The sequence below is a fragment of the Amphiura filiformis genome, chromosome 15, assembly GCF_039555335.1.
Source record: "Amphiura filiformis chromosome 15, Afil_fr2py, whole genome shotgun sequence".
NCBI classification, from domain to species: Eukaryota; Metazoa; Echinodermata; class Ophiuroidea; order Amphilepidida; family Amphiuridae; genus Amphiura; species Amphiura filiformis.
The window spans coordinates 43537190-43589410 of record NC_092642.1 but is presented as its reverse complement, the minus strand read 5'-3'; the positions used below and the strand labels follow the sequence as shown (position 1 = coordinate 43589410).

Here is a 52221-nt window from a genome sequence, read left to right as displayed (position 1 = left end):
GTATGTATGTCATCTACACCAGGCACAAAAGAAACTCGTCAGTTATATTCATCCTTGCTGTTCAATAACTTGATAATTTTGGATTATTCTGAAATATACATTTTGTTAATTGGACTTTGCCTTCTCATTTGACACCCTGTTCGTGAAAAACGAACAAGAATTGACCAAGATATGTGCCTCCAAAGCCTCAAACCCCAAAATCAAAAGTTGCATTTTCAATGGGAACGCAACGTGGTATTGCACACAAGCACCACGGGCCAATCAATAAAGCACACAGTGTAACAGGCACAATTGAATCGTTAATATTACAACTTTTCATTTTGGGGTTTGAGAGTTTATAGGCGCATATCTTGCTCAATGTTCACGAACAGGGTGTCAAATGAGAAAGAAAAGTCCAATTAACAAAATGTATATTTCAGAATAATCCAAAATTATCAAGTTATTGAACAGCAAGGATGAATATAACTGACGAAGTTTCTTTTTTATGCCTGGTGTATTCCATTCAATTAAAGCACTTATTGTGATTTTTGCATTCATAGTCATTTTCACATCTGTTTTACAGAAAATACTGTGAATAATAAACTGTGCAGCCCTAACAAAAGAAGCAACTATATAGATTGTCAGCTTTCTGAATATTTCATAATATAATACATTTTTTGATTATAGTAATGAAGAAACCAATTATATATTAGAAATCATCAATTTAAAGTTCATTTAGTCACTTGATTGACTCAATCTCATTCTGGTTTTACTTTGGAGAATAAATGAGTACTCTATAGCAGGAAATTTTTGCTGGGGTTTAATTTTTGCTGGGGTTTAGTTTTTATGATCGATCAGGCAGCCGCAAATTTTTAACCCTGCAAAAATATATGTTACACATAGTATATAATGTGAATATATTTGTTAACTTGAATTCAACACCCATTAAATTGTCCAAAAATTGATAAAATTGTAAACAATTAACCCAGCAAAAATATCACAGTATACAGTATATAGAAATTTCTGCCAGGTTTTCATGTGATAAGTCCCAACACATAAAGTTTCCAAATGGCAGATATGATATTATACATTATATTCCTCATACTGTCATCTTATTGGTTGAAAGTGCAGTCATTGAATTAGCTATGCCCTCAAAATGAACTATGCCCGGTCAAACAAACTATTGACCGGTCATGTGCATCCCGATCAAACTGCGCAATCGCAATATCCACATACATTCATTCGGTATATAAAACAAATATTGACTGCTTTATATTCGGGACATGGTTAAAAATATTAGCAGTGATCTCAAAACCATGCTATGACCCTCGGCTACACCTTGGGTCATAGCATAGTTTTGAGATCACCTTGGGCCTATAATTTTAACCATGCCACTAATAGCAGTCAATATTTGTATACTATAACTGAGAACACAATGACATGGAAACAGTTTACTACTTGCACACTAATAGGGTTCATTTTTTTAAATATATATATATATATATTCCAAAGAGAAATTTCTCTCCATGTTTGGACACTTTTGGATTTATACTTGCAATCATAAACCTTTGGAGAATACACCTTGGCATATCAACTCATTGTTATAACAGCAATAATTTGACATATTAACCCTTTGAATGTGTGTGTGGTCCATCACAATTAAAATCATTCATTTGGTGCATGTTCGAAGACTCCCCATCTACAAACTGCATTTTACCTATAATTGCATGTAATTAGTTTGCGAAGAAATTTATCTGAATATTATAAAGTGATTTGTGAATAGTACTGTAACGCTACTTAAATATTGCACCAATGTGGGACTCTGAACTCTAAATCTAAAGATTTAAGTTAGTATAGTGAATGGATCAAAATGAAAGAGGGGTACTAAACTATCAAGTGTAATAGTATTTGGACACACCATCTAAATTCTCAAGACCAGATAGAGTAAACGTTTATCCGGGCATTTATCCCATCTGGTGGAAATTGGTATTTTGATGTGAAACCCAAGGGTTGGGACATAAAAATATCATATCTTACCCTGAAGGTTCTACATTGTACACTCTACAATAATCTGCACCATATAGCGGACATCATCAATTATGCAATGCAGCACATCAAAAGAGGGGATTATATAACATATTAAATAATAAGAATTTGGGATGCTTTTTCACTTATAAATATGAGTGCCTTGATCAATTTTAGCAATTGAGGGGCCATTTTAAAAAGCTTGCAAAATGCTTCCAAAAAGAAATACTGAACACCTGCAAAGTCCCCCTTTGATATGCTGTATAACATTGCAACTTGACACGATATATAGCAACTGTACTTTTATGTATCTCTACTGATGTACAACACAAATGCAACCTATGTATTTTGTACAGTGGTGGTTTATGCATACCATGTAATATGCATTACTGTTCAAAATATATGAATACGAGGGGTATCAAAAAGTTTTTGAAATCGCCAAGAAAGTATGTTTACTTTTTTTACAGGCGCTAAATGTCAGTACTGTACCTGCCTATGTAACCGCATAACCAGCAAAATGGAGAAAATTGAGGCATGTAGCATGATTAAGTTCCATTTTAAGGGTTACAGTGCCCAGAAAATCTGTGATGAAGATAACTTTCATTTCATCATCGATTTTCTAGGCACTGCAACCCTTAAAAAGCAGGTTCTTAATAACGCTGCTTGCCTCAATTTTCTCAATCTTGCAGTTTATGCACAGTAACTTGGGCAGCAGGTTGTTGGCATCTAGCACCACCTGTAAAAAAAGTAAACATGCTTAGACCATTTTTGCACCATAGTGTACATAAGAACCAGTGATTGCACTGACAAAATTTCATTGATATAGCTCTTTCACTTCTGGGCGATTTCAAAAACTTTTTGATACCCCCTCGTACCTGCTAAAAGGATGCAAATTGAATGCTTGAACTTGTTTGGTATTTCACATATTTTTTATCAATAATATGCATTTTGCCAACACTGCAAATTACTTACTCTTATGTGTCTGTATGGATTATATGACTGAATATATATTTGCAATAAATAGCGCTTGGATATGTGAAGACCAATATATCATTCATGCAACTAATCTATTTTATGATAGTCACAAACATATAAGAATGAAATTATTGTCCGCCTTTGGTCCATCACATGATTGGGTCATATTTTGTTCCCATATAGTACCACCATTGTCCTCAAATGTTTATTGAGCTATTCTATTTTAAAATCCATACACCCCAATGGAAAACATGACCTTAATCTTCAACACAGGGAGTGTAAATTTCAAATGGAGTTACCTGAATGGGTGACTCCTTTTGAAATATACACCCCCTGTGTGGGCGATTAAGGTCATCTCATATTTTTCATAGGGGGTGTATGGATTTCAAAAGGAATAGCCCATATGACCCATATGTTATTTACTGTCAGGTGAACATCTTGCAGACCATATTAGTAGCAGAAGTTCTTCAAGTTTTCAGATCCAAAAACTGATACTCACACAGTGGTATAGCTAGCGGTTGTGGTCTGTGGGGGCAAGGATATAGAACGGGGCCCTAGCCCTCTATTCTTGAAACAATTACATGCACAGCACAAGAAAATTTGCACATATACCACTAATTTGGTTATAATCAAGTTGAATTTCGGTCTTCAAATGACTATTTTTGTTGAATGCACACAAAGAGTGCAGAAATTATGACCAGGGGATGCTGAATTGGTCGATTTGACACCCCCACAAGACAGTGCTCGGGCACATGCTCTTTGTGCCCCCCTCTCGCTACGCCACTGTACTCACTCAGAAAAATTCCTGATAAATCTGTTTCAAGAGATCTTGGAGAGACCACATGAATTACCTCTGATAAATCATTTTCTATGGATTTACGGTCTGTCCAGTATAACTTGGAACATGGCCTAAATGATCAAAATGCATAGATCTTACACAAATGGGGCAAAGGTCATGCAAACTTATGGTAGAACATAGTTTAGTTGTTAGAGATCATATAGAGAAAGATGGAACATGATTTTGGACAGTGTGCATGAGATAACAAAGGTTAATGGATGGGGTCATGTTGCACCTTATACTGAACATTGTTTGGTTATAATACATACTATCCTACAGAGTTTATCATGAAAGCAATAATTATTTGGTCACAATCAAATCAAAGCTATAGTCTGTTCAACTAGAAATAGGTGAGATTCAAAACATGGTGAATTGATACAATAAAGAATGCCGTACATACATTTGAGTGCAGTACATATGCTTTGCATATTGTATCACCATGAATGTTAAATCTTCCATGCACAATAAGATTGGATGCGAATTATGCAATAATAGTTAGGGAGTGAGAGCCCTAGATAGGGTGTCTGCTGGAATTAATTCCTCAATCGACAATTTTTGTACTGGTAGACGTGGCTTTAAATATTCTATCACATATCCAAAATCGACCAAAATCCACCCTGGGCAAAAAAAATCTACAGGCATTTGAAAATCACTATTTTACAGTAAAAATACAGAAATCATTAACGTTTCCGACTGTTAAGTCGCATTTACGCAAACATGGTTAACGCGTCTACGCTTACTGTTTTTTATTTTGCGTTCGCGCAATAAGTGAGCGTGTTGGCGTTGTATATTGCGTAAACCAGAGCCACATCACACAACACACAAAGTCGGTGTCTAATTGATCGCCACCTTGTGCAATAATTTGTCGCTCAGATGATAGTGGCGTATCACAAAAATGGCCATTTTGAGATAATCGCGTTTGAAGTTTTTACAACTTTTACCTGTTTGTCATACATGAATTAAAATGTCCCCATTTGTTGAATAGATATGAAATAAAAACCCCTTTAAAAGGGAGTGCTCAGGCATGATTGGAACACATGGTTGTGCAATGTAGGTCGTTGGTGTTGAATAAGGTCGCGTTTCTTATAATTAGGGCTAATGATACTGTTTTTTATGTAGGCCTACATAAGATTAAGATATAAGATTGTGAAGATCCTTAAGCATTTTGATTAAAAGGGTAAATATAACGTTCCACTAGGTGATTAGCTCTTCAATATTTAGAGACTGCATATCTACTAATGTAGAGTCTGTTGGGATATCATATAAAGGATATGATGTGTGATAAATAATGATAATGATAAGGTTTTTTATGATTTGGATGATTCATAAATAGTTTTAGGAAATACTGTAACATTTTAACGTTCCAGAAGGCTGATTATAGCATTGTCTAAAATGATAAGAATATCCCATTTTGTCTGTTTTTGTTATTTTTGTTTTGTTTTTGGTAGGGAAGTGCAAAATTATGATGAAGCTGGAGGGGATCATGAAATAACCAAAAACTTGTATAATTTAATACAAAATCAATTAAAATTGTATGAAAACAACAAGGCTTTACTTAAAGACGATTTCCTTCAAATTTGTTTTATACTCAAAATGCTGAAATAATGCTAGTAATAATTATCGGGAAGGGTTTCTGTCCATTTTGAGCTGAAATAACAAGGTAAAATGAAAGAAACCCTGCTGGTTAGTTATTTTGGCCATTTAACACGCAGTTCTATAGGAGAACATAATGTCACAATTCTTTGAACTTATATATAAATGACATTATGTCGAACTTTGTTCTGTTGACCTACAAACACAACCAATTTGGCTGATTCCATTTAGGTTGGGACATGTGTAAACATTACAAATATGCCAAAAAAGTCAAGTTTGAAAAATATTAACCAATTTTATATTATAAGATCGTACATTGTGGCTTTAGCATTTCAGAACTTACCATAGTCTTTAGAATAACTCAATAGGCAATGTGTTATTTTAGAAAATATTGAATTAGAATACAGTTAGCTTAGAATATGTATGAATATAATATCTAGAAGAATAAACAGGGAAACAATATTTTGATGATATTCATTATGCACTGGACTTCAACTTGAAAGAGGGTAAAAGCAGGGATATGAGGTAAAAGTTAAAGGTTTAAAACTGGACCTAAATGCTGAGAACCTCATTAGTGCCAACTTACTTTCAACTAGAGAGTAAAAAAGTAAAAGTTGAAGGTAATATAAAACTAAACCTATTCAGGTAATGCATCAAAATACTGTGTGCAATGTAATGGAGAAAATATAACAAATTTGGCCTTAAAATTCAATGTTGTTAATAATGTTGTTAAATGCTGGGCTGATTATATCAAATCCATACCCTGGTCAGAACAAGCCTTCTTACCTCTCAATGCAAATTTAAGAAGTTCATGGGCAGTATGTAATTTACTAACTTGAACTTCCAGACCACTATCAATCTGTCAACACCTATGATTATTGAAATATCGTCCCCAGGTAAAAAAAACCCTCCACTATGGGCTACAGAACACAGTTTTAAAAATAATTTAATGGGAAATGAGGCTAATATTCTATGCCCACCTCAAGCTAGATATCTCACTGCTGCGTATATATTATGAACTATGTTATAGGGAGTGAGGTTAATTTAATAGCTAGCATTTATAGTCTGCATTTCCATTTACCAGGCATTATCCTATCAAATATTATCCTATAAAATATTTCTAGTGAAGACAAAGCAAAAGCATTTGCAGAAGAAGCCTGACTTGGAGCTACTTAGGTTCAAAGGTCTACTTTAATTCCAAGGTCTAAACTGGATGTATATATTCACTCAGGTGTACCTGAGCGAAAAAATAAATATTTAAGTAATACATTTAATGTATAAAATACATTGATGTCATTCACCAATTAATTGTAATTAGGCCTAAACCTAGGCCTATACCGTACGTCATTATAGTATAGGCCTAATTGGTATATATAGGCCAGACTAGATCGGTAGGCCTATATCAGACATTACAAGCAGCCAACTACGGAAATTAATAGTTATCTAGACCTAAGGGGCTGTGCAATAATTATGAGCCCAGGGGGAGGGTAAAATGGGGGGGGGGGACAAGACCATAAAGGTTTGCAAATTGGGATCCAAAAAATTTGGCATGTGCAAGGGGGGGCAAAGATTTTTTGGCGGACCGAGAGGTTGGGGTGGGGCAAGCGATTTTTGGCAGGCCGAAAGGGCGGCAAGCGATTTTCGGCGGGCCGTTCGGAAATTTTACCCCTCCCGGCTGGGCCCATGTTTATTGCACAGCCCCGAAGTATCTCCGTGGATTGGCTTTCTCTCAAGTTCCCTCTTTTTGCATTCTTTCCGTGCACCTTTATTCCGTTTTTTAACCAGTTGGTTCGATAACCATTTTAGTTTAATACCTAATAAGTCTAAAACCATTGATCTAATAGTCTTTTGGTCTCACAATCAATTGGTCTAATAACCCATTTGGTCTACAAACCATTTGGTCCGACAAGCATTTTAGTCTGCTAACAGATTGGTCTAGGCCTACTAACTGGTTGGTCTATAAGCCTATATAGCTATTATGCAATTATTTTGCTAATGCAGTATCGTGTTTTTATTTTCCTAATGTACTTATGTAACTGACGGCCTAATAGTATAGGACTATTAGGCCTACGTCATTATATACCTGCTGGCACACGCTTATAGGCCTACACATGTGATATCGTGCGTGTTTGATAATTAGGGGCGCACCATTAGATTTCCAGGGGGGGCATGGGAGTTTTTTGAAAAAAAACTTCGCCCACTAGTGAGACGAAAAAAAACTTCGTCCACTAGTGAGACGAAAAAAAAAAATTTTGCCGGAGTCACTGATGAGTAAAAAAAAAGTTCCCCCACCCAACTTTGTATAAAGGATACCTACATTAAAATTGAAAAATAAATACTTCGCCGCCGAAAAAATTTGCTGCCTTCGGAGGCGAAAACATAAATTCTGCCTGACCCAAACTCCCATGCCCCCCTGAGAATCTAATGGTACGTCCCTTATTAGGTCTATACCATAATCCATGATTATACTATAGGCCTAAATGTTGATCTGTTGATTAAAATAATTGTTGGCAATATTATCCGATATCAGTTTAATAGATCTTTATGGTAATTTAATGTTATTTTGTTTTCGGGAAGAAATGTAGGCAAGAGTTATTAAACGTGAACGTAGCTAATAGGCCAATTATATTGATTTGATTGAAATTTTATCGCTCCATGAAATTGAGTCACTGACAATTGATGGCGGATTCTCATTAATACAACCTTGCTCAAACATTATTTTATTTGAAGCGAAAGTTGAAGGAACTTAGTTTAACGTATAGCTTTAATTTATTTATTTCTACAAGGACAGATTTGTAGTAGGATTGAAGTAAAAAGCGAATTGTATGATTGACAAATCCAGTTTCTACTCTACTTCTCTTAGACTTTCACCATCTTGGCACTTCATGCTTCACGAGGGAAATGTGGTCAATCGGGGCACAGGCTACCGTACTACACGCTACCCTGGACCACGTAGGCCTATGTATAGGTATAATAGGCCTATACGATCCACTTAAAAGAACCAAACATCATGGAAGGTTTTGTGATCACATAGGCCTAGCCTAATTAGAGGGGCCCTACTTAAAGGGGCACATACCTTTCAGAACAACAAAATAACTAAGCCCTTGTCCTTTTTTCAGACATAAAATTTATTGCATACGCAATAAAACAGCCCTAAAGTTTATTTGTACATGCACCAATTTTGCAATAATTTATAAGAAATAAAAAAGCAACTCTTCCTCTTTTTTGTTTTTAAAAACCCGGACTAGAGCCGAGGACGAGAGACATGTTTAAAAAAATTTTATTTAGACTATTAAATACGGCACCTTCGAAATATCTTGTAAGCTATTATGCTGAAGATCCCAATTAATTATCTGCATATTTTCAATGGCAAATCAAACATAACAGTCCGCCGTCAATGAATGGCAAAATAATTATATGCAATCAATGATGTGAACCGTGTGTCAGCGGAAGGATAATTATAATAAAATGTGAGTCAGCGTGGAACGCGGTGTATGCGCAATATACGCAATTTGACGCTCATGTATCAGCGCCTAATGCCGTCGCGATAGCCGATGCGACCACGCTTCGCAAAAGTATTTTTATTTACCTCTTCGGAATTATAAACTTGCTCAAAGTTAGAATAAGTGCAATTTTCAAAAGCTTGTAATTTTTTTTGCCCAAAGTAGAATTTAGTCGATTTTTGTTATACAATACTACAATATATTCTACATCCGCTGGTACAAAAATCGTCGACTGAGGAATTAATTCTACCTAAACTGCCTTCACTCCCTGACTATAAGTAATAAGCGTCTTGCTGTTTTTCTTTGCAAATTTCTATACTAAAGTGCAGTCACTCACTAAATGATAGACTCAGATTCCATATTCTTGACAGGTACATTGAATATTAACAAGTGAAGACAAACTCTATTCCAAGATTCATATCCACTTCGACTGTGCACAGGAAACTAAAACTTCAATACTGCTGCATGTTTTTGCGAATTTATTCAAGCACAAATCGAGATGCATGGTATATCAAAAACCACATAAATTTCAACCTATTCTGAGTTACACAAGCTGAAGTATACTATGTAATGGTTATTCCACATAAGATTTGCTACTGAGTTAGATGACAATGATAAGTGTTAAATATGATGACAATTTAATATGGTTATACCTATGATGGTGGAGGTGGGAGGTAGGGGAGGTCAGTCAAACTTCACATCCTGCCTCCAGTCCTGTGAATTCATCAATACTAATTCAGCTTAGTAATCTTCAAAGAACCTGTTTATTTTTCAATTTTCTTTATTTGCCTGTTTGTATACTTGTCTATTTTACAGAACAGTGGTGTAACTGCCCTCAACAATGTCCACGGACCACATGTGGCCCTAAGCCATGTCCAATGCGACTCATGAAGCATTTTCTTACAAAACAAAATAACACTATAAATGTATTTGATAAAAAAAAGTTAGTGTGCGGCCTACCATTGTCTGAAATGTTCAATGTGGTGGGCCCTCTGGTCCAAAACGACTGGCAACACCTGTTTTACAGCCTGAGTACCTAAATTAAGCAATACAGGATAGCAAGTTAGCCACCCATCTAACAGCCATAGCACCTAATGCTTTATAGGGTGGTCACACCTGTTATATAGCGTTAGCACCTAATGCTTTAAGAAATGCAGAGTGGCCATACCTGTTTGACAGCCTTAGCACCTATAATCGTTTTGGCTTCCTCCACAGAGTAATGTCAGTGCATGCTTAAAGAACTGGCATCTTTACATGCACGATCAAAGGAAGTACATCTGTACACATGCGATACCGATGTCACTCTCTTGAGGAAGCCAAATGAACTTTAATGCTGCAAGAAATACAGCCTTAACACCTTGTCACATTCATAGAGAGTTAATTTTGTGAAACATTCAGGCTACCATACTAGACCAGTCTACTATGTGAAACAAAGACATATCAGTAAGTCCAAGATTGAAAGAGCATTTCCTCTTCAAACACAATAGTCTCTGTTAATACCAGTGATGAGTACTTCACACCGCACTTTAACTGATGCATATTTGAAATGAGAGCAAAGAGATTAGATCCAAAGACAACCGACTCAGAATTAGGTCAGCTATGGCAAATCTGCCATACTGGTTTGTCACATGGAGACCAAAATAGTATACTTCAGGCATTTTATCAGCAAAAGCCCATCGAACATTGTGCCTTTTTAAGCTTGGGCATAAAAAATGCTTGCATGTGTAGCATTTGCCATGTGTGCATATCGGCACAACCCACTACTCGCACAGTGCAAACAAGCACACATTTCAAATCAAAATTTATCGGGACGCATGGCGAAGTAATCTGAAATGTACACTATTTTTTTCTCCATAAACGACACACAAACAATGGCAGAGTTGGTCCACTTTGGGTCTAATCTCTTTGGGGCGAGGAAGAGAGAAAGAGGGAGAGATGTGTTACAGTTTTTGTCAGAGAAGAACGGCACTTGTTTACATTTGGAGCGCATGCAGAGCTAAACATGACAATCATAGCAACAGACCGATAATCTGATTAACTGATTGTGCGTCAAATTGTTGGTTGCCGGAGATCGACACTGTTGAAGGTGAACACAAAGCTCCGCTTATGTCACTTACGTCAATCTGAGCAAGGGACTGCCGTTCTTCTCTGAAACCCAGTGTAAGTATGATAGGGTTATACAAAAGGCACTAAAACAAGATGACACTAATGATACAAGATTTTATGCCTGACTTGCAATGATGGCTCCAACAAATATTGCTACTGCCAAGATGCCCACACTAATAGCATACATCCACTGTCGTTTCTGTATAAAGAGAGCAAATAGAAAATCAAAATCAATGGGAAATTCATGATTGTCTACATTGATCAGATATTGTTCATATATATATGTACATTTGGGAACTCTTGGTAGTCTGTTCCTGGAACATTTCTGTGGCATACAAAGGTTGTTCAATGGGAGTGGGGGAACAGAGTCTGACTGAAGGGGCACAAGCCTTATTCGACAGGTTTTTATTTTTAAAATATACATTTCATTTTCACCTTATGACACTATGACATTGGTTACTTTTGACCAAAATTCACCACATTATAAATCTTTAAGACCAATATTCACCCAATTTTTGTGTGCGACTCTCATAAAAATTTAAGCTCATTTGCTAGGGGAATTGTGTAGAATTTGAAATTACATCTAATATTCCTACACTATACACTTTTGACCTATGGTTCGTCTCACCTTGAGATGGGAGTGATGTCACTGTGTGTTTTAGATTGCATAGAAGTGTAACATATATGCGCTCTTCTTGGAATCGCAAAATAATATGTTCTCGTATAAAGGCGGCAAAATCAAAACCTTGCACAAGCAACACAGTCTTTGATGTTACTACTTATTTCAAGATGTGAGGAACTACAGAAAAGTCACTTTTGAGTGGGCAGCAAGACAACTTTCCTCAGGAATTTAATGGGTATATGTGACATGATCTGGTCCATGGGGGCCAAAGGAGACATTTTTGAAAATTGAGTTGCTGTAATTATTACATTATACATACAAAAGGCTATCATTTACTGAAAACACCAAAGGTCTAGCATACTTGGTTCAAAAGTTATGAAGTTTTTTGATGTCTATTTTCTTATGTATTTTATTGTTTTTTACTCCATATTTTTACCTCAGTTTCGAATTTGCCGCCTTTGGCCCCCATGGACCCGATTGTGTCACATACATTTGGGAACTTTTGGTAGCCTGTTACTGGGACATAGGTAATTTCTGTGGCACAACGTAGGTCATTCTATGGGGGAGGGGGCAGCAAATTTGATTGAAGGGGGGGGGGAACAGGCATTTTTCAACAGTTTTAGTTTTCCAATTTTTTACTTTAATTTCACCTTATGACCAGTCTTCAAATTAATTTTTTTAATCTTAGGGTGCACTTTTGCACCCCAGTTTGAAAGTTGTGATGCAATTTCATCTGACGCAGAGTAATTTGAAGTGCAGTCTCAGGCAATCAACACATAAAGTCAGTACAATGTGGTATTGCAATTTTGCACCACACTTTTAAATTTGTGTTGCAACAGGCACATTTTGGGGTGCAAATTGCTCTGCGATAGGGCTTATTTTGAATGCTAACTGGCTAATTTTGACCAAAATTCTCCTCATTATAAATATTTAAGACTAATGTTCACCCGATTTAAAAATCTGAAATTTTCTAGGAATCACACAATAATACTCTTTGTGTGTAAAGGCAGCAAAATCAAAATGTTGTGCATGCAACACACTGTTTGATGTCACTACCTGTCTCGAAATGAGTGGGCAGCAAGACAATTAGCAAGTTTGCCTTTGTCATACATTTAATGGGTATGCCCCTGGTCCCTACTGTATTTGCTACTTCAAACTCAACAGGGCTTTGAGCAGGAAAGGGGGACAATCCAGAGAAATGTTGATTTGTCTCCCCTTTCCCGAGTCAAAAACACCTTAAAAGGGCTGATAATAAACAAAATTGCAGAAATTTTGACATCACAAAAGTCTGGTTCCAGTGTTTCGACTGGAAAATCTCATGTCTGATATAGTAACCAAGGGTGTAATAGCACTTACGCTATGGTCTTCAGGTATTTCTGTAACTTTTGCCATATCGCCAACCATTCGTTGGTAGAGTTCCTTTTCTGATTGTTTTTCTTCTGCCTGTCTGGCTGTTAACTTGGATAACTCTTGGTGGATAGTCTACAAGAACAAATCACAGAATATGAATGATGTATGTGAGTAGTTTATCAGTGATTTCATTGAGATCATTTTGGACAGAACCAATTTGTAAACCTGGACCCTGCACTCCTTTAATTTGTGACACATTCCTCATTTGAAAAAATAAACCTTGTGTCCCTGGTTTTCAATTTCCTTTCTCCACATCCAAGTATCATCAAGACATATATCAGAATTCACATTTCTTGGGTCAGTTTTTATTACATGTCATATTGGTATCACACAATAATTAAATTCTGCATAATGTATAACAGCAGGATATTTTATAATCAAATTAAGTATTTCTTGGCCAAACTGGAACACTGTGAACGCTAGTGGCTCCGCGATAAACACACACGAATATAGCGTGGTACAGAAGAAACTATACACACACCTTACACTGCGTACACGCTTAGTACACTACATGGACGCAACGCGCATGTTCCAGTTTGGCCAAGAAATACTTAATTAGATTATAGTATCAGTTTGTTCTTAAACTTTTACAGTTCGGAACAAGATTTGTAATTGGCTGCAAACCATTCTGCACAAAACACCACTCATTATCAATCTTATGATAAGAGGAACTATAGCTACATGTTATACACAGTAAACCATTGGGGTCAAAAATATGTTTACCATCATTTGAAACATTTACCATCATTTGAAACATTTTTTTTTTAATTCTCTGCTCAAGACCATGCTGGACAAAATACAATTATCCAGAAATTATCAAATTTCCCATTGCAAGATAAATGGATTGATAATATTGCTACAATGTTAGAGAGCCATGTGTCATTTTGCCTCATATTTCCTTCAATCTTGGTGATTGCAAATTTGACCAAAGGACATTTGACATTCAAATTACATTTGTCAAGTAAATGTATACATACAGATTGACACAAGGCTTCAAAGTTTTCAAAGTTTATTTGAAACTTGAATAGACTGTATATGTGACATGATCAAGGGGAATGAGTCACATGTCGACCCTGGTCAAAAATGAGTTTTACATATGTTAATAAAGAGTACATTTAGAGCTTTCAGAAACAGAAAACCCCATGTTGATACAACTTTTATTTGCAAAGTTATGTCAGTTTATCAATGGCTGAAAACAATATAAAACAAGAATTTAAACACTTTCTTTGCCAATATCTCAAAAGCGACATCCGACTCATTTCCCTTGATCGTGTCACATATCTTGAAACCAAGGTGTCAATGTTTTTGGGGAACAGCAGGGGTAAAATTGGCCAAAAATGTCTTTGAAATATGTGTAGTTCTAGCTGACATTTTCAAACAATCATGTATGTCCCCAACAAGGTTCAGAGATGTCACATTTCCGGATTTATCCGGATTTCCGGATTTTTCTAAAATCTCAGAAAGTTTCCGGATCTGAGAAAATCTCCTATTTTAAAATGAAAATTCCTTAGAACCCTGACTGGATGACTCGGCTAGATAATGGTACTCATTTAACATGCATGTGGTCAAATTTTTATGTTATTGAGACCACCTTTTCATGCCCAAAATTGATGAATTTTAGTCCATTATCGGACCAGCACGCTATACTGATTGTGTCGGGTTTTGCGTTCAAAAACTCATCTCTTTTTCCTCAATGAATATTACCCAAGTAAGAAGAATGTAATGTGTATTAATGAACGATGACTTTTGAGATGATGCTGGACTGATCGTATAGGCCTATGTATACTCTAAAATCAAGTCTAGTCATGTTTAAGTTTAAATGGAAGCAAACTTGGGTCAACAGGTTTGATATGAACCTTTTAGCTGTATCCTTTGGCTTTATGTGGCTGTCGGGGTGGACTTGGGGTGTGGGTGGGGGAGGTTGGTTGGGGGTGGGTGAGTGTGTGTAGAATTATGTATTTCCCTTGGGATAGGCCTACTATTTTAGTCCCAATTTGTAGTGCTAGTGACATCACTCTATATGTTTAACAAATTACTCTTATCATACAATGTATTCTTCATGCACACTATACCCCCCCCATGTGGCCCCCTCCCACACACTCGAAGTTGAGGGGGGTCAAAATTTAATGAAATATTGTTTTTATATTGCGCATTAATTACATATCAATTTCGGTCATGTAGGCCAAGTTATTAGGCCAAAAAAAGACTTTGAAGAATGTCTCTCATGTACAAAAGTATAGGAACGTGAACATTTAAAACCACCTTTTTAGGGTGAAGGAAGCATTTTTCAAAAAAATGTCTAAAACAGGTTTTTATGTCAAAAATGGTCTCTTTTGGGGTGCTACATCTGCTAAAATGTTTGTCGTCCTGAAATTCTAACTACCGTCAAGGCCCATGGTGGGGTGCCTGCCGGTGGGGTGGGGTGGGGGAGGCAGTGCATGCCAAGCACAAAAAAAGGTTAATTATTAACATATATCAACATCAGCCATATTGTTCATGTAATAAAGCCAAAAAACTTTTTTTAAGAGTGTCTCTTGTACATAAAAGTATAGGAAACTGAAAACTTTAAAGCATGTTTTCTGGAAGAAGGAAGCACTTTTTATTAAAAGTGTAGAACAAGCCAGGAGCTTTGAACTGTTCTTTTTACCCTCTGAAATGGCCTTTACTGTGGTGCTAAATGTGCAGAAACCATCTGGCTTGAAGCCCCCTCGACCCCTACCGGGGAGATAAGCGGGCCCCCGGACCCCCCGGCCGTGTTGCGCGAGAGCTTCGCTCGCTGCGCTCACTACGCTTCGCAAGTTCAGGATTTTTTTGGGTCAGCCTGTGACATCTCTGAAGGTTGGTCCAACAGGGATCTATGCTTACTTTGTTGGATGGTTCAAGAGCCAGTGCTTCTTTCATGACTGCTACTGCTGCTTGAAATTCACTTTCGACAGCTAGTACCTGTAAGGAACAAAAATAAATAGTTTAGTCAAACTAACCTTGAATAATCATCATTCACTGAAGCAAAGACAGTACAATCTATCTGACAAGCATCATATCAAAACACAACTGAAGCATTTTCCACCCTGATGTGGCAGTGATGTCAAAGCATCTATGCGGTGTCTTTAAGCTTGTGTGTGTGTGTATGCCAGCACTTTGAGCGAACACTAGTGATTTGTAGCTGCATCCAATGAAATGTGCACTGATGTCCCCTCTCACATCAGGGTGGAAAATGCTTTACAGCACTGCTTTTATGCATTAAAATGTCACCTCGCCCATTGATGTTGCAAGTAGAAGGGTGGTTTTATGTAACAAATAGAGTTAAATTTTAACTTATAATTTTCTATAGTTTTTAATACCCACTTTCTGTATTATCTTTAAATGTGGGCTGCCAACAACCGTCGTTTCGATGTGATGCATGGATCCCACATATACTTTGATATACCTAAAGTTCTATAGTGACATCAATCTTTATCACGGTTGCGCTGCAAATTTGCCAACAACCTGTCCTTGCACTTGAGCCTGTACCTTCTGCACGATTAACTTAATGCACACAATTTGATACTGTGACCAGCAAAATACGTACCAAACTTGAAGCGAAAAAATTAAGTTTAAGCTCGGGTGTCCAATGGGCTATTCCATTTAAAATCCACACTATGGAATGAACACATTAGCAGCTCCATTTGAAACCCATCCTCACTCAGTGGAAGATTCGGGTTGAATCTTTCTAGGAGGGTGTATGAAACTCAATGGAGCTACCTGACATGTCCATTTCAATTGAAATTCATACTCCCTCTGTGGAAGATATTTCTGAAATCTTCCACAGGGGTAGTGTGGATTTTAAATGGAATAGCCCAATTAATCAGATTGGTAACTTTGGCAACAGGTTTGCTCTTACTCCTGAAGCAGTGTTCGATACATAATGTGATTTATCCAACTACAAAATGTATAACTTCCAAGAGGCGTCAGCACTCTCAACACCCCTGGTGGTTATTAAACAAAATATACACAGTGAAAACTCTGGCTTACTTTTCCTTTTCTGAAGAGTGCCTTGACATTCTTGGGTCGTATGTCTAATACTGAGTTGCATGATTTTAGAGCTGCATTTGGGGCATCCACCTGCAATGACAGACAACACAAAAACAAAAATGTTGTTACAATTTCATACATTCATGTAGGTCATAGAAATCAATACCTACATGGGTGTAAGCCACCAACTCTGGCATCATTTTGGATCTAATCCATTCCATTGCCTGATAGATGAAGAATAATCTGTGTGAATGCAATAGCGCAGGGTTCCCAGCATTTCACAAAAAAAAAATTCCCCAAGTTTTCACTGATAAATTTCCGAAATTCCATGAGAAATATTTCCAAGCTGTCAATGGTGAATAAGGGTGTGGACTAATTCATACCACTATACCTAGAGACGGAGAAGAGAGCATATTCTTTCCAATAGTATGAAATATGAACTCAGTTTATAGCTGAATGGATGTAGTACAGTTTGGAGTCATATATACGTTGTATGCAAGACATGTGTATGCATTATGCAAAAATAACTGCCCACTCAAATTCCCTCAGTTTTCCCTGATTTTGGCTGCTTTTATCAAATTCACTGAGTTTTTCCCATTTGGAAAAATGGATTATTTTCCCTTATTGGCTGGCAACCCTGTATAGCGTAAATGAACCAAAAACCTTCATGGTTACAGGCATAGACTCACAAAGCACCTGCCTCACATAATGAAATAATGTTTATGGGTAAGTTAAAACTTAACCTTTACTCTTATTCTCAAATACCCAACAGCACTTAAATTTTGTTGCAATTTGAACAGGTCTGCTACTTGTCATTAAGGGGTACTATACCCCTGCCCAATTTTGTGCCTATTTTTGAATTTTTTCTCAAAAATTATAGCGCATTGGGAAAAGTAAGATATGTATATTATAGGAGCAAGGACTACAACGACTGCACTGGAAAATTTATTTCAGCACAGACAACAGTTGTGGAGTTACAGTCAAAAATGAGGGAAAACCAATATTTGATCAATAAATCAATAACTGCTTGCTATGAGTTGCTGAATTTTCAGTACAGTAGTTGTAGCCCTGGCCCCTATAATATACATATCTTACTTGTCACCGATGTGCTATATTTTTTGAGACAAATGCAAAAATAGGCACAAAATTTGCCAGGGGTGTAGTACCCCCTTTTAACATACAATAATCCAAAAGCTGATAATATACTAAACATAGTGGTCAAAAAAAGCAATATGTGAATATATCAGAAGAATTTACCGCTTGTACCAAATCAGCTGAATGCAGAATTTGATCACAGCTATTGTATATGGTAGATGTGACACGGTAAGTTACCCATGCATTATAATTCATCATTTTTTTTATAAACAAAAGTAAGCCTACACATTGTACCTTGAGTTGTGCTGCAGCTAAGTTGTTATAACATTTCACTTTTAGTTCATCTACTGTTTTCTTTGAGTCTTCTGTATATGAGCTGGGCTGCAAAAAACAAGCGTGACGAAAATGCTATTATCAGAGATATCCTTTACATAGAGGTTCAAATCAATGTAAACACCTACAATTCGTCATCTGCATGTATTCCAAAAGGCTGCCTTGTGTGATTACCATCCAATTGTGATCAGATACACCGTAAAATTCACTTAATATATTATTTATTTTGAGGTATTATCACAATATTACAATCTCATGTCTATTCATTAAAGAAAGAAGTATGCCAAAATATAAAGTAACAATATGATGTACAATAAACCTAAAATAACAATTACGAAATACAATCAATGATAATAAAAATCACACAAGACAGCCTTTTGAGATATGACAGTATGTGATGCAGACAACAAATTGTTCGGTTCACAGACCTATGTGAGAAATGGATAAATGAGAAACATACAGCTCATACAGGAACTTCGAAATTTATTTGGTTGAGAGTGCCCTGTTGCATGTTGCGTAATGCATGGCTGGTGCAAGCTTATGTGAATAAGCGAGCACAAGTTGAGACTTTATTAATGTGCGCAGTAACAAAAAGTTAAAAACCAAATAATTAATTTCCCCCCAATTATAGTCCAAAGAAACTATAGGATCAACAGATTTTGATAAGAAGGGTCAGCTTCTAAATCAAGTGTTAAATGGAAGATTATAAATCAAATACACTTACTTTTATGTCTCGCAAGATTTCAAGTGCTCTGAAAGACAAAAATATGAATGGATATTTGTGAGAAATAATATTAACCTTGTACTATGATTTTCATTATCAATGCAAGTTTTCATCAGCCTTAATTGCAATCCAAATATATAATTTGTTTTCATGTTATTTTTTTCCAGGGGGAGGGGGTATTCAAGTTTGGTTTGGGTAGGGGTGTGCCGCTGAGAATTTGAGTATGGAACCATCAATATGTAACGAAAGGCTAAAAATGCTACCAATATTTGCGGCAAAACCCCATATGGTCATTTGTACTGATCCCCCCTAGTTTTCCCTACATAAAATCATTGAATACATTAATTTTCACTTTTCGTGCTCAATGCAGCTACATGTCCTATGAAAATGAAAACAGATAAATCAAGGGGAATGAGTGACATGATCAAGGGGAATGAGTCACATGTCGGCAATTTTCAATGTGAAGTTTTTTACATCATTTTCTGGCAGTTTACAAATGCTACATTTTAATGCAAACCCCATCAAAATCGGACATCTAGTGACTGAGTTAAGAGCAATTTATCAATGGCTGAAAACAATATAAAACAAAAGAATTTGAACACTGTTTTTGCCAATATCTCAGAAACAATATTAGGGACATCCATCACAAATGTGAGTAAAAACCTTTCTTAAAAATTAACAAAATCCACAACATAAATAAGTTCTTTTATAAATCTCCAAATTGAGAATTTAAAGGCAATCAAAGTTGTTCAAAATCGACAAAGTGGGAAAAAAGCGGCAACATTATGATTTTTCCCCATATAGATTTCCCACTTTCCTATCAGACAAAAACACAAAACGACACTCATGATACAGTGATGCTTAAATCTGTAAAAAACTATGTTAAGCCTACACATACTTCTACTTACTTTGAGTATGAGTTTATTGCATTGGAATAATCTTTTCTAGAATATAATTCATTACCACGTTCTCTTTTCTTGTCTCTGTAAAATATAATAAGAAAATAACATCTTAAGAAAATAAGATATCATTTTATATAATTCAATGAAGTTAAGTGCACAGAGGATTCATTTAATCCAAGACTTTATAATAGATTCCAGTCCATTGAAGTTGGGACAGCATCCATAATGCCCAAATAAGGGAAAGTTGTGATTATAAGCTGAAAAGTTTCTGGTAATCACTGTTCAAATTTGACCAAAAAATAAAATTCAAATTATGGTCTTTGTACTTTTATATCCAAAAACAATTACAATTCTGTGTAAATGTGCTTAGAATATTTTTTAAACTAAAACAAATTGTGTTTTAAATATCATCATTTAATAATGGTTTCAATGCATTTATTTCAAGTTTGCTAATGAATACATGAAATATTAGGCTATTCCATTTAAAATCCAGACTATATCTTCCACACGGGGAGTATGATTTCAAATTGAATGAAATTATCATGCAACTCCATTTGAATAGTCCATTGCAAAATAACAGATTCAGATGGAAAGCAATGATTGGTCAATGAAGCGCATGCGTTAAGTCACACATCTACAAAGTCGTTAAACTCGGATATATACCAGTATGCAACTTTTCTTTTGCCTTAGTGGAGGAATCAAACTATTTTTATTCCACTTTTTTTCTCAACATACACATATTTTATGTGTCAGACATTAAATAATAGAAACTATTTTTTTTAAAATCTTATAAAATACATGCCTTGGCAAAATTGAATGATGTACGGTACTTGCAATTTAGATATTCATCTTTCAATTTAGAGGGCCATTCAACTTTCTGAACTGATCACCCAATACACACCTTGGCCAATTAATCTCAATGAAGCAAGATTTACAATCCTATTCATACATTCTATTTAGTGTACGGTTTAACTCAGTACTACCACCTCTCCTGTGGGAGACCATCAGAAAGCAGGACATACAGTTGATTGGAGCGGGTCAAAATCCTTGATAGAGAAACGGACTGGTTCCCGAGGGGCTTAAAGGCGTCCATACACATCAGGACTAACAAAAGTGATCTGAACCCGGACCAGGGCTGCCATAGACTTTCTGGAGCTTACAACTCCCTACTGCATCAGTGCCAGACGTGAGTCACGGTCCGACGGTTTCTGCAAGCATCATTCACCAGTCCATCAACCGAGTGAACAAGGAATAGTGATACATTAATCTGAAAGCTCTCAGGTGAGCAAAAATAAGCTTTGAGTAATTGTTTTTAAAACTTTCTTCATCAAAACCAAAATATGTTAAATCAAATAAGCAGGTGCATGCAGCATCACATTGCTGACAAGATTTCAAAGATGTTGATGCGAGGATGGTATCAAGTTTATCAACATGATATTCCGGATGTGGATAGAAATCGCCTGATAGATGCCTTTGAAAATGAGGATATTGACTATTAAGAGGTGGAAGATACCTTGAATATACAGCATTCTACAGCAAGATCTATATAGTCACCACACACCTTAGGGCCAACAAAATAAGCTTCCTAGAGGTGGGTTTAAGAACCAAAAGATTGATGACCAGATGAGAAGAGCTCCTGAGAGCTTTCTAGAAAGAAATTATGACATTACAGCAAATGAATGACTCTGACATGCAGCTCTTGCAAATAAGCCAGCAGTATCCAGAAATACCATCCATCATCCATACCCTAGATGGAATGCTTAAACTTTAAAATTTGTGGAAGACATCCTAAATCAGCACAACACCCCTCAAATTTTGGGTTCATGTGTTGAATTCACGAACTGACACCATACTTGGACATACCATTTACATGAACAAGTGTGGGTGTAACAGTTATATACAAGACATTCATATGGCAGGGGTCCACATGGAGAGGCTGCACAAAGAATCGTACATCACAAAAAATTGTGAATGTCACTTTGAAAATGAGGATACTGACCATCTAGAGGTGGCAGATACCTTGAATATAAAGCATTCTACACCAAGATCTATAGTCACCACACACCTTCACAAGGGCCAACAAAATAAGCTTCCAAAAGGTGGGTCTAAGAACCAAAAGATTGAAGATCAGATGAGAGGAGCTCCTGAGGGCTTTCTAGAAGAAAATCCCTAATGACATTACAGCAAATCAATGAATCTGCCATGCTCTTCCAAATAAACCAGTAGTATCCAGACATACAATCCATCGTCCATAACCTAAATGCAATGCTTATAACTTTAAACTTGTGGAAGACGTCCTGAATCAGCGCAACACCCCTCAAATCTTGGGTTCACGTGTTGAATTCAATGCAAGGACAGTATCAATGTATTCCAGATGCGGATAGAAATTGCCTGATAGATGCCTTTGAAAATGAGGGTACTGACTATCAAGAGGTGGAAGATACCTTGAATATACAGCATTCTACAGCAAAATCTATAACTGCCACATACCTTCATGAGGGCCAACAAGATAAGCTTCCTAAGGTAGGCTTAAGAACCAAAAGATTGATGAACAGATGTCAGGAGCTCCTGAGGGCTTTCTAGAAGAAAATCCCCTAATGACATTACGGCAAATAAATAACTGAGACATGCAGTAAACCAGCAGTATCCAAAAGTACCATTGCCAATAACCTTGATAAAATGCTTATAACTTTAAAACTCATGTTTGTGTGTTGTCTTGTCACTTTGACTTTGATCTTGGTAGGATCGAAAGCTCAGACCCCTAAAAACTTTGAAATTTTACTTAAAGAGAGAGCAGTTCTTCTTTACACTGGCGAGTGTGGCTGTAACATTTGGGCAAAATGTTTATATGGCAGGGCTCCACATGGAGAGCCTACATGTACACAAAGAATTGTACATTTACCACAGAGGCAAAAATGTGAACATCACTTTTGCCATTTTGGGGGAAGTTGGGTTAGTAAGGCATTGCATCTCTTCAGAGACTGATGAAGAGAGAATCATTTGAGGAACTCCTCGCTGATACAATTTAAGAATATCGCCAACTCTTTTCAAGTCAAGAACGCCATTTATTTGGTTTACGACGACACCTGTCGTGTCCACATATTATGCCACAGCTACAGCAAATGTAAAGGGGTACTCTACATGTATCATCAAACATCTCCCTCCCTATTCACCATTTCTAAGCCCCACAGAAATGGCGCATAATCTACATTCAAAGGGGGAGTCAAATGCATGCTTGGTTTTCCCAATAGCAGCAACAGATGGGAGACCGCATTGTGGTGTAAATTTAACGAGTCTGGAGATCTCAATGTCTCCAAGAAGTTGCTTGTTTAAATGAGGGGCAGATCACTTGGGATATGTGCACGGGAACGGGATGGTACAATCATGTGTGTGTTTTAATGTCCATGTTACATTTGTATTCGTATTTGCAAGCGTTAATGTGTTTTAACAATTTAAAATTTGTAAATGGACACTACCTAAAGTATACTTCAACATACAAGTATTATATTACTTTGCATGTAGACCTGTATATTAGTATAATTGAATGTGCCCATACATGTATTCTAAAATTGAATGCATTGTAGCTTCTTAGCTTGTCAATGCATGAAATTGAAAATCAAATCCCGAAGTTGTATAATTGGCCAGGAAAAACTACATGCATATAAAATTACACAAAAAATAAGCTCAAGACCGTCACTTACGCCATTTGACAGCACTCATCTGGTGATAGTGTTTCTATGTTTAGTTTCTCCTCAACTTTCAGTAATTCTAGTTCATATGTGAGATCTGTATTAGGTGGAATGTCATCATTTCTGTAGAATATAAACACACAAATAAGTACCAGTCGAAATGAATTATTGTCATTTTTCATGCTGTCATATATATACATGTATAGTACATTTGAGTCAAATTAATTTGTTTATTTATTGGGGGTGGCCCGGCAGGTGGAGGGGCAATTAAACAAAGTAGGAGTATGGAACAACATTTGTGCAGGAACCTGCCTTATTCGCTACTTGCATGGTTCTGCCTAAACTGCACTATATGTGCAGGGAAAGCCTCGAACTGGCAGCATACATGAAAGGAAGACATGATGGCAAACCTTACACAGAATGTTATATGACTGGTTCCATTCCCATTCATGTATGCTGCCCGTTCAAGGCTCTCCCAGCACATAGTGCATATGGCGGAACCATGCAAGTAGCGAATAGGTCCCTGATGATGTTCCATTGAGCACAGCACTCCGAGCGCTGACATTTTTCAATTTTGAGGATGAAAATGAAAACTCAAGCCCCGCAGTAGCATGAACAGAATGCTACTCAATTTCACTCAAAAAACCTGAAACTCGTGAGAAAAACCTGAAAAAGCATGTGAATGCAGGCCAAAAAGCCCCAAAACGGACTGAAAATAAATAAAAACGCAGGAATTTGAATTCAGGCTAAAACCTGAATTCAGGCTAAAACCTGAAAGTGGCATCACTGCATGAAACTGAAAAATGGGGGAGGGGCTGGAGGCAAATATTGTGACAGGTAAAGGACAATGGGCTATTCCTGTTGAAATCCATACACCCCAATGGAAGACATGACCTTAATTTCTCACACAGGGAGTGTGAATTGTAAATGGAGTTACCATATTCATTCCAATAAGCGCCCAGGGCGCTTAACACAGTCATTTTGAGTGGGCGCTTATTATTTACCTCGTTTACCTAATTTTTTCGTAAGGGGCGTTTATTAGAGACAAATTTACGTATGTTATAAAAGGGTCCTGAAACATTCTAATAGCTTATGCAGAAAATGTGTTGCAAGTTTATGCAGGACTTGTAGTCCTGCAGCTATTTCACTGTATCGACATCTATCTGTCACTTCAACATTAATGGTATCCTTTAGCAAATTACCCTGGGTGGGCGCTTATTGGAACGAATACGGTACATGTTCCTGAATGGGTAGTTCAATTTAAAATCTACTCCCTCTGTGTGGGAGATTAAGGTCATGTCTTCCATAGGGTGTATGGATTACATCTGGAATAGCCCTATGCATGAGAAGCCCACAAATATTAGCAATTTTCTGACTATTAAATTTGGGTGCATATAATAAAACAAACAATGAATTAGTCTGAAACAAGCCTAGATGGGAAGATTCACACTGCAAATTTTTGTAGATTTTGCACTGGTATTTCCAACCAGGAGGAGCAACATGCTTCCCCCCATCACCCACTGACATTACACCATATGAATTGGCACACAAGCAACTAAGCATTACCTTCCTTCCTCACCATAACCAAATCTTGGTTTGGTAATGACCAGAGCTTGTTCTCCCAACTGCATCAATGCCACTGCTAAGTCCCAAGCTGAGAAGAGAATTAATGAGGAAATTAAACATTAGTTGTAAACATTTAAAGATGTAAATAGTACATAACAAGATGAGCCTACACAATATATGTCAAATCCGTAGTGCACATGTCAAATCTGAACATTTTAGCTCTGTGAAAATTATTTTGATTTTGTGTCCTCCATCATTTATCAAAGCATACTTACACAGAATATACCATAAATGTGACCTGCACATCAAGGGTGAAAATAAGAGAGCTTGAAACAGGGGCCACTTTGGCCAAAAAAGTGGCCCCTGGGGGGACCCAATGGCCATTTCCAATTACCAAGGGCCAATAAAAATAAAGATGTGCTGGATGAGTTATATAAGCACTAGTTGCTTTGCATTTTATATTTTTGGTTCACTATAGGGAGCCAGTTTTGTGAGAAAAGTGTCCCTTGGTCAACTACAATTGAGATGGAACCAGGGGCCATTTCAGAGTTTCTGCAAATATGAGTTATCTCATCAAGAAAGCAATCTGAAAAGCTATTCCCCATTTTCACTATACCCCTGTGATACTGTCAAAAGAAAAGGTTGTTCTGGTCTCCCGCACCCACAACACTGAAAATTAACTAGAAACCATGTGCTTGACACTAACAATGCAAATGTTTGCTGCAACTGTTTTTTTGAATCATGACTGTCACCTGTCTTTGGAATTCAAATTGACCCAATAGAGTACCGAAGTGTGACGTCATAAAATTGTTTGGAACCAGGTCAATTTACACTGATTTCAATGGGGCTAATTATAGGTATTCATGCGGCCATATCTCGGGCCCTCATGATCCGATTCCCACCAAATTTGGACTGTGGATGTTTTTCATCATGCTCCACTGATACATGGTATTCAAAACGGTGAAATGCAAAAAAAAATTTCTGTGACGTCATCACTTTGGTACTCTATACAAGTTGAAAACAATATATAATCCACAAATTGCAAAAGAGCCATTCCACGATTTAGGGACAAACTGGTAGGTAACATGCGTAACCCTGTCCCACCATTTTTTCTCTCTTCAAGCAAGTCATCACAATTCTAAGATCTGAAGTATTGATTTTGATATGAAATTCAACACTTGCTTTACATACAAGAGAGGAAACAGTGGTGGTTGCTCATGCTGATGCTACCTACATGTACCTTTGTCCCAAAACAATGGAATGTCCCAAATTGTGTTCTGTATACATACCTTGTACTACATCACCATCTCCCAACACAAACTGTATCTCCTCATAACAATCAACCTCATCCCCACTAGGCAACTGTCCTTTACTTCTGATGGTCACTAGCTGACCCCTCTCAGGCCTTGTATCCATTCCTTGACCTTCCCGTAACACTTTCTTCTTCAAATGTCCCGTACCCAAAATGTCCACCCAATCTGGGTCCTCGTCTTCCTTCTCCTCCTTCTTATCACCATCTTCATCTTCTTTACTTTCTGAAGGCTCATCATTGTGTGTTCTTGTTTCCTCATCTTGTGTCATTTCTGAGTTTATTTTACCATCTGTGTCTTCTCCATGCTCTACCTCTTGCGGTACTGCCAAATCCTCTTTGGAAGCAGCACCAGCAACTGGTGCATCTCCAGATGCTGAAACATCATTTTCTTGGACACCAGTTGTCTCCACATCATCGCCATTACTACCATTAGTGAGGGATTTGTTTTCTTTCATCTTGCAGCTCTCTGGTTCTTCTCCAGTAATAAGGTCTTCAACTGCTTGTTGTCCACCTTCTGTTTCTGTCATCTTGTAAGGCTTCTGCTTTTAAAAGAACAAACATGGTGGTCTTCATGAATATTCAATGAAATTATACATTGTCTAGAATGCATCATATATTTGGCTGAAATTGAAGCCTTATGTATGTACATTGTTATAGACTTGTTTCAAGGCCTTGCAATGGGCATCCAGTGAATGAAAATTACATGTAGGTCTTATCTTCTCAAAGTTCCATGTGCTATATTATACTCAGTGCACCCTCCAAGCATGTTTCTATTGGGCTAGCTTGAGAATTCTGGCTCAGTGCAATTAAGGAAGATTAAACTTAACTAGAGCAGCGGATGTGGTCGTTATGCCCCGACAGGGAGAATGAAAGGCCCTTGATTTAGCATCAGTAAATCTTTTGTGCCAGTTATTTTCAGTATTTACCTATTTGTTATCGTTCAGTTAGGTTTTACAACATTAACAATATATATTTTAAACAAAATATAGAATTTAAAATAAAATAAGAAAAGGACATTGTTGCTTTGCTTTCACTTTGAGGTAAATGACCTACATTACTCAGAAACTTCCAAGACTGATTACTTCATGGTAAAATATAATAATAAGTTCATTCGCCTGGACTATACGATAGCCATTGGAATGGGATAAGCACTTTGTTATATATGAGTTTGACAGGTTTAATATCAAAATATTTTCTTCAATATTATTTTAACTATAAAATATATACATGTAGAAACTGCTTGAGTTTTGTATAACATTTGTAAAATTAAAAACCTCTATTTTGTCTTTTTGCCCTTGGCTCTGGGCCACTTCACAGCTAGGGTTTGTGCAAATTTTGTGACATAGGGGCTAATATAATGCCTGTTTCAAACATAGAAATTGCCGCATTGTTTCAATCCCGTTAATGAATATATTTCCTAAAGTACTCCAATGGTTCAATCTCAATTATATTTTAAAACTGGGCACCACATTTTACACGTAAAAGGCCATATATAGCACAACAATGAACGGAAACCAACGAATAAATTATAACCGTCGATGTCACATCATTACCCTGGAAGCCACAATTTATTTTATGAATAAAATAGACCCTTTTCAAGGGTATACGCATATGTGATGGTGTTCTTGGTCCCAGGGAGCTGCCATTTTGGTCTATGTGCAGCGGTTTACTTTTTGTTGACATAAAATCAAATAAAATTCTCATAATACTAGGATAAATTTTAATTTTTTATTAAATTTTAAAAATGTTACATTGTTTTGAGGAATGACAAACAGGGCTCCTGCTAGCCTTCAAAAGCTCTGCATCTGATCGCATGCCAACTTTAGAACCTGGCCGTGAAATGTGTGTCCCACTAATTTTTTGTGCGTCCGTACGTACATGTATGTTGATGTGTTGGGCTAGCTGGGCAACAGTCAATGCAATTTTACAGGGCTCCTGATCGCCGGTATTGTCGGTACAATTACCGAATAGGGTGCAACTTGCTAGACTTGAGTCCAGTCCTCGTTTAGGGTTAGGGTTTAGGGTTGGGGTAGGGCATGTCTCGGCAATCGCTCCCATTCTAATTATACATGTTTATCATATGGTCACAAGGTGCACAAAATAAACACAATAAAAGCATGTAAGCACACAGCAAATACATTGTATGACAAGGTTCAATACAAACAATTAAATTATAGGCTTTTGAGCGATACAACAAAACTAGATATTGTATATAGTTTTTGCAAAATACTTGGATGCAATACAATATTGTTTTTAATATTGTATGCGTATCGCGTATGCTATCGCGCGTCACCATGGTCACGGGCACGGCTCCTACATTGTAGCACCAACACGACTCACAAAACAACAACACGGCAACCGTCACCGGCGCACAGGAGATTTTATTAAAGGAGGATTTTGTGATCCTAGCATCCTCTTTTTATGACATTTTTCAGTAGATATCCATGAAAAAAATTTATTCCCAAAATTTCAGTTGATTTCAACTTTGCGTTTGTGAGTTATGCATGATATTAAATGTGTATTACACTGCTCCATAGGCCACTGTTGTAATTTGGCAATATTTTTGCTAAACGAATTAATCTGCAAGAAATTTTTGGTACATAACATTATGTAGCCAGACGTATCCAGTGGTATAAAATTCTCAACTTTTTTTGAGAAAAGTGGGGGGGATGAGGCTGTGGATCACGAAATGCCCTTTTAAACAAGTAAAACCACATAAATTTAATTTGCGGCAACTTCTGGATGATGAATATTAAAAAACCTAGGAAATATATTCCACATCTACAAATAAACTAGCCCGAGGTAGGCCTACTCACACCTCCGTCACTACGATTTCCACTGTCCTTCTCCGTACGAAGGTCTGAGACTCCTGAGCATATCTGGTGCAGGGTACACATAAAATACCACTTTTTCTCATAAATACCACTTCCTACCATTCCTCACGTGAAGATGAGACTTAAACAAAACATATTTGGTGCATGTTCGTAAATTTTGAGCACATTTGAGGATGTAAAAGACCAGAATTGTGACTGTTATCGTCGCCGTGTTTTGAATTCTTCCTATAAATAGATGCCGTCATCAGTGACAGTGTGACGTCATCACCGCGACGTGAGTTCACGGTGCCCCGTTTTTACGTACCGTACGTAGGGCATTCATGGCCCTAGTGAGGAAGGAACAGGGCCATGATGTTTCGGGCTACAAATAAACCTGTAATTTTCCGAATTTGTCAGACTTTGGGGAAGGAAAGAACAGAAAACAAGAAGGTCAACTCAAAAGGTAAGCTTAAAAAATATACTTAGGTGTGGTGCAATAATTATGTGTACCCCGGGGTGAATTCTCAAAATGGTCTGCCAAAAATCGCTTGCCCCCCCTTTGGCTGTGCCAAAAAACCTTTGCCCCCCCTTTCGACGTGCCAAAAAACCTTTGCCCCCCATTTGACGTGCCAAAAAATCTTTGCCCCCCTTACACATGCAAGATTTTGGGGAACCCAATTTAAAACCTTAAATTGTCTTAACATAAAGTGCGAAAGCGAAAGCAGGAAATTTTGCATATTTGAACGTGTTCAGTAACGTTTTCCTCACGCCTTTTTAGGGCGTATAAATATAGAAACGGTGCCCAAAATATCTGTGCCAAAAATTGCTTGCCCCCCCCTTCGACCTGCCAAAATCCCTTGACCCCCCCTTTCGACCTGCCAAAAATGCTTGCCCCCCCTTTTGGCCTGCCAAAAATCTTTGCCCCCCCTATAATTCACTTCGGGGTACACATAATTATTGCACCACCCCTTACAGTTATAATTTCAATACGCATTGGTTATAGGCCCGGTCGCAGAGAGAAAGCCAGATATAAATAATAATAATAATATTGAATGGCTTATTTTCGACTCGTGCAATATTTTTCTATCTCGTGCAATATATTCTTTCATGAAGAAATTCTTGTATCACACTAGCTCGAGATACTCTAGCTAAAATACAGGTTTACATTTACTATCTTACATTATCTTGCTGTATTGCAGCTAGAGCTCCAAACGACAAGCTTCCGGGTTTTTTGGAGAACAATACTGTTACGTAAGATGAAGAAGAAACCCCGCCCGGAGCCCGCCCTACTCATTATTTCATTGTACTTATTGCAATTTGCCTCCACACATTACGTAATCAACACAAAGCTGTTGTGAGGATTAGTGAGTGGATAAGAAATTGACAGTGGAGGATACCGAAGGACACGCCGATTGTTAGTTGTCAATCATGAATTGCCATAACGTATTAATATTTTACTGCATGGCATTCCGCAAACACCAAGACAAATTATGCGGCGTATTTTTCCAAAGATCATCTCATATGAAGTAAGCTGAATGCGATCTGTACTTTTGTAACATTCCGATCGCTTTTGATCACCTATTATCGGCGAATTTGCTTGAAAACACGCAAGTTCATGTTGTATAAACATAATTAGCATAGACACAAATGAAATTACGATGCAATACAATGCAATTTGAATGCGCAGCAGATCTATAGAAATAACTTTGCCCGGTTTTATGCAGAATTAGACCCTGTCTGTATCACACTAGCCTTTGAATTATATTTGACAAAGCTTGACAATAAATCATAAATTGGTTAGCATTTTTTCAGTGAGTATTATTGGCAGCTAAAATACGTTATCCTACCCTATCTTTTCGCTCAGACCAAGCTATTACCTTATAGCTTCTGCAGAGAAAATCGCAAAATTGTTTTACACTTCAAGTTTTTAACTTACTTTTGATAAGCTTACTGGAAGGTTCCAGCTGATTGAAATCAAGAATTGGCTAGACGAAAGACAATCACCATTTGACCTGTGCGTTGCCAAATTTGTCCAAAGACAATAATTACTAAATTTAGTGATACCAACATGCCGTCACTGCCTCAAGTGCCAGGAGGTAAATAAGGATAATTTACTGGGTGGGCAATTTAATTTATTTTTGCCCTCAGATTAGGGAAGATAATTTACTGGGTGGGCAGCGATAATTAATTTCAACCAGGCCTTTGGATTTTCGGAAATGTAGATCTGGTTTTGCTTGGAAGTTGGCTTTGATGTAAAAAGTGGACTTTACCATCCCCCTAAATGCATCTTATAGCATATTCTTGTTGCAACTCTCAAGAAAAATTGTATATCGTATTATATTTCACTTTGGACTTTTAAAAATCTTACACTAATTATCACTCACCATTTCTCTTAGCAGAGGTGGGATTCAAATCTTGGGAAATATCCAGGAAGTAGTAGAAAATCCTGGAAAACATTGCGAAATTGGGCTAAAATACCCCCCCCCCCCTCAACGGGCTGAAAATCAATCAAATTGCGTAAATTTTGGCCACAAAAAATCCAGGAAATCTGGATAAATCCTGAAGAATCACACCCTGTCCTAGGCAGGAAAAAGCAGTAAAGTTAGATGGGAAGGGTAATCATGGCAATGTTGTTGTCTGGTATTTACAGTGAAATAATGTTTTGACTTTTACTCTGTAACTTCTTGTCACAGACACACAGCACTCACAGATTAAAGAAATATAAATTATATTGACCTATTTATTTCCCAACTACAATTAAAATGTTTATTTTGCCAATTCTTATAATTCTTATAACATAGGCCCCAATGTTGCACAAAATAATAAAGACGGGTGCAGAATCACAGTCAAAAAGGTGTAAAAAGTAATGATAATGTAAAATAACATTATATTCTTTTAACATTTAAAGTTTAGATTGATTGCAGGAAATCATTTTTATAATACTATTACCTATTTGTGCATGCTCAAAGACTTGAAATGGGCAATGTATATCTGAATTGAAGTTTCAAATATAATCAAATATATATTTTAAAAAAATCAAATATAATGTCCAGGTCTATTAAAAACACACCTTATTCAAGAATATCTAAATATTATTTATGGTCTCGAATTCTCTCAGGTCTTGTGTGGAAATTGCTCAAAATAATATTAATTTTTGGCTTCATATACCATTTTGTAGGCATACTGTGTGATACGACATAAGTTAGCAAATGTTAAGAAAAGACCCCGGGGAAAAGACACATCACTTTCATTATTCAACATTGATTTCAAAATATGCAGTTATGCACGTTGGTAATATTATTGGTGCCCAATTTTTTTTGGGCAAAATAATTTACTGGGTGGGCACTTTTGGGCAATAGGCAAGTTGAATTTACTGGGTGAGCAAAATAATTTACTGGGTGGGCATTTGCCCACCCAGTTTATAATAACATGTTATTTACCTCCCTGTCAAGTGCTCAAGTCAAAGGCATCTAGGCACACGTAGGCTAGGCCTACCCCTCTGCATAGAAAAACAATTATAAAAAGGGAATGTTTAAACAGGAGGCTGACCATGCCTATTTTGAAAAAAAGCCCCCCCAAAAAAAAAAATACAAAAACCTACAAAACAAAACACAAGTTTTAAACAATGGGCCCTACTTTAGTTACAAAACACAACACAATATGTACACAATTAACACAATTCAACAAAACACAACAGACACTGAACAAAACACATAACAAAGCAAGCCTACAGACTACAAAGGAATTAAGGCATACCATTTTTCACGCTGATAGCTGTTTTTCTTGCGCATCTTTAAACGTGGGTGCATATGAAAACCCAGCCCTTTGAGCGAACACTTTAGTAGAAATTTCAATGGAATGAAGCTGACATAGCGTGACAAATTTTTGATGGGGAAAGGCAAGCATTTTTTTGGCAGGTACTCAAAAAGGAGCAAGTATATTTTGGAAAAGAAGATATTTGGGGCACCATTTTGATACTTATACTCAAAAGGTATTAGGCAAAATTTCCTGCTTGTTGCGTATGATTTAAGAAAATTTAGGTTTTAAATATATGGCATGTGTCAAAGGTTATTTGGCACATCTGTCGAAAGGGCCCAAAGATTTTCTGGCATGTAAAGGGCAATTGTGGAAGTAAATCAGGCCTGGAAGTAAATGTCATACTTCCATGGCCAAACCATGAGGCTCCATGAATGATGTGACTTAGATAATTCCGTCCATCCAAGTTAGGCCTGCACATTCATTGCATTCCCTCTAAAACACAAGTATTTCAACGTTGTTGTTCTTTTCTTAAACAATTTTATTGCATTTCATTCTGGTTGTTGAGAAATTCAGACTGCAATTTTTCATCATTTCTGAGCCAGGCCTGGCTGCAGAGATTTTGAACCTGTTGAATTAGGGAATACCTCCATCAATTGACATCAAGCTGGCAACCCATACATAAACATTGCAATCAGTGATCGTGGAGGTGAGTCACAAAATTAATGTGGAAGTGCTGTGAATCGTTGGAGATTTTATGTTTGAACTTGAATTTTAGTAAGTTATTTTTTATTGTAAACTATTTCATATGTTGTGTTAATCGTGAATGTTATGTGCTGATGAGTTCAGAATAGTGTTTCAGCCGTGTTTCACGTAAATTTGATTTAGTTTTAGTTAAGCTTACATTTACATGATTTGATCAGTCAGCCACCACAGCACAGATGCATTTTTTTGTATGACACTGACAGGTCTACATGACAGATCTCAGATCTGAATTCATCATGATTTAGGGGTTCATTCATATATTTTCATGACTAAACGATTGTTTATACCCGAGGGCTTTACCGTTCATACATACGCAACGTAAATTCTGTGTGCTGTTAGTAGGTATCCTAGGTGAATTCAAATTTGCCATCAAACTGCATCATTTTATATATCAAATTAAAGCCCTTGAGTAAACAAAGCCAAAACTGAAAACCTTTTTTTCATAGCACTTTCCGTAGCAAAGTTACATCTTGTCAAAGCCTGACTTTCATCAAAAAGATTCATCTAGCAAAATTCCCCAAAACGGCATTCGGGGGTGTTTCTAGATCTTAGTCTCATGGCGATAGCAGCTTTTTTTAATGGAACTGCTATCAAAATTCCTCTGAAATTCCATGTGCGGGTGACTTATCACCATAAAAAATTATATATTTGGGTCAAGTGAAGTATAGAAAACATATTTATGTAGGTTTCTTTCTTCGGGCACAAGTTTTAAATTTCTATGTAAAAATGCATTGACATTGTCGGCGAATTTGGCTGACCAGCAAATGTGTTAACTAAGGTTTGCCTGGGTTACCTACTGTTAGCTTTACAACTAAAAAATATTGCCATTTTAGAAATTAGACTAATCACTAAAAACTACCAATTCCTTATCCTTTTTAAAAGATTTTCCATCGCTAATTAATGTACTAAGAAACATTTACTTCATCGCGTACGGTACATCATTTGTGCTTTGCGTAAATTATAGATCGCGAGCATCATACATGCATACCGGTACATATGTATCCTATCGGTTCTCTAGTGTGGCTTGTTTACGACTGGAAAGCCGGGCATAAACGGTACAATGACCATGCAGAAGAGGGTACAATGACCAGAATTCTCACAGAACTGGAATGGAAGTCTTTGCAGACTAGGCGTCAAATCCAACGTAACATCATGTTCTACAAGATCAAGAATGGCCTGGTAGATATAGATTAATCATACCACATCAAGTACCAGACTAGGGCAATGAGAGGGCACAAACAAAAATTCACTCAAATTAGGTACAAAACCAGACGGTACGGGCTACGGGGACACCTTCTTTCCAGCAACCATACCTGAATGGAATAATTTACCAGAAAAAGTTGTTGAGGCACCAACACTAGCCAGTTTTAAGAAAGCGATTCAGCTCCAGATAAATTAATTTTGTAGCCGCGTCCATCCACTTAGCAGCAAGAAGTTGGTGATGTTGCCTTATTTAGGAGGTGTTCTACCGACACAAATATCCAGATCCAGAAACGTTGTTTATGGCCGTCTATCGACCAATCACGCATGCTGTTATAGCGCATATGTATGAACATTGATATCATCTTGCATGCTTGCATTTCATGATTTTATAAAGAACAGTATTATTTGCTTTGTCACCAAGGTACGTGTATGTAAAGCTGAATTTATACTCGATTGCCAAGCGATTGCGATGCACCACTTTTGGAAAGCGATAGGCAATCGCCAAATTTTGTGATTCATCACTTGTGATTGTCGCTTTCGCATTCATACAAGTTTATCACTCTAATAGCAATTACAAACAAAAATTAAAATGTTCTAAATAAATGTTAAAAATACATTTTTAGAACATCCATTGCTGTCAGTAATTATTGCTTTGAATTAATTCATCACTGAAAGTTAATAATCAAGAAAGAGGAATTAGCACAATTAATAGATCCAGTTGGTTGGAAATGATTGGTTGATACATTCACGTTAGTGTCACATGTCAAGCAACATCGCTGGGAAGTTTAACTCACAATTTAAGCGAAGTCGTTTTGACCTCGGCAATTTGAAATGATTGTTCGGCTCGACGCTCTGGAAATGTAAGCAGTGTAAACATTGACTGATGAGCATGTGTGAGAATCACTTTTCTGCAAAAGAGATCAAGTATATAAATTCAGTTTAAAAGTGCCTTGTGTTGGTTTCAAGCAGCAAACGCATTGTGATTGTGTTTGTGTTGATCGACAAATCCAGGCGGCGGATGACATGATCGAGCCGGAAACTTGTGAAACCGCCCGGCCGTATGGCATTTTCCAATATAGTTGGTTAGTTTTGTGGGGTTCATTATCGAACCCCAACGGTTTTAGCTTGTATTTATATTATTTATCAACATAGGCCTATTTGTTTGTGATATTTCAAGCATTTTAAAATTTCAAAATAATCCCATTCAATTACACGGTTGACGATGAAAATTTACTGAATTTAGAGAATGCAATGCGGCCACCACCTGGACAAATCCATTTACTATCTACGACGACACAATGGTTAGTATCCATATTATCACAAGCCAGTCAGTGTCCACTAAAGTTTAAAACTTTTGAACAATGATTGTGGTTTACTCAAGTGGCAGTCACCAAAGGTAGGCCTACCCTGCTACAGTAAAATTAAGTATTTCTTGGCCTAACTGGAACACTATAAGGGTTGTTTTACAATCAGGGTACACAGATTGTCTCACTGGGGGTGAAAAATAAAGTGTCTAGTTTTTCCTCAATTTATTTGTTTTTGAGTTGTAGATGGGTCAAATAGGAAATCTGTAAAAGTTTTAGGCGTCAAGTGTTCAGAGATGCCAGAAACATGTTTTTGATGTACATGTTTCTGTATACCCAATTTTTCGGAGAGGACACATTTTGACGGAAACCTGACGTCCAACTTTCAAACATGTGATACATGGAAACTAAGTGTAAGTGGACTAAGTGTTTATTATGAGTTTGTAGGATATAAGTGTTTTTCAAGAAAATATAATTTTAGTCTTGAGTCAATTTTAACTATGGATTACGAGCTTGTATTCGGAGAGGACATTTTTTGACGGAATTTTCAACATAAACTTGAAGAAATGGTACAATTAATGAAACAGTCGCAATCTTACGTGGTTCTCAATTTTGAACAATCATGTTTCAAACATTACTTCTGAACTGTCAAAATTATGTTTTTATGTTATTGCTGGCAGTGATATATCATTTGCAAATTTCACAAAGGTCAAATGAGACGGCTATTTTGTCCCAAAATCATACAGAAATGTATATTTTCATCATTTGCTAAGCATTTCAAACAGTTTCTTTGTGGCTGTAGGTGGAACTAATAGGGGCCAATAATTAGGCATGGCAACTTTTAATCATAAGTTAATCTAATATTTGTAGTTTGGCCAAGAAATACCGTACTTAATTTTACTGTAGTGCAGATAGATTGACACAGAAACCATGCATTGTTGCCGCTCTGTTTGCATTAGAAAATAGCATCCAGTCTCATACGTCTTGTGTAGCACCTTGTGATGCCCCAAGTTGACTTGAAATCAACCTCTTGCCACTTTGGGCAAAGCATCAATTGGTGATCGATTTATTAATTTAAAACTGCACAGTGACACACATATCACTATGAGTATTGTCATTGAGCACTGAGCAGCAAAGGGGCTATGAAACCAGCATAGAGTCATAATTAAACCAAATGGGGAAGTCCTCTTTTCAATTATGCACTAGCGTTCACCTTTTAATCATGAGATCATGAGTTGGAGTCTCAGCAGGACCAAGTGAAGATAAAAGCTTGACAATGTATGATGCAGGTTAACTGAATGTTTCTATGAATGATGGCTTAGATTCAAACTACCAGCTGCTTATTGCAAGATTTCCATGTATGCAGTGAGTCAACCATTTATTGACAGATATGTTGTTCCTTTCCATGTTGTTTTTGCAATACTGTACCTCAATCAATATTTTTCTTTATTATTTCTAGGCTTATACTTACAGAAATAGAAACAAATCAAGATGTGGATAAGCTCAGTTGACTCATCGCACCTGGTTACACTCATTACCATGCATCTCTTCATCGTGGTATGCATCCTTCTCTTCTCTGCTGTCAGTAACAGTATAGCAGAATCTCAAATCGGGTAAGAGTCACCATGTGCTGTAATGTACTACATTTGTAGTACTTACATCTGGAGCATTGGGGTATGTTTAAACCAAAATATCAAATTAGATACAGTAATCAAAATATCTAATTCTGGATCATCTGAGCTTACATGGTACACACACAGGGATTGAGTTTTAAGGCGTGCGAGCTCGGGTCACACACCTTAAATCCTCTGTCCAAAAACAATTTAATAGCACACCTGACAGCACGCAGGCAACATTTCAAGAAGTGCGATTTGTAGCACGCCTGTTATTTTCAAAACTCAATCCCTGCGCACAGATATTTGTGTCGACTGTACAACATAATGACCATACACTATGGATTAAGCATGACTTTTTGATAACTAATTTGAATCTTCAAAATGGTTTGCTAAAAATCACAATTTTGACATTTCATTTAATTGTTTTAATACCACCCCCCCCCCCCAAAAGAAATGACTGACTTCTGATTTATCAGAACAAACCAAAAGTTTGATGATGACCTATAAATTTAAATGAAAGTCCTTTGATTAGGGAGGAGGGATCAAAGACAAATGTCTGACTACGGTCAAAGTTGATATTTTGGCTCGGAAATTTTAACATTTTTCACTTATGTTTCAGGGAGTGAGGGGATCATCCTCCTAAACAAAAGCACTTTCTTTATAGAAATATGGGCTATTCCATTTAAAATCCACACTACCCCTGTGGAAGATTTAGCTAAACTCTTCCACAGGAGGAGTATGAGTTTCAAATAGAATAGACAATTGGGTAAATTTCCATATGAAATACTCACTCCAGTTGTGGAAGCTATAGATAAAGCCATAATACAGGGGAGTATAAGTTTCAAAATGATAAAAACCTGCTACCCCTGTGGAAGATAGTTCCAAATCTTCCACAGGGGTAGTGTGGATTTTAAATGGAACAGCCCAAAGCCATTGAAGTTCTGGTTTGTTCTCTAAGAGCCTGGGAGCTAGGTCAAATACTTTTTTTAATTTTCACAAGTTCATATAATTATACTAGCAAATTTTTTATTATCTCATGTTTAGACCAAAGGTTGAGAACCCGGAAGAATCAGACACAAATAATAAGCAAGAGGAGCAGCCTGATGATATTATGAATGGAAGCAAACCAGATGAAGAAATTAAATGCTGGCTAACAGAGGATTTCACCACACAAGGCTTAATCCCATGTGAACCGTGTAATGACCACGATGTGGTAAGGGTAATTGGACGCGGATGGATGGCAGGAGACATATTTTTCCAGTTTTAGCCATTTAACTGTTAAAAAACCATACATATTAGTAATATTTAAGACATTCATCTTATAGGAAATGAGTCAAAGAAGCCATTACCGTAACCACTCGGGTATAAGCCCACCACCCTAGATTGCAGATTTCACTTCAAAAATGGGGTATAACTGGGGAAGGGCTAGTGCTTGAATTTAAAAATAAGAACCATCACCCCCCATTTGCATATGCCCAATGTACCAGTAATTTCTATCATCTATGTCGATTTCTTAAAATTTAGTGTGGAATGTTAATTGTCCTATGGACGCAATAAGTAGACCAAACACAACTATTGCCGGAGCTGGATCTTTACCATCCGAATCTTTTATTTCCTTTCATTTACACAGTTGATCAAGTGTCAACTGTGTTCTTCATACTTAATTTAATATCACATATCACCTCAGACAGCTATATCATCTGAGAGTATACACAGTTGACAGGAAATCAACTGTCTATATTATCTTCATACTTTTAATATCACTTCAGACAGCTATATCATCTGATATTTTAAATAGATATAAATTCAAATTCATTAGCGCCTCAGACAGCTATATCATCTGGCTTAAATTCAAATTCATTAGCGCCTCAGACAGCTATATCATCTGGCTTATTCTTTAAAAGCAATATATATCAATCATTGAAATCATATATGTATCAGACAGCAATATCATCTGATACCCTTTTTACATAATCAGACAGCTATATCATCTGATGCCATTTATGGTCCTGAAGTGAGACGACCCACTTCAAATCCCAAACAGCATATTTGGCTTGGACCTAATCATTACTCATTTCCGAATTAGGACAACCCCATTCAATTTCCAAACAGCCTAATTTGGAATTGACATTAAATATTAAGTATGTGAAAACATTCCCAATGACTTGCTCAAATGCAGCAATGTATCTCCATTTTGATTCATATATTGGACAAAATGGTAAAAAGCAAAAGAAACAATGCCATTTAATATCATATTTTTTATAAAGGGAGTGGTGGGTGGGTTTTAAAATTTTCCTGACCTCTTCGGATGGTATCGAAACAGCTTATGAATTTTCCCAGCAACAATTTCTGAGAAAACAGCCACGCCCCCAGAACCGCTGCCTATGATTGGCTACTGGCACGCGACTCGACACAGGCATGGATGCACAACAGGTGTCGGACTGATGTCACAACACGCATGGCACCACCTTTTATTGATCTACAGGACAATGAAACCCTTTTCAACAAAACCCAGGGCTTAAGATTACGCCAATGACAATGTTGGTTTTGATTGAAGTTTGCTCAATCAAAACCCGATTGTCCTATGGACATAATAAGTAGACCAAACACAACTATTGCGGAGCTGGATCTTTACCATCCGAATCTTTTATTTCCTTTCATTTACACAGTTGATCAAGTGTCAACTGTGTTCTTCATACTTAATTTAATATCACATATCACCTCAGACAGCTATATCATCTGAGAGTATACACAGTTGACAGGAAATCAACTGTCTATATTATCTTCATACTTTTAATATCACTTCAGACAGCTATATCATCTGATATTTTAAATAGATATAAATTCAAATTCATTAGCGCCTCAGACAGCTATATCATCTGGCTTAAATTCAAATTCATTAGCGCCTCAGACAGCTATATCATCTGGCTTATTCTTTAAAAGCAATATATATATCAATCATTGAAATCATATATGTATCAGACAGCAATATCATCTGATACCCTTTTTACGCAATCAGACAGCTATATCATCTGATGCCATTTATGGTCCTGAAGTGAGACGACCCACTTCAAATCCCAAACAGCATATTTGGCTTGGACCTAATCATTACTCATTTCCGAATTAGGACAACCCCATTCAATTTCCAAACAGCCTAATTTGGAATTGACATTAAATATTAAGTATGTGAAAACATTCCCAATGACTTGCTCAAATGCAGCAATGTATCTCCATTTTGATTCATATATTGGACAAAATGGTAAAAAGCAAAAGAAACAATGCCAACCAAGGACCTAATCTAGGGACTTGCCTAACTCCGTAAAGAGGAAGGTCCACATCCACAGTTTATCATTACTGCAAAGACATAGGGTGTACAAGGCTACTGAATTTTGAAGCATTTGAAGCATTGAGAACAGTTGGTGCTCCCTTGAATTTACTAACAACAATACCGGATAGCTGAAAATTGGAAAGTAAAAACCTGGACAAAAAAACTCGTGTGAGAAAAAACAGGAAAACCTCCCAATGGCAGCGTGTATCTGTTCTAGTTACTAAAGAGCATCCCTACCAGGAACATGCCATGAAATGCATTGATCAGTTAAATTTGGGATATATAGTGCAGTGCCAACCCACAGACCTCGACCCTGCACATTTTACATGAATTTGAAAATGCATTATCCCAGCTTCTATTTCAATTTAACCAATCATTTAACTGATCAGGGCTGAATGATATGAGCTTACAGTTCTGCCCGTTTTGTGGTCATATTTATGGCCCCAGTAAATCTAACAATATGAAATATTGTGTAAAATGGCACTCCACTTTGCTGTCCATAGCAATATTTGACCTGCATTTTGCACCCCTTTACCTGGACATTTTGAGCCTTTATTAAGGTGAAGAAATATGCTTTTTATGTGTCCTATTACCTTACATATATACACCATTTTACACATATTTGTGTTTATTATAACCTGTAGAATAGGCTAGCAAATATCAATCCCAAGCAAATTTCCAATTCGTTAAGACATTAACATAGATGATACCTGTATAATTTGCCTTTTTAAATCCAATGTTTGTAATTTTGTATTCATCTGGGCCATTTACACGATTACCCTCTTCATTATTAAAGTGGTGCAGTAGTACTCAATTGTGGCCTTTAAATCATTTCATGCATTTCTGCTATCAATATTTAATTATTCAATGTTCATTGTTCAATCACTATTTTCTTCTTATAATTGCCACCTATGACAGAGTTTTAGGTGTTGATTATACCTGTACCAATGCATCAATTGACATTGCTGCTTTTTGAAGTGTGGCGACTTCTCAAGAGTGATATCATCTATACTGCAATAAGTTTTATTTCGGTTATCGCTTTATTGTTTGATAAATTGTCAAATGCCAATATCGTTATCGACTGTATCTTTTATTTTCCTATGCAATTGCTTTAGTCGCCTACGATGTATAATATCCGTTGTTTGTAACATCACTTTACATCATCACTGTAACAATTCATGTGTTTTTCTTCTTGGATCTTACATAGCCCTGGCCATTGTCAGTCATTCTCATCATCCATTGTAATTCGCTGTCGTAGAGCACATAGTAACCATTGTAGTAATTTGGGTTCATACGTCTGTTCCCAATTTTGATATGCCATAGGCTTTGTGTTGTGCTCATTTTGATCAATGGTTCGTATAAAGATACTGATACTTCCAACTTATTGTAGCCATGAGTTGACTCAGATACTAGGTGTTGAATCTGATAGCTTCCGATAACAAAATGTTCAATGTATCACCTTCCCCTGCATTCTTATACAGTCTTGCACCAGTTTCGAAGCCACCATTTAATTACAAGTTTCCGGGACATGACAAGCCTCCGTTTCTAATCACCAGCATTAATTGTCCGTAGTCTTATTATGAATTTTACCTCAGTACTGTAACAATTCATGTGTTTTTCTTCTCGGATCTTACATAGTCTTGGCCATTATTGTCAGTCATTCTCGTCATACATTTGTAATTCGCTGTCGTAGAGCGTGTTAGTAACCATTGTTGTATAAACTTGAGTTCATACGCCTGTTTCAATTTTTAGATATGCCATAAGCTTAATGTTGTGCTAATTTCGATCAATGGTTCGTAACAAAGATACTGATCATAGCCATGAGTTGAATCAGATACTAGGTGTCGAGTCTGATAGCTTCTGATAACAAAATGTTCAATGTATCACCTTCCCCCGCATTCTTATATACAGTCTTTCAGTTTCGTAGCCACTATTAATTCCAAGTTTCCGGGACATGCCAAGCCTCCATTTCTAATCACCAGCATTAAGATATCCATATTCTGAAATAAATTAGAAAAAACAAAGACAGAAAGGGAACCAACTCGCCATACATGCACATGTAAACATTATATGTATATGTACATTGTATTATTGATTGGTGATTTAGCAAAATGAAATATGAATGACATGAATGAATGAATGAATGAATGAATAAATATGAATGAAAACAAAGTTATTTTATTCCTATTAGGAAACATGTAGGAGCTCCTGCTGTTACTAAAAAGTATTATTATTAAAAGGAGAAAAAGTGTTTTGTCACTGCTGTCTTTTCCCAACCCATTACTTAATTCTCATTGCATTTTTCCTTCCATTTTTGCTTACTTGTTTGATTGCTTCATTACTTCCTGCTTCCAATTAAACTTGCAACCTAAATTTACCTTTTGAATTGTTAACTTGCGATATACCCCAATCTCATGAGTTCCCAAAGTTTCATAATTTGCCATCCCAATGATCACAATTGACCTTCATTATTGCACCCTTTCACCACCTTTCATGGCCTCCAACCCTTTTTTGACATTCATTGATATTATATAAATACTAATTTGATCATCAGGTGACCCCTACATTTCATAAAATGTCATTTAACTTTAGCTATATATTTGCCATTCGATGTCCTTTGATGACCCTCGGTTCGCAATATTTTACGGGTTATATCCTTCTTAATTTTGCGAAATTAATACACGATATCCCAATCGTTATTTCCAATTTCTGTCTCCAAAACACTTGGTGACGTGCCGTAGGCTTCCTTCAAAGTTAAGTTTATCTCAATGTTAAAATTTTCCTGACCTCTTCGGATGGTATCGAAACAGCTTATGAATTTTCCCAGCAACAATTTCTGAGAAAACAGCCACGCCCCCCAGAACCGCTGCCTATGATTGGCTACTGGCACGCGACTCGACACAGGCATGGATGCACAACAGGTGTCGGACTGATGTCACAACACGCATGGCACCACCTTTTATTGATCTACAGGACAATGAAACCCTTTTCAACAAAACCCAGGGCTTATTTACGCCAATGACAATTTTGGTTTTGATTGAAGTTTGCTCAATCAAAACCCGATTATCAACTGATATTTTTTTATATTTGTTCTTAAACATGAGAGCAAAGCATTGATTTGATTTAAGAACTTGGCCAAAATTTAGTACTGGGCTTATACCTGAGTGCACTCTTGTTCCCGGAATGTTTTGAAAAATGGGGGTGGGCTTATAGCCAAAGGTGGGCTTAAACCCGGGTGGTTACGGTAATTTATATTTCCATGTCTTGCAGTTCTTGTATAAAAACTTAAGTTTTGGGTCCCGCCTTTAAGACCATGCACTTGGGGAGGAAATGACACCCCTTATAAAGTCTTAGGCTCTCTTTTAGAACCCATATTTCTCTATGTCAGTTTTGTTGGTGACCAAGGAAAGAGTAAAAAGCATATGTGACTTGCTCTGACGATACCCGCCATGTAAGATGCACTCACACATTTTGAGATACAGGAGTCAAAGTTGGGAAAGGGGTGAAAAACCTTGCAGATTTTGTTTTTCAGTTTTTTGATTCTTTAATATGTATACTTTAACCTACCATTAAAAACAAAATATTCTTTTACGTCTAAAGCACACAAATCTTAACATTTTCTGAGCCAAACCAAGTCCTTAAACATGTCATTTTACAACTTTAAAGCCATGTTTCTTGCATTTGCCTTTTCTTTGTGTGTCGCTTCCCCCCTTCCTGTTGAAAGACTATAGAATAAGGACCACATGTCCCAGAAACATAATTTTTCTATCAAATGAAAGCTGAAGACCTATACTAAATGTCATATGATATCAAAAACTCAATTTTCAAAATTAGTGGCTTATGTCTGGTTTTGTTGGAGAGGGTCATATATATGCTTCAAGTGGCGATTGGGCAAGTAGCAGTGTGCATTAAGGGTTGAAAATGCTACTTTTCAAGAATAATGGTGGGCTTCTGATAATGTTGAGCTTACTAAGTTGCAGCTAGGTTTGACATGACAGCATGAGTGACAAAAAAGAAAGAAAGAAAAGAGGTGATTTTGCCACCCAGGCAAATTGCAAGTAACTCATGTTTACGATGTGTTTAGGGTTTGAAACACAATGATTTTTTTCAAAAAAGATCGTGTTGCACTTTCTCAAGATAATTTTTCGAAATATTTTTAATACTGAATTCAAAAGGGTGTAAATATATTTAGGGTCCGTACCTAAACACCTAAATACCAGTGGCAATGCACAGCTTTCCCCCGCTTGGCTAGGGAATGTCTCATTCAATGGGAGCTTTAAGCATTGTGGCTGCGGCAGCTTTGCTGGGGAAGGCTGTGCACTGGTAGGTTTGGGCCCTATGGGGATCTTTGTACAGTCATCAATAATTTGTCTAAAACTAGTCTCAATAATTTGTAGCCTCAAATTAATTTCACCTTGATGTATTTTTATTCCATTTCAGAAAATATTTGATTATTGTGGAGAGACTGGGTTTAAACAACAAATTCAGTGTAAATCTGGAACAGTAACATATAAAAGGTAAAGTTATAAATGGTATAATTACTTTGTTTCTTTCTTGGTCTGTTGAATTTCTGTTATTTCTGGAAGTTGAAATTTTCGTGGTACATTAATTTTAGCGCTTATCACGCTCAATACAGCTGCAAATGTTATTTTTATGTATAGGTCTGTGGAAGAAAACTAAAAACTGAATTTAGAAACAAGTGAATTGGTTCAAAATTGGCAAAGGGTGCAAAATTACATACAAAAAAATAACCACCTTTGATGTATCCAATTTTTAGGTCGTCCGAAGCAAGCCTATATAGATTCATAACAAGTAGTAATGAGTCAAGTCATTTCTTGGTTGAGTCAAATCATTTCTAGCAAAAAAACTTGAGTCACTTTATAATTATCTTAGGGAAAATTGGAAAAATTTTGGTACTGATGATTTATGGCTTGACTAACTTGGTGATGTCATACTTTCAAAGTCATGACATCAAAGGTGTGTTCCTTAATTGTTACCCTGTATCTGGACTTAGATCCAGTTTGGGACAACCTTCTCATTCCCAAGACCAACAGGCACCTTTAAGCCTCCTCTGGGGACAAGCAAAACACCTTTGACATCAGCAGTTGGTACTGTAAAAGTGCTCCTGGTAAGTACTGTTGAAGTTCTTCTAATGTATTCAAATATGTTGAGGACTAATGTCACTTTTTTTCTCCTCATTTTTCAGCTGTCCAAAAACAAAATGGGCGATAGAGAAGAGTTTCTGGACATTTGAAGGCGTCATGTTAGCATTAGGAATGTGTTCGGGTGTAGTTGCTTTAATAAGACGGAGAAAATTAGACTGGAAGGCGCTGGAAAGAGTACGCAAACAAATTGCTAACTCAGTATGACATGATAGTTTTGTAAATTTGTTCATATACAGGGTATATCAAAATAAATGGTACCATTCGTGAGCATGGCCAAGACTGCCACGTCAAAATGCAGTGAAACAGCTACCAAATTTGGAGATTTATGTAATAAAAGGTCATAAAACTATTAAATGTAGACATTTCAAGAGAATCTAATGTTGATTGTGGAAGAAGCAGGCATTTCATAAGACAACAAAGCTGATGGGTACCTATCATTTTGATACAGCTTGTAATAGTCCGATGTCTTTGCAGGCGTATTTGCATTGTGACAGGTGTCTTAGTCTCAGTTCTCCACAGTGACATTCAGTTTGGGGAATTGATTTTCCCCTTAAGCAAAGATGCTGCAGACAATTTTTTTTTGTTTGGGGGAAGATGTTGGCGGAAAATTAGCCTCTGTGTCTGTCGCACTGGAAATTGCCCCCAAAGATGTCAAACTGTATTTCAGCCTTTATTTTTATACTATGTACCAATACATGATTCAATCAGTGACATCATCAGTAGTGAGAATTCAGAGAATTTCAGGTGATGGGATGACACTCATCAGAAAATTAGCCCCAATTCGCCCAAAGACGTTGAACTATATCTCAGCCTCAGCAGTGAGATCTCTGAGAATTTCAAGCGTGGACTGTGGGGAAGATGCTGCAAACAGAAAAGAAGCTGCTGTGTTTATCTGAACAAAAAGTAGCCTCCAATGATATCGAACTATGTCTCCTCAGCCTTTAATTTCATGCTGTGTTTACAACGACATGATGCAATTACGCAGTGACATCATCTGCCGTGAGATTTTTGAGAATTTCAGATGTGGGAAGGCACTAGCGTCTTTTGCAATGAAAATGGCCCCAAGATGTTGAAATATACTGCCCTCCCATGGCAAAAAGGCCTATCTTTTTGATATAATTGTTGATCTTTTTGAGATAATTGTTAAAAACCATTCTCAGTCTGCATAGACTTGTATACATGGTAACCCATCTAATTTCGGGAGTTAATAGTGTTTGCAGGTAAGAATAAAACTATTTTGAATAGGTAGATATTGTATCCAATGACATTCCTCAAGGTGATAACTCCATTTCAAATGTTAGTTAGGCCCTTTTGCTATGGGAGGGCAGTATACCATAAAAACTCAATAGTTAGCATACATTGTATGTGCTTACTATCGAGCGCTTTTAAAACATGCAAACATGAAGAGCCCCATCCACAAAAGTGTAAAGGGTTTTGAGCAAATCATTGATACACATAGTTATATACGAACAAGTAAACCTGCAAATGTGTGTCTCAACCACATTAGCTAAAGCACCAGACTTTGGTACAATTTCATGTTTTCAAAAGGGCTTGATAGTAAGCACATATGCCGTTAGTTTTATGCTACATGTATATTTACCAATTTAGATATGATGCAGTCATTGACATTATCAGTAGTGAGATGTCAGAGAATTTCAGGTGTGTAAATACTACCAAACACACAATGAGTAAAGGAAAGGAATACTATGTCAACTGAAGCTCTCCTCAAAAGTGCAAACAAGATTTATGGGCAAAATAAATTGCTGATACTTTGTGTCACCTTGAGTTTGGTATTGATGTCAGTTCCTTAAGGGCAGATGAGGTATTGTTGGTCGAAGCAGCCAAAAAAAATTGATTTTCATTATCTAAATCAGTATATTATTGAACAATAACAATTTAAAGTCCATTCTACAAATCATATACTTTGAAAACTTGCATGATTTATTGTTATGTATGTTTTTACAAAAGTGTTGTTGTTTCAGCCCTCTTTGCAACATAACTCAAGAACCACAGGACCTATAAAAGTATATATATGTGATATTTGAATTCTTCTACACACTCGCTATGAAATGATCAATGCAATTTTTGCCAAAGCGCACTACCATTCGCAAGATGCTGTGAACTACCAAATCACAACAGTTTAAAATAGTTGCTAAGATTAAACCATTGCACCTCAAGCATACCGATAAACCCTTGGATGTGAGTTTATAGACCCTCACCCACAGGTGATTAATACCCAGCTATTTCACTACCAAACTCGATACAAATTATACTTGATTTTGTATTGGGTATATGTACAGCTGGGATTCTGAAAACATGCCCCGAAAACAGTGTTCGATTTACCACTTGCACATGTGCAGGTGACTTTGATTCTGTGCAGGTAACTTTTCAAATGTACCTGCACATGTGCATGTAGAATTTTAGTCGTAAATTACAGTTGGAATCAGAAACATACAATGTGCCTCTGACTGAATCAAAGAAGTAATATAAATATCCTTTACAAATGACACAAATTTTTAATTTTCATTTGTAAAAAGGATTTTTCACGGCACAAGCTTCATAAATCTGTTCAGCTCTCATTGGATTATTCTTTTTGTTTCATGCATTTGGGGAGGGGGGTCAAAACATGTGATAATCATTAAAAATTGTCATTATTCACATCTGTGATCATTACTCATATGATGTCAAATTGGAACATGAGCGATTTTAGTATTGTTTTCTGACTAAAAGGTCCTAAATGGCCTACAATTGCAAGTTGTACTCTCAGTGGTAAAGTTAGATTCAAAATTTACTGATTGGGAGTTGTTCACAATAGATGTAATCCTTGTTGTCACAAAAAACATTGAACTTGTCATGTTTTAATATGTGATTAAGTAAACAATGACCACTGTTGTGAATAATGACATGTTTTGACCTCCCCAAAAATATTCACGAAATAAGAAGAAGAATCAAATGAGCGCCGAAAGCATTTTCTTCCATGGATACTGAATACAAGGCAATAGGATTTTGCTGTAACTTTCAAATCTTGGGTTATTTTCATTAAAATGTATGCTGTGACATCAGTATTCAGACCATTGCAACAAATGAGGTGTCATAATGTGCAGAAATAAATTCTGCTTTGACTGCATATCCAAAATTTGACATACGATCAACCGTTTAGGAACAATGGCTATTATTTAAAGGGGGTAATTACTTTTTGGCAGATATTTATTATCAAATTTTGTATTTTTCACAAAAACTAAATTTTTTAAAGGAATATGTTGTACTTGTTGGATTCCTTGCATCATTCCCTCTCTGAAAATGTACTTTTTATATGCTTATCATCATCATCAGATATAATTAAAAATAATATCCAAATTATTGCCTAAGGGAAGGCGTATGTGACACAGTCTGGTCCATGGAGGCCTTTTTGAAAATCGAGTTGTAATTATTACCTTATACAAACATTTAATTATATACTGAAATCCAAAGGTCTAGCATTCTTGGTTCTAAAGATATGAGGTTTTGTGATATCTATTTTTTTATGTATTTTGTTGTCTTTTACTCCATATTTTTCCCTTTATCTCAATTTCAAATTTGCCACCTTTGGCCTCCATGTACCAGATTGTGTCACTCCACATATGGACTGTCACCACATTCTTGTTGTCTAAGTGCATCCGAAAGAAAAATAATCATGAACTTTTGTTCATATTCATAATGAACAATTTTGTAAGAAAACCCACTTGATTAATAAAGTGTTATTTATCAATGCTATGTAAATGACTTGTTTTATTTTGCTTTACAAGAATGTCCCATATACAGTCCACAACTTAAATAAGTTCTCCCCTAATACTTTTTTAAATAAGTCAAAAAATATTTTACAAAATATAAAAATGTAAAAATATATGAATAGCCCTATTTGTTTTACCTCTGTGGACCAATTTATAGCGTCACACGTCATTGCGTTCAGTCACAGTGGTTAATTGTGTAAGAAAAGAGGCCGTTTTAAAAGTTGCACCTGAGTCCATAGCAGTCAGGTTTTCTTTAACAAACACATGAATAGGCCTGGCCTACTGTATTGTTTGAGATCTGACTCCTATGGACTCAGATGTCACTTTTAACACTGTTCAAAACTGTCTCTTTTTTTTACATAATGAACCATTGTGACTGGCCGCAATGACGTGTGACGCTATAATTTGGTCCATATATATAATTTGGTCCATATGTGTAAAACAAGTTATATCTTTTTACACGTTTGCATTTTGTTAAATATTTTTTCGATTTATTTTAAAAAGTATTTAGGAGGGAAGTTGTGGACCCTATACTATCCAATAGGCCTGGATGGAGTCTTGGTTGATGCCATAATCATGCCAGAGTAGGCATAAGTGTCTTATCTCAAGTTGAGAGTAATATCATGTTGGTTGTTGCAGTGGCAGTGCATTCACATTACCAGCGTACAGAAGAAACACGTCATGTGTATATGCCCACAATATAAAACAGGGACTTTTTTAAATGGTGAAAATGAAACCAGTGGTACCTTCAATAAAGATGACAAAAATAGTCAAATTTCCTACTCTTTCCAGGACTTTCACAGAAAGAAATTTGTTTTTTGGAACTCTTTTTTCGTAAACTTCAGTCCAATTTTGATATTGAAGGCCTAAATAGGATTTCGGTATGGTTGACAGAGTCACAGACAATTTGGTACCATAATATTTTTTAGACTTCCAAGTTCCATTTATTGCCAATCCTGCCTTTCTTTAGCCATGCATGAGCATAGGATGGAAATCCAAGACGGGACCGTCAAGACTGCATGGAATCTGGGGTTTGTATGCACAAAACAAGTTAGACCAGGTCTAATGTTAGATAATGGAAGTTGGAATTAGGGAAGGCTCCTGTAACTTTTTTAATTTCCTCCTTTACTTCTAGCAGAGTCCAAAAGTTACTGCAGCCATCTATTAAGGCTACATGTATTTGCCAACAAGATCTACAATAATATGTGACCTGCCACCACAAAGTGAGCATAAAGTTGCAAGTTGTAATTTCAAAATGCCCTGGCTACTGTGTTGATATTCTGTTTCCCATTGTGCCCCCATTCATGAAGGACATACATATTTCTGGCTTGAACAGGCACACAGCAAACAAAGCCATCAACTCAAGTCAGCCTGAATGTCTCAAAACTACCAACTTGCAACTTCATAATAATTTGGTTGTGGCAGGTCACATATAGAATATGTAAATACCAAAAAGTTCCTCCTCCATAGGACTAAGGCTAACAAAAATTTTTATGTCTCAAAGCCCAATTGTGCATTTGTTTTTCTTTGGTATAAAATAATTGATATTTGTACTTCAGTTGTGTAAATCAACCACAATTTTACACTGTACTTTTGAGCATTCACAAATGACAAAATTTAGTTAAAAAATTAAAAAACTTAACTTCATTCCGCATTCGTTTTTGAAACTGCCATTGGCTTTGAGACATAACAATTTTTTAGCCTAATCTCCAAGGTTAGAAGTTAGTTTAGACCAAGTTTGAAGTTAGACTTTGCCTAAATTGTTGTGTGCATGCAGACCCTGTGGTGGATTTCAGTGTTATTCTGCATTACATCATG

General features: G+C 36.7%; 2 protein-coding genes across 3 annotated transcripts; one reads left to right on the top strand and one right to left on the bottom strand.

The window, feature by feature from the left end:
- Positions 1–8843: 8843 nt before the first annotated feature.
- On the bottom strand, positions 8844–31453 carry LOC140171689 (peptidyl-prolyl cis-trans isomerase FKBP8-like). Of its 2 annotated transcripts, none has more exons than XM_072194983.1 (11): positions 29500–29744; positions 26661–27222; positions 25372–25459; positions 23818–23928; positions 20123–20197; positions 19215–19242; positions 18452–18538; positions 17063–17152; positions 15917–15994; positions 12998–13123; positions 8844–11218 (listed from the first exon to the last, which is right to left on the bottom strand). In XM_072194983.1, exons 1-11 carry the CDS (start codon positions 29617–29619, stop codon positions 11135–11137), a joined length of 1449 nt encoding a protein of 482 aa, XP_072051084.1. In that variant the 5' UTR covers positions 29620–29744; the 3' UTR covers positions 8844–11134. The 2 variants fall into 2 exon arrangements, with proteins under 2 accessions (XP_072051084.1, XP_072051085.1); XM_072194984.1 differs by lacking the exon at positions 29500–29744 and adding an exon at positions 31344–31453 and having other exon boundaries at positions 8845–11218.
- Positions 31454–33948: 2495 nt separating this feature from the next.
- Positions 33949–50392, top strand: LOC140171688 (protein JTB-like). The gene is made up of 5 exons (XM_072194982.1): positions 33949–34029; positions 37984–38137; positions 39185–39353; positions 45909–45985; positions 46675–50392. The coding sequence occupies exons 2-5, from the start codon at positions 38016–38018 to the stop codon at positions 46835–46837; spliced, it is 531 nt and encodes a 176-aa protein (XP_072051083.1). The 5' UTR covers positions 33949–34029; positions 37984–38015; the 3' UTR covers positions 46838–50392.
- The last annotated feature ends 1829 nt before the right edge of the window (positions 50393–52221 follow it).

Excerpts from the sequence above, each read along its gene's own strand:
- LOC140171689 (XM_072194983.1), bottom strand. The coding sequence starts at position 29,619 with ATGGTAGGAAGTGGTATTTATGAGAAAAAGTGGTATTTTATGTGTACC. Across the intron at positions 27,223-29,499 it reads GAAATCGTAGTGACGGAGGT|AAGCCTTACAAGATGACAGA; the intron begins GTGAGTAGGCCT and ends TTTTAAAAGCAG. Across the intron at positions 17,153-18,451 it reads TAGCTGCAGCACAACTCAAG|GTGGATGCCCCAAATGCAGC; the intron begins GTACAATGTGTA and ends CTGTCATTGCAG.
- LOC140171688 (XM_072194982.1), top strand. The coding sequence starts at position 38,016 with ATGTGGATAAGCTCAGTTGACTCATCGCACCTGGTTACACTCATTACC. Across the intron at positions 38,138-39,184 it reads ATAGCAGAATCTCAAATCGG|ACCAAAGGTTGAGAACCCGG; the intron begins GTAAGAGTCACC and ends TCTCATGTTTAG. Across the intron at positions 39,354-45,908 it reads CGTGTAATGACCACGATGTG|AAAATATTTGATTATTGTGG; the intron begins GTAAGGGTAATT and ends ATTCCATTTCAG.